This window comes from Chionomys nivalis, chromosome 6, assembly GCF_950005125.1.
Source record: "Chionomys nivalis chromosome 6, mChiNiv1.1, whole genome shotgun sequence".
In the NCBI taxonomy this organism is placed as follows: domain Eukaryota; kingdom Metazoa; phylum Chordata; class Mammalia; order Rodentia; family Cricetidae; genus Chionomys; species Chionomys nivalis.
The window spans coordinates 102,772,431-102,844,519 of NC_080091.1; the positions used below are offsets into that span (position 1 = coordinate 102,772,431).

The 72,089-nt window shown below is 40.5% G+C and overlaps 2 protein-coding genes across 2 annotated transcripts; one reads left to right on the forward strand and one right to left on the reverse strand.

The window, feature by feature from the left end:
• Positions 1–9,438: 9,438 nt before the first annotated feature.
• LOC130876404 (ATP-binding cassette sub-family G member 3-like) lies at positions 9,439–55,441 on the reverse strand. Its single transcript, XM_057772909.1, has 15 exons — positions 55,239–55,441; positions 53,979–54,038; positions 52,657–52,771; positions 51,968–52,120; positions 46,266–46,402; positions 42,098–42,249; positions 40,896–40,988; positions 34,554–34,801; positions 31,553–31,635; positions 24,476–24,565; positions 22,902–23,026; positions 19,106–19,263; positions 12,979–13,068; positions 12,066–12,151; positions 9,439–9,631 (listed from the first exon to the last, which is right to left on the reverse strand). Exons 1-15 carry the CDS (start codon positions 55,439–55,441, stop codon positions 9,439–9,441), a joined length of 1,986 nt encoding a protein of 661 aa, XP_057628892.1.
• Positions 9,735–10,077, forward strand: LOC130875978 (60S ribosomal protein L39-like). The gene has a single exon (XM_057772336.1). The coding sequence runs from the start codon at positions 9,771–9,773 to the stop codon at positions 9,924–9,926; it is 156 nt and encodes a 51-aa protein (XP_057628319.1). The 5' UTR covers positions 9,735–9,770; the 3' UTR covers positions 9,927–10,077.
• Positions 55,442–72,089: the final 16,648 nt, after the last annotated feature.

Genomic DNA, 72,089 nt, shown 5'->3' on the forward strand with positions numbered 1-72,089 from the left:
ATGAGAAACATGAGAAGGGGAGGATGGGAGGAGCTCGGGGGATTGGGATGGTTGGGATATAGGAAGGATGGATACGGGAGCAGCGAAGTATATATCCTATCTAAGGGAGCCATCTTAGGGTTGGCAAGAGACTTGACTCTTGAGGGGTTCGCAGGTGTCCAGGAATATGTCCCCAGCTGGTACCTTGGGCAACTAAGGAGAGGGAACCTGAAATGACCGTATCCTATACTGATGAATATCTTGCATATCACCTTAGAACCTTCATCTGGCGATGGATCGAGGTAGAGACAGAGTCTCAATTTGGAGCAACGGTCTGAGCTCTTAAGGTCCAAATGAGGAGCAGAAGGAGGGAGAACATGAGCAAAACTTCAGGACCACGAGGGATGCACCCACCCACTGTGACAGTGGAACTGATTTATTGGGAGCCCACCAAGGCCAGCTGGTCTGGGACTGAATAAGCATGGGTTGATTCCGGACTCTCTGAGCATGGCGGACAATGAAGGCAAATGAGAAGCCAAGGACAATCGCACTAGGTTTCGATCCTAATACATGAACCGGCTTTGTGGGAGCTTAGCCTGTTTGGACGCTCACCTTCCTGGAAGTAGATAGAAGGCCTTCGTCTTCCCGCAGGGCAGAGAATTTGGACTGCTCTTCAGTATCGAGAGGGAGGGGGAATGGTGTGGGGGGAGGAGAAGAGGAGAGGGGATAGGGGGAAGGAAGTGGGGGGAGGGGGCAATATTTGGGAGGAGGGGAGGGAAATGGGAAACGGGGAGCAGGTGGAAATTTTAATTAAAAAAGAATAAAAATAAAAATAAAAAAAAAGAATTTGGCAATAGTTCTTGTGTTTCTATTGTGTGTAGCAATTTGAGGAGTATTGGTATTAGTTCTTCTTTAAAAACGTTGTAGAATTCTATGCTGAAACAATTTAGTACTGGAAATTTTTTGTTTGAGTGATTGTTGATGACTGTTTCTATTTGTTTAGCAGTTATAGGTCTACTTAATTTGTTTATCTGGTCTTGATTTAATTTTGGTAAATGATGATTATTCAGAAAATTGTCCATTTCTTTTAAGTTTTTCAATTTTGTGGAGTACAGGTTTTCAAAGTAAAACCTACTGATTCTCTGTATTTCCTCTGTCTGTTGTTATGTCCCCTTTTTAAATTCTGACTTTGTTAATTTGGATATTCTTTCTCTGATTTTTGGTTAGTTTGGATAAAGGTTTGTCTATTTTGTTGATTTTCTCAAAGAACCAACTCTTGGTCTCATTGATTCTTTGTATTGTTTTCTTTGTTTCTATTTTGTTGATTTAACCTCTCAATTGATTATTTCTTGCAGTCTAGTCCTTCTGGGTAAATTTACTTCTTTTTGTTATAGATTTTCAGATGCTCTGTCAACTCACTAGTGTGGGATTTTTCCAGCTTCTTTATGTAGGCATTTAGTGCTATTAATACTGTTTTCATTATGTCCCATTAATTTGGGTATGTTGTGCTATCATTTTCACTGAATTAATGAAGTCTTTAATTTATTCCTTTATTTCTTCCTTGACCCATTGGTAATTCAGGTGAGCATTGTTTTGTTTCCATGTGTTCGTGGGCTTTGTGGAATTAGTGTTGCTGTTGAATTCTAACTTTAAGCCATGGTGATCTGATAGAGTACCTGGGGTTATTCCAATTGTTTTTGCATCTGTTGAAGTGATGAGGAGGTCATTCTGTATTTGTGTTGATTTCATTGGTAAAATAAAAAAAACTGCCTTGGCTTTTTGATAGGGCAGAATTTAGATAGGTAGAGTAGACCAAACAGAATGCTGGGAGAAAGAAGCAAAGTCATGCCGACGCCATGAAGTTCCGGCCCAAGATGGACATAGGTTAGAATCTTCACAGTAAGCCACGATCCTATGGTGATACACAGATTACTAGATATGGGTTAAAACAAGATGTGAGAGTTGGCCAAGAAGAGGCTAGAACTAATGGGCCAGGCAGGGTATAAATGAATACAGTGTCCGTGTAATTATTTCAGGTAAAACTGGCCAGGAGCCGGGCGGTGGGAACGCAGCCCGCCCTTCCCTTTTACTACATTGAAGTTTGATTGTTACCTAGTATGTGGTCAATTTTTGAGATGGATCCACGAGGTGCTGAGAAGTTACATTCTTTTATGTTTGGATGGAATGTTCTATAGATGTCTATTGAGTCCATTTGAGTCATATCATCTGTTAGTTCTTTTATTTTCCCTGTTATGTTTCTACCTGGAAGTCCTCTCCAGTGGTGAGAGTGGGTGTTGAAGTCTCCCACTGTTAGTGTGTGGGGTTAACATGTGATTTATCTTTAGTGGTGTTTCTTTTACATATGAGGGTGTCCTTGTATTTAGGGCATAGGTGTACAGAATTGAGATTTCCTCTTCATCAGTTTTTCCTGTGTCAAATATAAAATGTCCTTCTTTGTCTCTTTTGACTGATTTAGTTTGAAGTCTATTTTGTTTGATATTATTCTTCTTTATTAGGTCTATTTGCTTGGAAATTTTTTCCCAACTGTTTACTCTGAGGTGTTGTCTGTTTTTGAGTTTGAGGAGTGTTTCATCTATGTAGCAAAACAATGAATTCTGTTTCTTTACCCAAGCTGTTAGCCTGTGTCCTTTTATAGGTGTGTTGAGTTCACTTACATTAAGAGGTATTATTACCAGTCATTGCTAGTTTCTGTTTTCTTAGCTTTTGTTCTTAATAATGTTATTGTGTATTTTTCCCTTCTTTGAGATTTGCTGCTCTTAGATCATTAATTGTCTATGATTTTGTGACTAACTTCCTTGGGTTGGAGTTATCTTTCAAGTAATTTGTGTAGGGCTGGGTTTGTACTTACATATTGGTTAAATTTAGGTCTCTCATAGACTATCTTTTTTGTTCATCTATGATGATTTTAAGTTTTGCTGGGAATAGTAGTCTAGGATGCCTTCCATGGTCTCTTAACGTCTGCATAATGTTTCACCAGGACTTTCTGTCTTTCATTGTTTCCATTGAGAAGTCTGGTGTCATTCTGATAGGTCTGATTCTATATATTACTTGGTCTTTTTCCTTCGAAGCTCTAATATTTTTTTCTTTATTCTGTGTGTTTACTGTTTTGATTATTATGTGTCAAAGGGATTTTATTTTGGCTGACTCATGCCTGGTCCCATAAAAGCTGCTATCTCAAGCTTGCTCCCATGGAGGTCGCTGGCTCAGGCCTGCGACCAGAGAAATTGTCTGTTGCCTTGGATGTCCCTGGCTGGTGCCTAATCCCATAGAAGTCCCTGGCTTGGGCCAAGACCCAAAGAGGTCTCTTTCTTGGGCCTGCTCCCTCGGTGGTCACTCCCTTGTACCTATTCTTCTAGAGGTGGCTAGCTGGGGCCTCCTGCCATGAAGGTCACTGGCTCAGGCCTGGTCCTACAGAAGGTGCAAACTCAGGCCTGCTCCTTTGAAGGTAACTACCTTATACCTGTTCCTGCATTGGTTGCTGACTCGGGCCTGCTCCTTCTGAGGTTGCTGGCTCAGGCCTGTTTCCACAGAGGTCCCTGGTTCAGGATTGGACCCTCAGAGGTCTCTGGCTCAGGTCTGCTCTGGCAGAGGTCACTGGCTTGGACTTGGTCCTACAGAAGTCCCTGTCTCAGGCCTGCTCTGGTGGAGGACTCACACGCAAGCCCAGTACCACAGAGGTGTCTGGCTCATGCTTGCCCCCTGGGCAATCACTCCCTCATACCCCTCAATTAGGAATTATAATCCCTCTTGCTGTTGTAGGAGGCTGTTTGTTCGTTTCCTGCTGCTCAGCCCTAAATAATGCCAAGAAACCATATTATTTGCAATATTGTTTGGCCAATAGCTTAAGCATATTTCTGGCTAACACATATGTTAAATTACCACATCTCCATTAATTTGTGTATTGCCACAAGGCTGTGGCTTATCAGGTAAAGTTCTGGCGCTTGTCTCTGTTCTGGCATCTGTCTCCAGTGGGACTACATGGCTTCTCCCTGACTCCACCTTCTTCCTCCCAGCATTCACTTAGTTTTCCCTGCCTATCTAAGTTCTGCCTTACTTTAAGTCCAAAAACAGTTTCTTTATTCATTAATGGTAATCACAGCATGCAAAGGGAAATCCCACATCACCTCCTACCAACCTACCTAACTCCATGATAGCTCTCTCTCTCTCTGACTAAAAATAATAAAAAAAAAAACAACCTAAAAATCAAAACTAACTAGAGAAAATCAATAACACAATAAATACCAAAAAGAAACAGAAATTACATAAAAGCCACAAGGATTCTGTTTCGTTTTGGCCAGTTAGCAACATAAAATTCTCAATATACAATTGCCCTTCAGCCCAGGTACTGCCCTGGAGTATGAATGGATCACATATTCAGTATTCATTTATGAGTTTATAGACACCATTTATGGATAAAATTACAGAGCAGCAGAGAATACAGAAAAAAGTGTAATATTTAGAGGCCTCTGGAGCTATACACAAGAGTATTCTAGCTGGGTCTTGTGGTAGATCAGTTTTCATGTTTTGAAAGTGTTGATGATTTCTGGAAGATGTGCATCTTTGTTGGTCATGTTTGCATTTCTGCACATGAATCTAAGAATCTAGTGTTACAATATTTGAAGTGTTTTGTGGTGTAACTATCCAGTCTTGTATATGTTAGGTAGGTGTCCTGTCATTTTGATTGATGCAGCCCACTCTGCTCCTGGCCATGCTGGGCAGCTAGGTGGTCCCTGTATTCCATCCTATTGAGAGAAGTGTAAGGACCCTGGTAGAGAGCTGTTCTGCAAGTCGGCACTACTCACAGAGGAACAGAGCATGTCTAGAAGTGAATACCGACAAGGAGGCAGGAAAGAACTTGGAGTTCTTTGGCTCAGTAACAAAAGAATGGTTCCCTAGGGAGTAAAGACACACTTGGTGAGTGGGGTTTCTCACGTGGACAGGCTGCAGCAGGACAAAAGGTAAGTCTAGAAAGAAGAGAATGGAGGATAAGAAGGAAAATGAAGGTCCCCTACCTAAGTACTGCCTAGTTGTAGAAGCTATGGGTCCCTGCTAGAGAGAGTCTGTGGGTCAGTACAGTGAGAAAGGAAAGCAGATAGCCTAGAAGGAACACTGACGGGGACAACAGGAAGATCTAGGGGCACACTGAGTCTGCACCAAGAGCCAAATTGAACTTTTGTTACATTGTACATCAGTTTATAAGATATTTAAAAACACATATATTGTTGATGAGTACTATGCTGTTATGGGAAAAGACTGAATGAAGTTATGAATATAAATTATAGAAACCCAAGAGAAGTAAAAAACATTGCAGGTACAGATATAGCAGCTACTAAGCCATAGTCTGTAATCTCTAGGGCTGCAAAGGATCTTGGAAACTAGCAGATCTGGGAGTGGGCAAGGATTCCAAGAGGCAATTTCTACAGATACTGCTTTTGTAAGGCAGGGCCCCAACATCTGTGTCTCAGCAATGTTCCTCAGGAGATCCTCTTGCCAAATTCTATACCACTGAGTTAATCCAAAGCTTAAGTGACTTTTCAAATCAAATGTAACAAGAGCCATTTCATATCACAATAACACTGTCATTTTATAGCATCTCTAGCCAAGACCTCCAGTCAACACTCCTGAGTCACTACATCACCACAGAGTAATATCCACGAGTCCTGGCTGGTTTTGTGACAAGTTGACACAAGTCAGAGTCATCAGAGAAGAAGGAGCCTCAGTTGTGAAAATGCCTTCATAAGATCCAGTTGTAAGGCATTTTCTTAGTAAGTGATCAATGGGAGATGGCCCAGAAACTGTTTGTGGGGCTACCCCAGGATTGAGAATCCTGGCTTCTATATGAAAGCAGGCTGAGAAAATTATGCTGAGCAAACCAATAAGCAGCAACCCCCCATGGCCTCTGTGGTAGCTCCTGCCTCCAATTTCCTGCCCTGCTTGACTTTCTGTACTGATTTCCATCAACAATGAACAGTGATGTAGAAGTATAAGCCAAATAAACCTTTTCTTCATAACTTGCTTTATGGTCATGGCATTTCTTCAAAGTAATAAAAACTCTAAGACACCATCCATAAATCTTATTTAATGAGCTCATCAAAGATGTTTCCATAGTCACTCATGCATGGTTTGTTCGTTTTTGTTTTGTTTTGAAGCAGCGTCGTTTGCAGCCCAGTGTAGCCTCAAATATACTGTCTACCTGAGGATGACCTTGAACTCCTGATCTTCTCACTTCTCAAGTAATGACTGTAAATGGAAATATTTGTCCAGCCAGATCCTGCAGATGTTCAGTCCCAAACTAAGACACAGAGGCTTATATTAATTATAAACTGTTTGGCTAATGGTTCAGGTGTTTCCCTAGCTAGTTCTAATATCTTAAATGAACACATTTTTGTTATTCAGTGTATCGCCACAAGGCTATGGATTTCCAGTACTGGTCTGACATCATTCTCCTTCGACAGCTGCATGTCATATCCTTGACTCCACCTACTCTCTTTTATATATCTCTGTTCAGATTTATTGTCTGGATTTACTCTGCTAAGCCATTGGTCAAAATAGCTTTATTCATCAATCAATTAAAATAACACATATACAGAAGAACATGGCTTATTAAATGACACTATAAGCTTGTACCACCACACCAAGTTCGGCAAACTCAGTGACTTTTTTAACTTTAGAAATAGCACAGATTTTATACCATATTTTAGAACCATGCTTTTAAATGAATCTGTAATTTCATATGAACCAGATAATGGCTAATGATGGATTCATTTAGTGGATATATGCACTGATTGTGAAGATGAAGATATAAAAATACAAAGAATGTAAAGTTCTGTAGAACAAATTTTCCCTTTCTAGTTAAAGAAATTAGATTAGTTTCTCTCATGATTGTTATCAGTGAGATGAACTAACATGCAATACTTAAGAACATTACTTTGGTGCTTGGTACCTTTACGTTACAATTTAGTTTGTCACTATCTTGTTAATTTAAAAGAAAAATGAGCATTGCTTATTTAAAATATAACAGAAACTGAATAGAAAAAGTCTTCATTAGATACTTTACACAGATGTACTTTTTTTATATTTGTAATTTTTATTTCAAAAATTTGACAGTCCCATATATGTACACAATGTATTTCAATCATACTCTCTCATTTCCACCTTTCTCATTTCCTTTTCAACCCCTTCATACAACCCTTTGTACAAGTCTCTTTACCACAGTCCTATCTTTGTGTTCTGTATTGTGACCCACAGAGTTTAACCAGGGCTCACTGTGTGACCCTGGGATTTAGACGATCCACTGGAGCCTAGCTGGCTCTCCTGTGAGAATACATGTGAAATCAATGACTGCCGATCCATCAGAATCTACCCGTAGCTTTAGTTCAGCAGAATGGAGTATGGTCCTCTTGAGTTCCTCCCTGACCCTTACTTTGTGGATGAGGGACCCAGTCTTGTGCAGGTAGTTGAAGATGTTGTGGACAGACCATGATTGCAAGAGCTGTGCGTGTCGTGCCCATAATATAGTAGTCCCAGCTGTTCTTCTCATCTTAGGGTTCCTGTAATCTGTATAGTCTTCCATACAGTTCTGAACATTAGAGGAGAGGGATTTTGTGCCCTGTTTAGGGTTAAACACTCAAGAGTTAGTACCTTGAGCAGTCATGAGTCTCTGCACTCACCACAGTTCATTTCAGAGGGAATCTTACCTGGGTAATGCTGGCTGTAGCCTGTGCCCATAAGTATAGGTAAAAATATTTAGAAGACAGTTTGCAATCAAATCTCTTTAAACAACTGTAGAAAAGACATACCAAACAACCTAAAATCCTAGTTGCTGGTTTTTGGTTGGATTTACAGAACAACAACAGCAACAACAACAAAAATAGTAAGTTTTACTCCTACAGAGATCAGCCTTCAGCAGCTCAGGAACTGAAGGGACTCCAGAGAGTCAGAGGACTAATCACCCCATAGACTTTTCTACCTGAGAAGTAAAATTAATTCTCTGAGGCTAGCAAATGGGACAAAGCTTAACTCTTTGTGGACAGCAAGGAAGGGAAACACAGAAACACACACATCTCCAACATGTCAGGATCTCAGCGAGGGTGCTGATGAATGGCAGGACAGAGAAACTAAGAGGAAATGCAGAGCGTGCAAGCTACTGAACAGATGAATGGGTACACAAGGACCAAAATTTACTTCTTCATTTTATTCTTCTTTCTGATGCTTGTTCTACACTATATTTTTCTTTTCTGTTGTTCTACCCTGATGTTTTTCTTATTTCTCTTTCCTGATGTCTTCCTTCTCCTCTACTTCCTCATGACTTCCTTCTCCCCCACTTCCTGTTGTCTTTATTCTCACTATTTTTCCCTTACAACTTATAAATGTCAGCAGAATATTTCAAACAATATAAAATTGACAATGTGGTTACATTTTATTTTTAACTGATGATTACAATGAATACAAGTAAGAAACAGCATGATTCCCATTTTCCTTACATGATTAAACATTCTATATATTACAGGTGAAAAATAAATTATCCCCAAGCATCCACAGACAGTTAAATATTTATCTTTTAGACTTCTCATAGATCATGAGCCTTTCAGCCATAACTACTTACCTAGGCAGTAGTTTTTATAACTGTCTGAAAAACAGGCTACTAGGTTCACTTTTATATTTTAGAGTCTGTTTTATTATGATAATTAACCATAAAATTATTTGTTTTCTAGTTACATGAAGTCAATTGTTTACAGCTTTCTTTAAACTATGATATACACTGAAAACTGAGAACACATTTCCCAATATCAATAAAAATTTGAGCAAACTCCCGGGACTCAATTGTTTTCCTTAATTATTAACCTAAGCAATAGTCTATATGGCTTCTAAGAGAAACTCCTAAGTTCTAGTTTTATGACAATTCCTTGTTCCTATTTTCTATCCTCTCCAGTCCCTGCTGTATCAGGACTTTGGACAACACTATTTCCTATGTTTACCTATATTAATTTTTGCACTAAACTAACCTCTATCATAATCACTTACTACATTTGATAAAAACCCATATTCATCAAAATTCTATTTGAACTACCACTATTATTGTAAAATCATTACTTCAGTTACACAATACAGCTTATGAGGAAATTATCTTCATTATAATCCTCAGGTAAAATTGCTTCGTAGACCATGATATTTCCATGAGATAATCACAAAACATTAAAGACAGGGGAATCCCTTCACACTCATTCACACCATGGTAAATACCAGAGGAAAATGGCAGCATCAAAGATGTAAAGGCACAGCAGTAACAAGAGACATTCTGGAGCCAAAGCCCTTAGGGCCTTGCCTATACATGATCCACCCATCAGTGTTTTGAATTCTGGTGGGCCAAACTCCTGAAATTTAAGAGCTACCTACTGCTCCTCAGACATGGTCACTCATCAGTAAAGTTTTAATTTTTTAAGGCCAAATTAATTCAATGAAAGTGCAAGACCGTTTTAAAAAATGTCTCATTTTCATAAAAGCTAATAATGCCACATAGTTACTTGAGAAGAGGATAATTGTTATACAACCTAAGGCCACGTGATTCTTCCAGAAGCCCCATGATGAGAGGTCAATGTCATGGATCGCCAAGTATTTTTCACCAGTGCATCTGTAATTCAACACACACAAAAAATAATCTCAAAGTTTATTCAGTACATTCACTGTTCCTTCCTTTTAAAAACTCTGTTCCTTTTAAAAACTCTGTTCCTTCGCCATCGTGCGCCACCTGCCCGCCTAGGCTTCTCGCCATGTCTTCTCACAAGACTTTCAGAATCAAGCGATTCCTGGCTAAGAAACAAAAGCAAAATCGCCCTATTCCTCAGTGGATTCAGATGAAAACTGGAAACAAAATCAGGTACAACTCCAAGAGAAGACACTGGAGGAGAACAAAGCTGGGTCTGTAAGGAGTCAACAGTGAATGGCAAGACAATTTATGATGAATCGTGATCCTTGATGAGTGTTACAAGATGAAGTTCAACATTTTCAACCTGGAGACTTGATCCTGTTTAAGTTGGGAGTGGTTTCTCCAGTAATAAAATGTAGAACCTTTTGAACTGCTAAAAAAAAAAAAAAAACAAAAAAAAAAAACAAAAAAAAAAAAAACACTTTGTTCCAGTACTTCATTAAAAACTTCATCTTTGTATTTAGTTGATAGTAGTACAGATGTACTGACAATTTTGTTATATATTATGTCAATCTAAACTACTTGAATGAGGTCCCTTTGTTAATTTCAAAAACCATCTGAAGAAGCACAGCTATCACTATCACATCTATTTAAAAGCAAAGAGGAAGTAGGCTTAGTAAACGTGAATGAGTTCAGAGAGTCATACTAAGATCCAACTTTGTGGTCTTAACGATGTCATTCATTTCTAAATCTACAATGCTGCTCTCTCACAGGACAAAGGCACAGATGAAGGACTTGTTTCTCACAAAGCAGAAAACATTAGCTTATTAATTACACACACAGATACTCTAAGAGAACAAAGCTTTGTGTAATTCTGCTGACTCAGCACACAATCAAACTAACACAACATTGATTTCTAGACCGAGGACCAGAGGAGACTAAGGGTTTCTGAGAGGAGTCAGTTCATTGTTGTCAGCTCATGTACTAAGAGTGCAGTGATGGCCATGAATGCTCAGCTGTGCAGCATCCCCAGGAGCCCATGGCTCCAGACAGCCTGGGGAGCAGTTGCAGTACAACGAGAAACAGGGACCCAGACACAGTTTAGAAAAGCACTTGCTGGTAAGAATTCTGGATAGACTACAATACTCCCTGTGTATCCCTATAACTGTATGTCTCAATCTCTGTGTGTCTCATTCCCTGTGTTTCTCCACATCTGTGTGTCTCCATCCCTACATGTCTACATCCTTGTGTTTCTTCACCTTTGTGTCTTTCCAATCCTGTGTGTCTCAATCTCTGTGTTTCTCCACCCCTGTGTGTTTCCATCCCTGTGTTTCTATCTTTGAGTGTCTCCATCCCTGTTTATCTGTATCTCTGTATGTCTTCATCTCTGTGTCTCCATTCCTGTGTATCTCCATTCCCTTTTATCTCATAGCATTTAATATTTCCCAAATCCACAGAAAGGACAGATTTCTCCTTCCTCTTGTGAAGACAACCTTTTATGGATATAAGGTCTGTGTATGGCTCTCCCTGTTTTCACTTTACCCATCCAAGTCCTCCTGACCAGAAACTGATTAGGAATTTCTATTAGAAAGATACCAGACCACACAGGAGAAAGGAGATGGGGGAAAAAAGATATTCTCAACACTTGTTTTTTTATCAGTAATTCAAATATAAGTTCATTATTATTTTGAACATCTGTGAAAGATTTAACATATCACCATATTCCTCTCTCATTTTATATCAATATCAAATTAATGAGAATAATTATAGAAAGCAAAGGTATTTTCAAGGTATTAGACAAAAATAATATTTCCTTACAACATAGTGAAATGTATAATTTTTCATTGCAAGACAAGCCTTATGATAGGATATTTTGCACATACACAGAAACAGTCACACACAGGCTCACACACACAAACACACACAAATACAGAGAGAGAGAGAGAGAGAGAGAGAGAGAGAGAGAGAGAGAGAGAGAGAGAGAGGTGCACCACCGTTTGATTTCTTAAGGTCTTCCAGAGTGTGGGGCAGAGGAAATACCCTGAAATCCGGCAGACAAACTTCACTCACTTTTATCTTTGTTTTACTGATATTCTTGGGCTCTGCTCACAGGTGCCATAATCTATACTTGTGGAAACTGTATGCCATTGTAAACTATCAGAGCAGCCATGTCAAACTTGAAACAACTCAAATCCACAATCAAGACCCCAAATCCATTTTTAAAAGGTCCTAAAGAACCCTTTTCTGAAAATTATCTACACCATAAACAGTAGGATGGAAACACAGCCACCTGTGCATTGGTTACCATGACTCACTCTGGGAACAGGCAGAGGACAGAGAGTTAATCCTGAAAGCAGGGTTTCCCCTCTAAGTCTAGGAGCATTCTGTGTCCCCATTGTGGCACTGACGTCAAGCTTACATTACAGAGTTCTGACATCTACTGATTTCTGCTGTTTTGTGTTCTGGACAGAAGTTTTGTCCCAGGAGATCATTGTGCAGCAAAGCCTGCAACACAAACAGGAACAGGGAAAGGCAAATAGTTTAATATTTTTATAAATTTCCAAAGAATAAACACAGCTATAAATTCAAGTTCAATACTGACTGTAATCTTTAAATATATTTAAATATATCTTTTTCAGAAATATTTTTAAACAAAAATATTCTCACCAAGTTCAGTCTGCCAGCAAAGCAGTCGCCTCCCCACACTTGAAGGTTTAGAAGTGAAATGATGGGGTTTCCCAGATACTAAGAGGTGGACTCACTAACTAGGCTACTCCAGGCTCCTCCTTCTCTCCAAGTCTATTCCCCTGTAAACACTATATTTAAAACAATACTACTGATTTATAGTAACAATATTATCTTGCTTGTTTTCACCAAAACCAGTTGTGATTATTGGAATAAGAAAGTCTATTAAGACACACTTTCCTCCAGAAAAAGCTTAGCAAAACCAGTATAGCACTGGGGATCAGATGGTTTCTGTTTCTTTTATTTTCCTGATATAAACTATATATTTTAGTCCCTGATCCTTTCCTTATTTCCTTATTGTGCAGGATCACAACTGTTTGCTTTTCATCATATCATCTACCTTCCCCTTTACCCTGGGATTCTTCTCACCCTTTATTTCCTTCAAATAACATGTGATGGGGAAAATCTCAGATGACGCATTGACCTTCTGCTAAAACCAAAAGGAAAGTTCTCATCTTTTGCTCCTGGAAGGAAATTCCTGGGCAGTGGCTAACTAGAGATTACAGCTGAGGAAAGGACTTGGTTTGGAATCATTTCAGTGGCTACAGTTGGAGAACCCAAGTACAGTGACAGACAGGACAACTTACTGTAAATCCATAATGCGGAATGCTCAAGTACTGAATCCATCTGACGCCCTGTATGCCGTTTACGAAAAATACTGTCAGACCTAAGGTAAACTACAAAGAGGAAAAGCATAAATTAGCACGAGTACAGGAACTAAAATTTCTAGACAAGATACTTCCTCTTCAAGACCCCTTCGACCTTCTGACCGTTACTGCTCAGACCAGTTCTTTAAAACATTCTTTCAGTTAATTCTAAACAGAATTTCTCCCTCTTTGCAAAGCTAAGACTCCATGCACGTTTTAAAGGATAACTAGTCACCCCACTCTGCAGGAGCCAAACTTACAGATATTACATAATCTTTAAAATGGCACGCAATCTATGAACATTCTTTAAACTTTAAATACACCCATCATACATATTTAGAAATCCCCTTTAGATTCTTTATAATACCCAGTTTATGCAGATACTATGAATGATGAACTGGGATGAACAAGGGATGGCTATGAAGTTCACATAAGACTTGCCCTATGCAGTCTTGGATACACTAGAATATGCAAACAGTGCTGTGTGTGCATGCATTCAGACTGCACTTGACCAAATGGTTATATAGAAAACACACCAGTTGGCCTCATAACTAGGTTCTAAGGTCACATGTAGCAACTTTATACAACTTTATACCTGTTGCATTAGGCCCTTTCCTAAGGCTGTGATAAAACAGCATGACAAAGATAAAAAAGTCAGGAGCTTTTCCAAGAACAAATTACAAATATAACAGGAATGAAATGAGAGAAACAGTTTCATTCATTCACAAAACCTCAAAAAAGTGGAAGGAGAGGAATCTTGGAATAAATCTAACCAAATAAAATACTTGTACAATAAGAAGGTTAAGACACTGAAAAAAGGAAAGAGGAAAAAATATAAGAGAGACAGACCTCCCATAATTATATTTCCTAAGATAAAAATTATGAAACTATGCAATCAACCAAAATAATTCAATAGATTAAATGTAATACCCATCAAGATTTTAATACAACTCACAGAATTAGAAAAAATATTGAATATCACATGGAAATAAAAAAGACCCAGGTTAGGGGAAAAATCTTTAACATCAACAATAAGACTGTCAGAGGAATCAGCACCCGTAGGAGAGAGAATCCATCCTCCTGTTGTTTGAGAAATAATTCATCCTTTCTGTTTTTAGAGGCTTTCAGTGGGCCTGTCTGCATATCTAAGAACAAGAACAACAGACTCTAGCAAACTTGAACACCCCATGTGTCCTCTTAAAGAGGACAATATGCCATTTGCTTGGGTAGGACCAGGGTCCCACTCAAAGGAAAGGGATCCTTGAGCCTGGGGATGTCTTCCCTCACAGGTGTAGCAATCACTCCTTGGGCACATGTGCTGTACAGTTTACCCAAGTATTCAGTCTCTATGTCAGTTTTATAAGCACATTTAGCAAAGGTAAAAAGAGAGTAAATTCTGCCAACTCCATGCCTTTTAGGTTATGAATGATTGTTAGGTTCCTTTTGAGAATTATTTTTAAAGACTGTCTGGATGATCCAGAGGGGACAACTTGGGACACATGTACTTGTCCAGCAGAGAAAGTTTTCTGTTTTTTTTTTTTGTTGTTGTTTGTTTGGTTGGTTTTATTTTGTTTTCTTAGGTAAGGTTATGACTAGGCACCCAACAAAATAAACTGTTATTAAACCTGTTTTACTTACATTAAAAAGTTTTTATTATCATGTTCAAAATAATAAGCAAGACTTTTAAATGTTAATTTTAAATGTTTTCTTTGTACTAAGACTGTCCATATCCTCTGGACAATGATGTCAGCAGTCTTTCACTTAGATGTACTGTGTCCCACCTCCTTAACCTTCTCAACTGTGCTCTTGGTTAACAACACAGGAAAGGGGCCTCCCAGGTCTGTTTCAACTTCTGTTTTGTTTTTCAGATTTTTATCAGTATTTGGTTCCCAAGCAGGAAACCATGAACTGGAAATTTTAGCAGAGGCTTCTGGGTGAAAACTTTGCACCCTAAGGGAAAGCAAAGTGGAGGAGTGACCTACAACACAGTTGATGTGAAAATAACTTCATTTCCTGGCGGGAAGGCGTGTGGACTCCCTAAGACAGGAGATATGTAAGATTCATATGAAGAGAGGCTCGCGGTCCTTCTGAGAATGACTTTAATCTTAAACAAATGTGTATAGTTCTGAATTACTCTAAGATAGTCTTCATCACACCAGCATCAGCATGGGGAAGGGAGGAGGCTCTACCAATTTGAGGAGCTGGTACACTCCTACCACTGTATGTTAAAGTTCTCTTTTAGTTTGTTTATTATTTCTTTGGTATTTGTGGAATTTCCTCTGGGTTCATAACCCAACAAAGGTCAGTCTACTTCACAGAATTTAGGGAGACTTCCAGGAGACAGTTTAATGTTGTAATATCTGATGTATTCCTTTTGAAATTTCCCCTTAAGTCTCCCGGAAAAACTTACTCTGTTGTGCACCCGTATCCTCCCCCTCAAATATATAATCACACATAAGAAGGGAAAAGGGATGGAGTCACGCAGGATTTTCCATCTTATGTATATGGACACATTCTGTCATCTTTAACCCTCCACCAACACACTGGAGTCACTGTAGAACTGCATTTCATTTTTAAATCTTCTGTAACAATGCTCAGGCAGTTCTGGGCTTCAAGGTGATTCGGGTTCCCTTCTATACTCTGAGGTAGGATGACCAGAATCAACAATGGGCAGAGCTCATGTAAATGGTTCCTGAGTCTTGCTATTTCCGCTTTGTTTTGGGGTCCATGCTCTGGGATGGCAATAGAACCAATCTCTATAGATCGTCTTGTCCACAAGAGCCATGTTTGTCTACTGTCACAAGCCCTGAGAGTCCGGCACCCCAACAATGACACAGATAAAAACACTATCATTGTACCCAAAGAAGAGTGCCCCAAAATGGTAGAGGGTTTTAGGTCTAAAAACCAGAATGCCAAGGCTTCCTTTAAAGAAACTAATCTACAGTCCAGGCAAGCATGCTTGACAGACTACTCTGAGTCTAATCCTTAACATGATGGAGCATGATTTTCCATCAGTTTCTCTTTATCACTTATATGTAGTGACTTCCATCTTGACTGGGTGCTATCACTATGGGCAATGAGCTAGAAATGCTGAAATATAGGGTAGGGATTTCAGGAGGCTCGTGGTGAAGTTGCAAGTTTGCTCAAGGACAGTGATGGTCCCATCTGAGTTTTTTCTGCTTTTCATTTTCCTAGGATAAAGAAACATATGGGGAATACCAGACAGACTACTAACCAACCATTCATTTTCTGACTGTATTTAAGGCCTGCTATATGAGATGGAAATCCCATCTGATGCTGTGTCTAGTGGGGTCATACGTGCCAGGGGAAAATCTACTGTTAATCTTCTAAATGAATATGGTTTTACACTGACTTCTAAAGAGTTGTTCTGACACCCACAGATTAGTACTTCTCAGACCTTCATCAGAGAAACTTCCTTTTTCAGGAGATAGTGATTAAGCCAGACCCACCACAGTCAATATACAGAGAATAGAGATGTCAGAGGATCCAGCCCTGAATGGGACATCTGGATATCACACTCTCCTCCTAAGGATCAAGGATCATGATGATAGAGAGACTAGAGAGACTGTAAGAGCCAGAGGCAGTGGACAACTACAACAAGACAGTGTTTTCCTGTCACAACAGGACAGGGACACATGTGAGTGCAGAGCAGTTGTGACAGCATGGGCATCACCTGTACAAGATCAAGATAGACAAAATCCTGGCATGGAGGAGAGGAGGCCATGAACTCCTTCCCTTATCTGAGGAGCTATTGGCAGTGATGACTTATGGGAGGGGAAGAGCCAGTTTTCTTTAAGGATGTGGCCTTTGAGAGCCTGCCCATGGTCCAGTAGATGGCCATTGACACAGGCACGTATGGGCACAGCTAAGTATATCCAGTGGTTTACCAAATCTAAACTAAGAATGAGAAGGGCAAGGGAGAATGGCTAGGGTGACAGGAAATGTAGCCTTTACTTCCCTGTTGCTGAGACAAAACATCATGGTCAAGGCCACTTGTAAAAGAGAAAGATCCATGGCCTTGGCTTTTCAGAGTGATAAGAGGCCATTTGACAGGGGGGCATGGCAGCAGGCAGCAGGCAGCAGGAAAGGAGTTCAGAGAGGAAGCTGAGTGCTCACATCTTCGCGTGACTGTATAAAGCAGAGAAGAAAGAGGAAGGGGGACAGGACTATAAACACCCAAACATCCTCCCTTGTCCTGCAACAGACTTTCCCCACCAAGTCTCTCCCTCCCAATGGTCCCACAGACTCTCCAATGACACCACCATGTGTAATCCATGTTCATAAAAGACTAAGATTAAGTAGCCAATTACAAATTTTCATTAGTAGTGTGCTAATACTGGAGAGTGATGAGGAGTCTGGAATCTTCCAGTATTCCTAACACTTTTCAGAACACAATGAGCCCTGAGATAGACTCCTACTGCTGAACAATTACATTGATCATTCTTGTAGAATATTATTTTAAGATGTGTTACACATGTTTATGCTCTGGATCATTTGTTAACAATGCAAAGATATGACACATTCTTTTTATATTGCATTTGATTAACTTTGTCAAGTTGAAATACTTTGCTGTCTACACACCTGATTGGTCTAATAAAAAGCTGAAGGGCCAATAATGTGGCAGGATAAGATAGGCAGGGCTGCCAGGCAGAGAGAATAACTGGGAGGAGAAATCTGAGAGGATGGAGGAACAAGAAAAGGAGAAGAGGAGGATGCTAGGGGCCAGAACCAGCTACACAGTCACCGATTCACACTGCCACTCATGGAGTAAGGTGAGAGTAAGATACACAGAAGTGAGAAAAGGTAGGGAAACCCACAGAAACAGCTGGCCTGAGCTAATGGGAGCTCACTGATGCCTAACTGGCAGCTGGAGAACCTGCACAGAACAAAAGTAGGTTCTCAGAATGTGGGTGAGTTGTGTGGCTTGGGCAGTCTGTGGGACCATTGTCAGTGGGACCACGATTTGGACCTAGTGCTTGAACTGACCTTTTGAAGCACATTCTTTTTGGAGGAATACCTTCCTCATCCTATATATAGGGGGACAACCTGGTCCAGCCTCAAAGTGATGCACCAATCTTTGTTGACTCCCGTGGGGAGGCTTATCCTCTTTAAGGAATGGATGAGGGGTGGAGTTGGGGGAAGGTAAGAGGAGCTGAAGGAGGGAAGGGAGTGGAAACAGGAAGTGGTATGTAAAATAACTTTTTAATAAAAATAAATAAAAAGAGAAAAGGAAAAATCCCAGAGGCAAAAAGTAGTTTGGATAATATAAGTAAAAAATAAAAAAATAATAGCCAGAGACAAGCAATGCTAAGGCTAGGCATTTATAAGTAATAATAAGGTTCAATGTGATTTATTTGTAGCTGGGTGATGGGTGCCCAAAAGAGCAAAGAGTAAAGAGTAAATTCAACCACGAACTATGCTTTCCCATTAGAGACTACTGAATAAACCAAATCACCTCTGCTATGGTTAAAAGAGCAGGCAAATCTCTCATATTGGCATTAAGGGAAGGCAGCAATCTGTCTTCTTGTTGGGGAGTCAGCCAATTACACCGTTTTCTTGAAGTTCTATGTTATTACATTTTTGTAATGTGATTCCAAGAAATTTCTGGTAAAATCTCACAAGAAACAGCATGCCAACCATGTTGGGGGAGGCTGCTTGTTTGTCCCTGCTACCCAGAACCAAAATAATCACACAAAAACTGTATTAATTAAATCACTGCTTGGCCTATTAGCTCTAACTTCTTTTCAGCTAGCTTTTACATCTTAATTTAACCCATCTCCTTTAATCTGTGTATTTCTACACAAGGTTACCAGCAAAGTTTCAACCGTTCTGTCTCAGGTGGTTCCATGGCTTCTCCCTTTATAGGACTGACATCAGAGCAGTAGCCATAAAGCCTAGGAAGAAAAGCGGTTCCTTCTCTCCTACAGACCATAATAAGCTTTAGAATTAGGCCTCTTTCTAAAGTCCTGATGAGTCAAGCAGGTTACATGTGCAAGAAAGAACATAAGGAAATTCTTCCTCTCAGAAAAACACAATTCACACTCACCAGCATGATCACAAAGTAGACAGTCACAAGGAATTTTGTTGGTATACCCACTGCAATCTGCCCTGCCCCTGGAGACAGCAGCAGGGAACTGGCTGAACAAGTCAACATCATGATGGTAAATATCATAGCGAAAAAACCCTTCACATCTGTGTCTACTCCTTTGAAAGAAAAAAATATGGTCAGTTCATCTCTCCATGTCAAGAAAATTGTACATATTTCAAGAAATGCTTTAATAATCAGCAATATTAGTAACAGTTTCATGGCCACCCAAATTCTCTACATCTCTAACTGTGACCTGATCATGTGGATGCTGGGAACAAAATTTGGGGACTTTGGAGGAGCAGCACATGCTCTTAACCAATGAACCTCTCTCCAGCCTCATCATATCACTTTATTTTTATTCTTGTCACAAAATATCTTCACATATAACACATGCTCTCCTCTATATAAGATTATTATGAGCAATGTAGAGGATCCTGATATGGAAAACTACAGACTACACAAGTGGCCCAAATTTTATTACATTTTTCACAGGAGAATCAGCAATAGAACATGTTAATGTCCACTTTCCTTTTTGTTTGTTTGTTTATTTATTTATTCAATTATTTATTTATTTTTGGATTTTCGAGAGAGGGTTTCTCTGTAGCTTTTGGTTCCTGTACTGGAACTAGCTCTTGTAGACCAGACTGGCCTCGAACTCACAGAGATCCGCCTGCCTCTGCCTCCCGAGTGCTGGGATTAAAGGCGTGTGCCACCACCGCCCAGCTCCTCTGTTTATTATAATTGCACTAGTAATAAAATTGGGATCAGGACTGTGTCAGATGGTTTTTGTAAATTTAACATAACCTAGAGTTCTTTGGTAAGAGGGAACCTCACTAAGAAAATGCTTCCATTAGATTGTCAGGTAGGCAAGCTTGTGGGGACATTTTCTTGACGGATGTTTTATGTGGAGGTATTAGACAACTACCATCCCTGGGTAGGTGATCCTGGGTTCTATAAGAAGGCAGGCTGGGGAAGCCATTAGGAGCCAGTAAGCAGCATTCCTCCATGAACTCTGCTTCACTCCCTGAACCCCAGGTTCCTGCCTGAGTTCCTGCCCTGACTTCCCTTCTTAAAGGACATTGAACTATAAGATGAAATAAACCCTTTCCTCCACAAGCTGATTCTGGTCATGGTGTTTGTCACAGCACTAAAAACCTAACTAAGGCAAGAATTAAACAACCATGCAGTGGTTTTAATATCTGGAGGATAGGAGGGTGCCATCAACTTTAGTTTTTCCCTAGGAATTCCCCAGGTAACTGCTATGGAGGAAGGAGATGGGTTTCACTACCTGATTTGTAATCTTTATGGAGCTAAGGCTGAGCCACAAACAATCATGTGTTTTATAATAGTCACAAGGACACAAGTTAGAACTTGGAAAGCTGGGTTCCATGCCTAATTGTTTACAAAGTTAATGTTATTACTATCATGGTGTGAAAAATGCATTTGTGGGTATGGTTGCCATGGTGTGCATGTGCCATGGTGTGCATGTGTGTGCTGAATCGAGTATGAGCATATAGCAGGCTGGAGTGGCCAAGTTAGCACAAAATAGTGACATTTAGAAAAAGGTGCAGTTGGCGCCAAAAGAATTAAGAGCTAAGCCAAAAGTGTGACAGCTATGCCAAAAGTGTAACAGTTAGAAAAGGGCACAAAATCAAAAAGCAGCGACGTTGCAAGCCTGTGAAGAATACTCCCAGCCAAGATGGCACTGAAGAGGAGCAAGGGAGAAGGAGATCTGACTTATTTATAAAAAGATGTTTGTTTAGAGATAGGGTAAGGTGACGTAAACTGCCTGATGCCCTCGTGATCCCCATTAGGGAATATGGGATCCTCAGCTCATGCAGACATGACTGCTGTTGTGATTGACTAATTTCCCTTTCACTTCTTCTGGGATTTGTGGGGTTTTGCTTTATAAGACAATGAGTTCCTGCTTGACTCGACTCCTGGCTGCATCTACTTGTCTCCCAGACCCCAGGGGCTGGGTGGCAAGCGGTGCACTTCCCCTCCTCAGCCAGAGCCAGTCCGTGTGGCTGGCTTATTCTTCATCGGGGTCTGTAGAGACACCCTGTATATGTGCCGTGGTGTGCATGTGCTATGGTGTGCATGTGCCGTGGTGTGCATGTGCCGTGGTGTGCATGTGCCGTGGTGTGCATGTGCCATGGTTTGTGTGTGCCATGGTGTGCATGTGCCGTGGTGTGCATGTGCCGTGGTGTGCATGTGCCATGGTGTGTGTGTGCCATGGTGTGTGTGTGCCGTGGTGTGCGTTGCCGTGGTGTGCATATGGAGTTGAAGGACATCTTTCTGGAGTATTTCTCTCTTCCACAGTGAATTTTGAGGATAAAATTCAGGATGTCTAATTTACAAGATAAGCACATTTCCCATGACGATCCCACAACCTGAATAACTGGTTCTGAATAAGAAATCTCTGATAAAAAATGTCTAATCTTTATCAGTGCTTATTTTTGAAAGTTTATATGTGTGAGAGAGTGTATGTGCATATATGTGCATGTGCATGAGTGTGCATGTCTGTGTGTCTTTATGAGTGTGTAGGGGGAGTGAAAAGTATAAATTCTGAACAAATTAATCTAGGGTGAAGCCTATCCATGATGCACAAATGAAACTGTGCACATATTTAAAATAACATTTTATATTACATATTGTCAACAAACCTTAGCATAAGACATTTTATACATTTAAGTGCTTTTTCACATATAAATATGGTGTGTTGGGAGGTCCTTCTCTCTATGTGTTGCTTTTATTAGTTAATGAATAAAGAAACTGTCTTGGGCTGTGTTAGGGCAAAAGAAGAGAGCTAGCTGGGGAAAACTAAAATGAATGCTGGGAGAAAAGAGTTAGAGTCAGAGAGACAACATGGAGCCACCTGCGGAGACAGATGTGGCAAAAATTTGCTGGTATGCCACGACCTTGTGGTGATATACAGATTAATAGTAATTGTTTAAATTAATATGTAAGAGTGGGCCAATAATAAGCTAGAGCTAATGGGCCAAGCAGGGATTTAATTAATACAGTTTCTGTGTGATTATTTTCAGGCTAATTGGCCGGGAATCAACAAGTGGCACCGTCCTCCAACATACGTATGTGTGACATATCCACTTTTCTATATTATATTTACATATACAGACACTTATACAAAAAATAGGAAAAATACATAGCTGTGGTAGAAAGATGGCTCACTGATTAAGAGCATGTGCCATTACTGCAAGGCCCTGGATTCCAATCCCAGCACCTATACAGCAGTTCCCATTCTGTAACTCCAGTTGCAGGGGATCTGATGTCCTTCTCTGGCCTCTCTAGGCACTGGATCAAGTTAGTACACACACACTCATCTCTCTCTCTCTCTCTCTCTCTCTCTCTCTCTCTCTCTCTCTCTCTCACACACACACACACACACACACGGCAAACAAACAAATGAAGGAAAAATAAATCTTTTAAAGTACCTTTTCAGAGATATCTAATAATTGATCTTGCTCCATTTTCACTGTCTCAAATGTGTAGCTATTTCCACACTCATTATAGTGAACAGAATCTCTAGTAAAAGCACAGTTTCATAAACGGCTTTTATACTATTTTGTGAAAAGCCTTGAAGAATTTCTTCATGCTGAACTCTTGCTTTGATGGCACACAGTGGAGATGTGCTGTTCTACTTATGATTTTTTACTTTAGACTCACCACAGTTGTACAAAACAAAACATGCTCCCCCAACAGTAAAGACACATTCTCTTGCTTTGTCACTTACCTACTATGATGAATACTATAACAGTAAATATAATACTTGGCAATAACCTCCTGGGTACCAGCTCACCGAGCAATTTCCCAAGGAAATACGATGACACTCTGTAATAACCACTGGTATACTCATGTCTACAGAGACAAAGATCACATTATATATCCTTAGATTAGTCCAAAAGGCACAGGGGCGATGCTGGTTATACTGACTTTTGCTACCACAGGCAGCCTAACAGGACAGTGTCCACTATACTCCATGCTGACTCCCACACATGTCCCCATCTTAGGAACCAGCCACTGTAGGTCAACAGCTTTATGATATTCTCACTATGATTCTCCCCACCAGAGAACCCTCCCCTGTTTTGTCCACTCTGGGCACAAAACAGCCCCTCCAGGGAAACAGCTCAATGTGCCCACTCTCTCCAGAGTTTCTGCTCCTCTGAATCTGTCTCCCTGAGGAGCAGATCATTCATACCTCACCTCAGACACTGGTCATGGAGACTTCTCTCCTTCCAGTTCTTATGAAGAAGGCGACACTGTCACTCTGAGGTCACAGTGCATCTTAAGGACACTACATCCTTCTCTTCTGCTACCCTCACTTTAGGAGACATGTATTCCTCCAATAATCTATCTTTACAACCATGAATCTTTACCAGATGCCAAACCTAACCCTCCCTCTCCCTGCCTTGCCTTCCAAATCCCAAGTGCTTCCTCTCCTAGTGTCTTCAGTGCATCTCTGGTTTTTGTTTTGTTTGTTTTGTTTTGTTTTGTTTGTGATACAGAATCACCAGTCCAGGCTGGCTTAAATTCCATACATACCCAAGACTGGGTAACTTCCTGCCTCTAACCTTCTCGCCAAATTCTGGGATTACAGAAATACAGCTCTGATCAGGGTTTGTGGTACTGTGAATCTAACACAGGGTTTCACTCACACAGAGCCAGCGCTCTACCAACTAACCGAGGCCCTCAGCTCCACTCTGAAGATTTCCTTCCTTGGCATGTACGTGGCCATCTTTGAGAGCAGGGAATCCTAAGCATAGACCACCAGGAAAAGGTTCTTCCATGTTTGAAAAACACGGATATAAACAGTTCTATGTTAGGCTGCTCTCTGGCTCTTTCCAGCCCTCCATCAAGAGGACCCTGATTCTTGTGCAGTTGTCCCTTTCCAGCTCCAATGTGCTGCTGAACCCACTACACTCAAACTCTATGAAACCCCTGACATCTTTCTTTGGGAGGGGGTGGGTGAATTTCCTGTCATGTTCAGCCCCCTATACTGTGTTATCTGCAGCACTGGGATCTAGTGGTCTCACCCCAATTCTGAGACTTTCTCTGAGCAGCAGAAACCTCTGCTCTTGATTTTCCACCCATTTTTCAATTAATATTATAAAACTCTTTACACTCTTCAAAATTCATGATACCACATTATAAAAACAATATTTCATCATTTGTTTATGTTCAACTAAGTAATTAAGAAAAAAGGGAATTGCTGGTAATTCATAACATAACATTTTTAGGCCCAACTATGAATGTAATTAGTTTAACCAACCACCCCTGATGACTGCTTCTGGAGCAGAGGTTACTCACGGAAAATAATCCCTGTCAATCATGAGAATCTCTCCTGTAGTCACACTTAAAATACACTGTAAGACTGTGAGCAAGAAGAGCAGGTAGGCTCTGCCAGAAGAGAATGGAGGCAAAAGCAACAGTAAATTCAACATTAGGATGGGTTCTTTACAATACACCTTGTTCTGTAGGATAAATAACATTACACAGAACTGTTCTGTGAAAAAGAAAACCGTACTGGAGAGATGGCTCAGCAGGAGAGTGCTTGTTGCTTTTGCAAAGGACCTGGGTTTGGTTGGCAGCACTTACTTGGTGGATCACAGTCATCTGTGACTCGAGTTCAAGGGGATTCCGTGCCAGCGAGTTTTATGTCAATGTGACCTAAGCCAGGATTATCTAAAAGGAGGGAACCTCAATTGAGAAAACGCCTCCAGAAGATCCAGTCAAGTCATTTTCTTAATTAATGATGGATCAGGGAGGGCCCAATCCTTTGTGGAGGCTACATCCTTGAGCTGGTGGTCTTAGGTTGTAAAAGAAAGCAGGTTAAGCAAGCTATGGGGAGCAAGTCAGGAAGCAGGACTCATCGTGGCCTCTGCAGATTCCTGCCTACTTTGAGTTGCTCCTGTCCTGGCTTCCTTCAATGATGGATTGCAATTTGGAAATTCAAGCTGAACAAACCCTTTCATCCCTAACTTGCCTTTTGGTCATTTGTTTCTTGAGAACAATAATAACCAAAACTACGACAGGAATCAGTGCATATTTCTGATAGCCACAGGGCTCAGGGCACACTAATTTTACATAGACATACATGTAGGCAAACACTCATACACTTAAAAATACAATAAGTATTTAGAACTGTTCTGGTTTAAAAGGTTAAGGTGTATGAATCCCATGAATTATTTTCGTCTCTGTCTCCACAGCAGTGTCTGTTCATCAAAGTAGGTCCTCTAAAATAGAAGAATTTAATAATGACCTTTAATGTAATCATCCTAGAGTATATAATTTAGGAATTAATTGGTTATAGATAAAATCCTGAGAGTGGAACCCCATAATGCCATCTGTGTCCTCATCATGGGAAAAGACAGCATAGCAGGGTCTGCCACAAGATGTCTGAGAAAAGGTGACCAGACAGGAAGATCCTGAGAGAGAATCCTCACCTCAGGCTCTCACACTGCAGTGCGGAGACACATTTGATTTTAAATCCACTGATTCTGTGATAGTTACTTGGCAGCCCAATCTATCATTAATTTAACTAACAAAATTCATTAGCATCATTCCCAATGTATAAAGAGAGAAACAACAAGATGAATAATACTCCAAAGAATTTTCATTTTCATTTGGCCTCTTTGATTTTATAGAACAGTAGGAATGAAAACATGAAACAGTGGGGGAATCCCCACTCAACAGCTAACTACAAACATGCAGACATCCACTGTAGAACCATCTTAGAGCCCCGACAATTACCCCTAAAACAGGCCAACCAACTTCCTGCATGGTTTCCAAGAGCTCAAAAAAGGAAATAAATCATGCTTATTTGTGAAGAAATAATCTGTGATCATGTGATAGGAGACGGTAAGCAGGAGGAGGGGGAGCTAAAGGCCCTCTGCAGTTACCTGTTTCCTGGACACACACACGTCAGGTTCCTCTAAGACAGATGGCATGACTGGGCCTAACAGACTGCTACACCTTTTCAACTAAAGTCAGAGGTCAGTGACTCTTTATCTAGGTACACGATGGTGGTTAGATATCATATCAGATGAGGGTGAACATTATTAGAGACAAGTTTCTTCCTACATCAAAGAATAATTCCACTTAACAATCTAGGAAAGGCCGCATTTCAAAAGAAAAGAAAAGGAAAGAAACAACAAGCTAAGAATGAGTAAGACTCTGAGAGGAGCAGGAAGCAAGATCTCCAAATTCCTGGAATTTGGGAGACAGGGGCATGAGGACTGCTGCAGACTGAGGCCAGCCTGGGCTACAAGACAAGCTCTGGGCCTGTGAGGTCACAACTGTGTCCCTGCCTTTAATGATCAAACAAGAGCGAAGGACCTGAGCACCATATGACCAACCACAGCCCAGAGGATCTGAGCACCATATGACCAACCACAGCCCAGAGGACCTGAGCACCATATGACCAACCACAGCCCAGAAGACCTGTGCACCGTATGAACAACCACAGCCCAGATTCTCCTCCTCTCCTAATGAGCCAGTCTGTCTTCCAAGGCCCCACTCTACTAAATGCGCAACTCTCTCTCTCCACTCTTCCATTCTTACACACACATTCCCTGTGCTCAGCGCATTCTCCATCTCCACTAAATTGTCCTCAATTCCCATCTTGCTTGCTTTCATATATTTTTATCAACAATACCAAGAGTTTAGGAAGGGAACTTTATGGCCCTGGCTATACTTAACCGTATATGCCACATCTACTTTCTACCTCACATTTTAAATATTATGATTGTAGATTGATAATCTATAGCAATACAATTAAGGTATAAAACTAATATGATTCATGAAAAATTTTGTGAAATAATTATATCAAGCTAAAAGAGTGATGTCCATCACTACAATTATACATCATATTACAGTAACACATTAGAAATGTATTCTAAGAAACTTTGAAATGTATACTAATATCTGCTAGATTAAATTTGCTGTGCAATTTATCTCAAAGGAATAAATTCTACTTATGCTGTTTAACAGATTTTTATACTCTCAGCACATCTGTTTCTCCTCATTCCTCACTGCCCTGACAACGTGTACTTTGCTGCCAGGAGGTCAATTTCTTTACAATCTGCATGTCAGGGAAACATATTTGCCTTTCTGGGATTGGACTATTTTTACTTTGCATGATATTCCTCAAATTTTCAATTATTTCTATATTGCTACAAATTCCCATTTTGAACAGAAGCAGCATTCTGCGTCACATATTCTTTACCATTTATGTATTAGTAGACACTTAGACCCCTTAATTTTGTTATTGTGTATAGTGCTCCAATGAACATCAGTCTTCACATGAATTTTGAGTAAATGATTTTAAACATGCATGTAAGTGTGCGCAGAATAATTGTCTTTATCCAATTATTTCTATTAATGCCTTCTCCTTAATGACCGCCACCTCAGCCCCATAATGCTGTGGAGCCAAAGGAGTTTATATGACACAAAATTCGAACCCAGTTCCTAGTTATACAGTTGGAAAAAGTATGAAGGCTATGGTGGTTCCAAACATGAGAAGTTTCTCTGCCTCCTGAACACTGGTGATAAAAATAGTGATATTGAATCTGAAAATAATCTAATAGCTTTATTAAATGATATTGAGGAAGTGTTTTCGAGCTATTCTACTTGGGTTTGTGCTGCTGCAATGAATACCCTCATCAACAAAGACTTGTGGAGAATGGTATTGATCTGGCATGCACATTGCAAGTTGCAGTACATTCCCCTAGGAAAGTCAGACAGGAATTCAAGGCAGGATCTTGGAGAACGGGATGGAAATTGGGACCATATAGGGTTTCTCTTTACTGGTTTGCTCCTCATGACTTGCTCAGACTGCTTGCTTATACAACTGAGAAACACCTGCCCAGAAGTGGCACTGTTCCCAGTGGACTGACCCTTCCCACATCCGGTATTAATCAAGAAATTGTCTCACAGACTTGCTTACAAGTCAACCTGATAGATGTATTTCTTAATCAAGATTACTTCTTCCCACATGACTTGGGCTGGACCAAGTTGGCAATAAACTAACTGGCACACAAACCAAAAGAATCGATCACTAATCAGAATGACTAAGATAAACCACACACAAAGGCCGTTGTCACACACTCCAGCAATCACTAATCAGAATGACTAAGATAAACCACACACAAAGGCCGTTGTCACACACTCCAGCTTCTTATACAATACTGGAAGAGGGGAATAGAAAAATAAAAATTAAGAACATTTCACAATTTCTAGAGAATATGAAGGAACAGTTAATAAAGTTCTACTTTATGCCTGCATTTTCCAAGAATATTTCCACATCAAGTTTAACAGAGTTCATGTCTGAATGTTTCCTGTGACAGTATCTACACTGCCTATCTTGTTGTCTTGCTGTTCTGGGTTAAGATGTGCCATCTACATGGGCACAAAACAGATCTTGTTCTTCAGGGAAAGTGAAGAGGACAGACTGGAAACAGCTGTAGCAATCATCTCACTGCAGACTAACCTCTAGTTCACACAGAAGACAATTCATAGAACTGATTTTTATGTTTATTCTTTTCTTCAAAATCAGTCGGTGTTTTCCACACATCAAAACATTTTGTGGAGCTATGTAGTTGGCACACATTCAGCAAAGTGTCTGCCATGCAACCATGAGGACCTGAGTTCAAGTGCCTAGGACACATGGAAAAGTCCACAGGACAGCACTGCTCATCTGTAACCCCAGGCATGAAGGATACAGAGGGGGACACTTGGAGCTCATCAGCCAGCACAGCCAAGTCAAGTCAATGAGCACCAGGTTCAGTGAGGGACCTGCCTTGAAAAGGAAGAAGAGGGACATCAAGGAAAACCAGGCATCATGCATACTCACCAACATGCACATGTGTATACACCCATATGAACACGAGTACTCCTGACACAAACCTGTACATAACATTGCACACAGGCACACACAAACACCAAGTCAGCAGAGCTTCCATGGTAAGCCTCTCTGGCCATTGGGATGTATCCTGAGGTTGTGGGTGTCAAGAAGGGAGCCCAGTTGAGCAAACTGGTATGTCACACATTAATTACCGTGAAAATTTTGAAAATTGTCATCCTAATAAGAAACTACGTTTGGAACATGCTGTAGTCATTAAAAAGTTTTAAATGCTATCTTTTCCTCTGTATAATTTAGCTTCTTTATCAAAAATCAGGTGTTCATAGGTGTGTGGATTAACATCTGGGTCTTCAATTCGATTCCATTAGTCAATCTGTTTGTTTTTTATGCCAATACCAAGCTGTTTTCATTAATGTAGCTCTATAATAGAGCTTGAAGTCAGGGATGGTGATGCCTCCAGAAGTTCCTTTATTGTACAGAATTGTTTGGCTATCCTAGGTTGTTGTTTTTCCTTATGAACTTGAGTGTTGTTCTTTCAAGGTCTGTGAAGAATTGTGTTGGGATTTTGATGGGGATTGCATTCAATTTGTAGATAGCTTTTGATAGAATTGCCATTTTTATTATGTTGATCCTACCTATCCAAGAGCATGGTAGATCGTTCCATTTTCTGATATCTTCTTCAAAGACTCAAAGTTTTTGTCAAACAGGTTTTCACTTGTTTGATTTTTGTTACCCCAAGATGTTTTATGTTATTTGTGGCTATTGTGATTGGTGATGTTTCTCTGATTTCTTTCTGAGCTTCTTTATCATGTGTGTATAAGAGGGCTACTGATTTTTTAGTTGATCTTGTATCCTATCACATTGCTGAAGGTTTTTATCAGCTGTAGGAGTTCCCTGGTAGAATTTTTGGGGTCACTTATGTATACTATCGCATCATCTGTAAATAGCGAAAGCTTGACTTTGTCCTTTCCAATTTGTATCTCCTTGATCTCCTTTTATTGTCTTATTACTCTAGCTAGAGCTTCAAAATTATGTTGAATAGATATGGAGATAGTGGACAGCCTTGTCTTGGTCCTGATTTTGGTGAAATCGCTTTGAGTTTCTCTGCATTTAATTTGATATTGAGTGTCAACTTGCTACATATTTTTTTTATTATGTTTAAATAAGCTCTTTGTATCCCTGCTCTCTCCAAGACCTTTATCATGAAGAGATGTGGGATTTTGTCATATCCTTTTTCAGCATCTAATGAGAAGATCATATGGATTTTTTCTTTCAGTTTATTTATATAGTGGATTACATTGATAGATTTTTGTACGTTGAAACATTCTTTCATCTCTGGAATGAAGCCAAGTTGACCACAATGAATGATTTTTTTCATGTTCTTGGGGATTTGATTTGTCTTTATTTTATTGAGTATTTTTTGCCTGCAAAGGATGCTCAACCATATTACAAGAACACTTGTTCAACTATGCTTTAGGCAGCATTATTTGTAATAGCCAGAACCTGGAATAAATCTAGATGCCCCTCAACCAAAGAATGGATAAAGAAAATGTGGTACATTTACACAATGGAGTACTACTCAGCAGTAAAAAGCAATGACATCTTGAAATTTGCATGCAAATACATGGAACTAGAAGAAACCATCCTGAGTGAGGTAACGCAGACCCAGAAAAAAGAGCATTGTATGTACCCACTCATAGGTAAATATTAACTGTAAAGCAAAGAATAAGGAGCCTATAGTCCATGACCCCAGAGAAGCTAAATAACAAGGAGATCCCTAATGGAAACATAGATAGATCCTCCTGGGAAGGGAAAATTGGGAGACATGATCTCCTGAGAAAATTGGGAGCGTGGGTGTAGGGGGAGAAGGGAAGTCAGAAGGGGAGGAAGAGGGAACGAGGAGTGGGAGGGCGAGAACTAGACAGTACAAGATGAGGGAGATGGGGGAATAACAGCGATGGAGACACTTCATAAGACATCCAAGGAATGGTAATTTATTTTTTATTGAATAGCTTATTCTAAACAAGAAAGAACACACTTGTGGGTGAGCATGTGCATATATTGGAGCCCTTGTGTTGTGATGGTGAGGATATAAAATAGTACAGTGGAGTTGGAGACAGGACAGCAGCTCCTCAAACAGTTAACACAATGGGCTATGATTTGACAGTTTTAGCTTTCTACCTAAGAGCAAACCTCCAGGACTCAAAGAGATGTTCTCACACACTCACAGCTTGGCTCCATACACTAAAACATATAAAATGTGATGTGTTGTGTGTGGGGTTTCATACTGTCTACACAACTAACATGAAAACACTCCATACACTAAAACAGGCAAAATGGGATGTGTGGTGTGTGGAGTTTCATACTATCTACACACAAACGTGTGGAAAAGTGAGTTCTTCACTCAGTCTTCAAACACATTCTATCACATGGTAAAATGTTTACTCTGTTCTTGTCATGAATTTAAATTTTTCATGGATTTATATAGGTTTGAACAAAGGGACAGCATTTTCTCATTTGCTTACCTGGTCTGGACTTCATAACAGTCATTTCTTAGGACATGTAAAGTGATACGCGTATACACAGTCAGTATACATATGATAAATGCCTTTCAAAAAGAAAACAGGAGAAAATTACAAATAAAAGTAGACAGTATTCTTCACATTCTTCATTAGTTGGGAATATATAGTTTACTAATCAAATATCTCCAGTGATATAAACACTATATTATGGCCAGAGTCCCTGGAAGAACATACAACACACATGTCAAAAGACTGCTCATATGTCAGACTGACAATGAATGTTTCTGCAATCTGAGGCTCGAACAGTGCAGACCCTGGAAAAGCTAAGACTTTTCCGAGTGCTCAACCAGGAACAGCCAGTGAAGGACTCAGTTCAGGAACTAAAACCTAGATGACACAGGGTGGAAGAGATTGCAGGCACCTGGGGAGCTTTGGGAACAAACCCAAGTGACAGAGAGTGTCCACCTAAACTGGGGTCTCAGCTCTGCTGCCAGTGAACACGTGCAGCTTTCTACTTCAAGTGGCTCAAGGGAATTCAGACTTTCTTTACTCTTACATCTAGAAACAAAGGCACCCAGGCCAGGGGAACAGCTCAGTAACAGAGCCCTCACAATGTACTGTAATGCTAATATCCTCAAGTGTAAACCAAATAATGAAATTAAAAATGACTTACAACACAGTTCCTAGCAATGAGGTTTTGTGTGCTAAGAAGGGGTGAGCTGGTCCTCACTTGTGTCACCTCAGGGAAGTCTGTGCTGTGTGGAACCAGCACTATTGCTGTCACCCAGTGATCATACAGAGTCCTCTGGGTCACCCCAGTCTCCCATTGCCCATCACCTTTGTCACTGCTGCTCCATGAACCTCAGTCAGAGCAGCTGGGGTTCAAGTCTCACCGACACTGCCAGCTCCTCCAGACTCCCATCTACCTTCATTTACCCAATCTGTGCTAACCATCACAAGAAGCCTGCACTGCTTTGATTTTGGATTAAAATGAGTTTAAAAGGCGCTTCCATTAGCAAAGTAAGGCTACATGATACTGTAACTTATTTGAAATATTCTTACTAATATTCCTTGGATAATGTTTTAAAAGTAAAATACTATGATCCAAGGGAAAGCATCCTACCATGGAACTTGATAAATCAGAAATGAAAATTTCAGAACTTGGAGATGAGGCTCAGTAGTTAGAGCACTTGCTGTCTTGTAGAGGACCTGGGATTCAGTTCCCAGCACCCAAATGGCCCCTAAGCATTTTATGTAACTCCAGTTCCAGAGGATCTGATGCTGTCTTTTGGCATCCAAGGACATGCACATCATGAGAATTTATACATGCAGGCAAAACACCCAAACATACAAAATAAATAACAAATATTAAAATTAGTTTCAGTTCCTAGTACACACACACACACACACACACACAATTCTTATCCCATTACATTGCCTCACTGTTGAACAAGGAGTAACCAATTTGATGAATGTAACTCACTGTTTTCCATTCATATAGAATCTTTTTTTTTTCAAAAAGAATGGACCAATGACCTTCTTCCATCACATAAAAATGTCTTTTTTATGACATAAGTCCTTAGTAAAACCGAAAGACCAGTATAAATCAAATGGTCAGAATATTCACATAGACAGGGAAGGAAGAAACATTGAAATATGAAATGTTTAGAAGTAAGTGGTGTTTTATTACATATTAAGAAGTAAGTGGTGGTCGGGCGGTGGTGGCACACGCCTTTAATCCCAGCACTTGGGAGGCAGAGGCAGGTGAATCTCTGTGAGTTCGAGACCAGCCTGGTCTACAAGAGCTAGTTCCAGGACAGGCTCCAAAGCCACAGAGAAACCCTGTCTCGAAAAACAAAAAAAAAAAACAAAAAAAAAAAAAAAAAAAAAAAAAAAAGAAGAAGAAGTAAGTGGTGTTTTATTACAGCCAACAGCACACAACCTTTCAATATTAGATAGAAACTAAATGCCTGAGAATAAAATGACAACGCACTAGGAGCAGAAATGACTGTAAGTTCTGGTTGGATGCTGACAAGGATGTAGGTTCACGGTAGAATGATTGCTCACTAATGGCTAAGGCCCAGGATCAAACACTAACACAGCAGAATCACCATCATCAGGAAAGAAATATAACTGAACAAGTGATGGCCCAATGATCTGGAAGAACCACACTTCTGTGTGACATTTATGTTAAATAACAGAAAACCTTAAAGCATGATGATCTGATGATCGTTGTTACAGAGTCAATTTAAAGAAAAGTAGAACTTCACCTCCTCCCAGTTCCATTGGCTGACAGGGAAGAGCATTGTTTAGTTCAGTTACTGTGTGTATGAGCTGCACTCTTTGAGTAGCTACTGCTTTCACACACTGGACTCCTGATGAGGGAAAAGCACTCTGCAGCAGGCTCATCTCAGGCAGTGGATGCTCAGGCTCCCTCAGAGCTGTTCTATGGCTCTGTCTCCTCACCACATGATTTCAACCACAGATCAACCGTCCTTTCCCTCTGCAGTCATCTCCACCCTTCTCTACTTAAACTTTCTCCAAGTCCATTCTCTCATCTGACAGGCTACAGTTTTATATATTTATTCAGTTACCATCCATCCCCTCATATCTGTTACCATCCATCCCCTCACAACGAAAATTACATCAGGAAAAAGGCCTTTTACTCCTTGACTCATTCCTAGATTTTGAACTTGTTGGATGCACTGATGAAATAAAACAGACAGGTGTGAGGAGCTCCCAGATGTGCTGAACTCCTTGCATTCCCTGAATTAAATTTTCTACCTGGGTTAGTCATTACAGCTTCTACTAATAAAAAACAACCATAAACTTTTTCTGTAAGTAAAACTCAATCATAGTCTACTTGCTCTATTGAATATTTCTCTATGCCAGACAGAGTGGAGGTGACAAACACAAGCAAGGGAACAGAAGATAAGTGTGACCCTGCAGTAGACTGACTCATGTGAGTTTTTCACAATACAATTAAAATAACTCATCAGATTACCTTAATTATTGTCATCCTTTGAAAATCCTTGAAGTTTTTTAATGAACTACGAATAATCCACAAGAGTTGATGCCAGAAAGGGGTGGCACACGTGATCTCCAAGGCTGAGCTCCTCTCTGCATTCTGTTCCCTCAAGAGTGGATCCAGTTCAGTTCTCATTTCACTGTATATGGAGGACTGGGCATACATATTGGCTAATTCTTCTGTGACTTGGTGCTGTCTCTCAGAAAGATCTTTCTGTTCACCAGCTTTGGGATAAAAATGGATAAAGGTAAGAAACAGTTAGACAATAATTTAACTGAATTTTCTGAGACAGTACTCATGAATAAGACATAAATTATGTATCAGTTTTTCTTTGAGACCCTCTCGTGTAGCCTATTCTGACCTCAAAGCAGCTATGAAGCCAAAAGTGACCTTTAACTTCTCCAGGTCCTCCTGTTTCTGTCTCAAGTGCTGATTGCAGACATGCACCTTCACACCCAGATATGTGCTGGAACTAAAGTCATGGCTTTGTGCATGCTAGGCAAGCATTCTAGCTGAGCTACATCTTCAGCCCACCAAACTTTGAGCATAATAAAATTACTCAAGTGTAATTTCAGATTAGAAAAATGTCCCTAACTGTCCTGACTACTCCCATTACCCTATGGACACAGCAAGCCAAATGACCTTTTCCCATCCCTAAGTATTAACAAATTCCTCCTTCCCTTATGAATATATACTACTTAATATAACCATCTGGTCCCTGTTTCTGCCTTATGTGAATGTGGTGTGGGAAGTCAGCCTGCCTATGTGTTGCTTTCATTGGTTAATGAATAAAGAAACTGCCATGGCCTGTTGATAGGGCAGAACTTTGGTAGGTAGAGAAGATGGAACTGAATTCTGGGAGGAAGAAGGCAGAGTCAGAGAGATGCCGTGGATCAATGGCCAGAGTAGATGTGTTGAAACTTTGCTGGAGGGCACGGCCTCCTGGTGATATACATATTAAAAGAAATGGGTTAAATTAAGATGTAGTAATTAGCCAATAAGAAACTAGAGCTAAAGGGCCAAACAGTGATTTAATGAATACAGATTCTGTGTAGTTATTTTGTTTCTAAGCTAGCCTGATGGCCCAGAAGAACAAGGGGCCCCTCCTTGCAACATGAATGTATATGCAAATGTATAAACTGCCAGGTATCTTGTTTTTAAAATAAACAAAATCAGGCATGGTGACAGAGTCCTGTAATATCTACACTTGGGAGGTGAGGTAGAAAGAGCACACATTTAAGGCCAGGCTCGCTACATAAGCAAACCATATCTAAACCAATAACAAGAATAACATGGCAAACAATGGTTACATTTACTTCTAAGCAGAAATTTCCCTTGTGACAATATCATATAAATGTTCTTTTGTAAATTAAATTGAAAAACCCAGAAATAACAGACAGCAAAGCCTGTTAGTTAATTTTAGACACTGAATTTACATAAGACCTATTTCTAATGAGACATGTGGTTGGGTGCCAGAGGCCATGTCAGAGGAGTAGCAGGTGTTGATTGAGGTTCCAGGAGTTGGCCCATGTAGGCCGCCTCGACGGGTTACTCTGTCTAGGGTTTGTAACCCGCCTGGCTGGCCAGTTATTCCAGGGTCACGGAGAGGCACCACCTGAAAGGCAAGGGCTGATGAGAGGCAGGAGGCTAAGCTTATTTGTCAAAGCCTCCTATTGGTATGGATTTTAAGGTCAATTCTGTTATGTGTATATGTATTTCTGATCTTGATTAAGATATTGTGATTGTGTAGTTCATTTAAAAATATAATGTATAATTAAGAAATATAGGTTAATGGATAATCATCAATAGTCAAGCTTGTAGTCATGTTAGATTTTCTAGATATATAGAGATATATATTTCAGTTAGATAGACATTCTTCATATCTTTCAAAGACTGCAGAATATGACATTTAAAAAATTTTAATAACTTAGGGCTCTTCATGATAATGAGACACGTCTGCTCCTGGCAGCACCAATCTACTTCAAGAGGATGATGGGCATCGAAGAGGCTCCTTATGGAGTTTAATAGCCATTTGGGCAAGAAACTACTCTTGCCTGGACTAATGCATAAACTGGACACAAAGAACCCACAAAAAGAGGACTGCTAAACTTGCCTAAAGGTGAGATGGTCTTTCGGGGTTCCTGATTTATAAAAGAGTCTACGAGACATTCTGCAGGACACAGCAGATAGTGACTAAACTGTCTTTAAAATTTCCTGCTTCATGAAAATGTCTGCTAAATACTAGGGCCTGTAGGCTAAAGATGGGTGCCCCAACAGTACAAAAGAACTTTGGGTGACTGTCCAGGCAGTGAAATGTCTCTGTCATTTCTAGAGTTTTGGATTTCTTGTTTACTTAGGTAATATTATATCCTTCTGGAGTCTTTGATGGAGTTAAAAAATGGATAGATAGTTATAGTTTTCATTAGTTATGATAAAAGATAAAATAGATATAAATATTGTAACTGTAATTCTTGCTTAATAACTGTTCTGTTATATGTAATTTTACTATGTTAAAGTTAAAGCCTTTCTTTTTTGTTTAAACAAAAAAGGGGAAATGATGGAGAAGTTACTTTCATTTAATAAAGAAACTGCCTTGGCCCATTTATAGGCCAGCCCTTAGGTGGGTGGAGTAAACAGACAGAATGCTGGGAGAAAGAAGCCGAGTAAGGAGTCGCCATGATTCTCCTACTCCAGACAGACGCAGGTTAAGATCTTTCCTGGTAAGCCAGCTTGTGGTACTACACAGAATATTAGAAATGGGTTAGATCAATATGTAAGAGCTAGCCAATAAGAGACTGGAACTAATGGGCCAGGCAGTGATTAAAAGAATACAGTTTCCGTGTAATTATTTCGGGGCATAAGCTAGCCATGCGGGCGGCCGGGTGCCGGGGACGCAGCCCCGCCGCTCATTATTACTACAGGCCCACCAGGAGGAAATCCCTTGATCATCTCAGTTAGGCAAGGACTTCTGAGATCATAGATCCCAGGATGTCTTTTGCTTCTGCTTTCCCTTTGCCTGCTTGCTGTCTTGCTGCCGCTGTCTTTCCTGGATATCTGGCATGGTTGAATTGGGTATGGAGAAATCCCCCACTGCCTGTAAGGCAATGATTTTCTCTTTGGAAACATCATGTTCTTCTGGGAAATTTTATCTTTGAATTATTATGAAGATGATTTACTCCCTAAGCTGTACCTTCTAACTGGTAATAATATATAGAACTTTGATAAAATAAAAGTATATATAAAATATGCTTTTCAGCCAAGATCTTTGAGTTCCACCTTAGAAACAGCTTTAAATAACAGCTCCGCTTAAACATTAAAGAACAATTGAATTCTTTAGGAGCCAGGCTGGCCCTAATTCTCTTCATGTTTAACAGATATTGTGAAGTTGGGAGCATAGCCCCCCAGCACCCTGACATCCATCCCAGCCAACCTGGCCTGAGAGTTGCTTTGGTCTGGACTTCAAATCCCAGCATGCCAGGTCCTGACCATCCCCAGGGAGGTCAGGACCACTCCTGAAGAGTATTTAAGTGTGCTCCCAGAGTAGGAACACATGGTTTTCAGGTCTGCATGGGCTACCTGTGAAGTCCCAATTAAGACGCAGTGTGCCCAGTTCCTGGAGTGCACTTGCCCATCAGCTTCTGACCCAGCACCCGCTGGGCGCTCCATTTTACATGGCTTTTTCCCTGGTCTGTGCTGTCTGTGTTCTAACCAATGCTGCCCTGCCTTTCCCTACAGACAATAAATCCAGTTTTCTCCCTGTCCTTCCACTCTAAATCTCTAAAACTCTCCTTATGTTTCTGTTCTCTCTTACAAGGCCTAGGCAACTGACACAAGTCTCCAAGTCTGTACTGTTCTCTGTTGAAATAATGTGACCACAATGTGTGTAACTGTGGTTTTGTGTTGTGAATTTGAGTTTTGTTGTTTATGTGTGCTTCCAGATTATAACAGCTTTAAAATTTAGCTTATATGCCCAGTTTAAAACACCAGACAAAGACTTTTGGTTCTCAAGTGCTTTTATAGATCTGAGAACAATGGCATTTAAACAAAAAGAGCTTCTAACACAGAGACAAGTCAGCTTTACTGACATCCTGTGTCTCCTTCAAGAAGACAACCTATGTTTCCAGGCTTCCTTTGGGTTTGCAAAGCACATACACAAAAGCAAAAAGTCCTTTTTCTCAGGAAATTGATCACCTTATCTGCCAAGCCAGGTAAGACATTCTTCCCCTCACAGAAAAAAAAATCTGTGGGCCCCTCACACTCAACAGCTACTGGCAAATACGGCTTCTAAGCCTGATGTTCTCCAAGGACAAGGAAAGGACTTGGGGTTGCCTTCTGGCCAAAACATGTCTTGGTTTTGCTCATTTATTCCTCCCAGATCTGTCTAAGGCATTTGACAACTCAAGGTACTGTTTAACAGGCCTCACAGTCCAGGATTACTAGGTTTCAACCTTCAGAGGTTCAAAAGTTCTCAATTTACTCTAATAGCCTTCTACCAATTCTCTTACAGGTCCCTGGAAAAGTCTATGGTTTCACTAAAATCAGGTCTGGTAAAAATCCAAGGTTTATAATTTTCTAGTTTTAAGCATATTTTTCAGGTTATTCCTGCTGCCTAAGCAAAGACCTAACCTACAAAGCACTCCCAGAAAGGACAATGCCAAAAGCACCCAGCCAGCTCCTGGGACTTTACTGATACCTGTCCCTCTGGACACAGACACCTGCCAACTAAATTCTGGTTTCATCTGTTATTGTGTCTCTTCCCACAGCTAGCCCCACTTCATAGAGCCAATAATAACAATATTTTTTTTTCTCCTAGACACTTGCCTTCTTACCTCCCTCAAGAAACAAATGCCTGGCATCTCCAGGATGACAGTGAGGAAAGTGCCTTTCTAGCCATACCACCTGCTAAACATGGACCCAACAGTAGCCAGCTCTCCCCTCCCACATTGCCCTATGCCCACAAGAAGTAGCCAGACTTGAGTCTATGCCCTTTTTCCAAAGAGAGCCTTCAATTTCCTGTCATCCCTATATGCAAAGAGTCTGAAATGTTAAGTTGGGAGCATAGCCCCCCAGCACCCTGACATCCATCCCAGCCAACCTGGCCTGGGAGTTGCTTTGGTCTGGACTCCAAATCCCAGCATGCCAGGTCCTGAACCCTCCCTGAAGATGGTCAGGACAACTCCCACAGGGTATTTAAGTGTGCTCCCAGAGGGGAAACACATGGTTTTCAGATCTACATGGGTTCTCTGCTATCCTGTCTCCCCGCCATATGCTTGGCCACCCAACAGCATCATTCTTAAAAAAAAATGGGCATTTTGATTTGGTTTGATTTGACCTAATTGGATTTCTTGCATTGGTGGAGCTGCCTCTTTTTTATTATTTTTACTTATCAGACACAGGTCTTGGTGTCCATGTAGCCATCCCTGCCCTCAATTTTCCTGATATAAGAAACTAATAATAGATGGGTATACACCCTGAGGATCTAATTACAGCTGACTGATTGTCTTTTATGTATAAAGCTTCGGTTTGGGATTCCTTTAGCATTCCTTGTGAGACTGACTTTACAGATAACCAGTAGAATTACTGATTCTCTCTGTGTAAGCACAGTGTACACCATGCCAGCTGGCAAGGAGTTGTCTGTGAAGAGATGATTGCTCTCTTCTTAGGCTCTGTTGATCTGCAATACTTTACTTAGACATAAATATAAATGGGATATTGGGATGACTTTACTTTTAATCCTGTAAGGGAGATGAAAAACATGTCACCTGTATGCATAGAAAATTAGGAAAATCAATTTATGTGACCGAGATTAGGATAAACAGATGTTTCTTGGAAGTACTTTGACTCTGAAGAATCCATGTGGAGGACATTGATTGTTTGACTGAGGGGGCCTTGTGGGCATCCCATGACCTTGATCACAGGACACCTCATGCACAGCTGTGTTACACACAATGCTTAATGAAAGTCTAGATTCTGAAGGCACTTGATGCTCCCTTCAAAGAGACATGTAGATTAGTTTAGAGACCTTGGAATGAGAAAATACTTTATGTAACAATTGATAAACACTTTTGTACATCTGTGACCACACAGATTCATCCCAGTCAGTCCATCAGAAGAGGCTGATGAATAAAGAAGGATATGATCAACAGAATGTGTGAGTGTCTTTGTTCCTAACCCCTTAGATAGAAAAGGTCTTATCATCACCAGCCCTGTGGCTTCTTTCTGAACCCCGAGCTACCTAGAAGCTGATCCCTGAGGCAATAGTTGTGTTTTAATGAAATCAATTAGTTAAAAATCTGTGACTCTAGAAGACTCACGTACATTCCTCTGTAAGGAATAGAGCAGAAAAATGATGTCCATTAATGATTTCCAGGAAGAAGTCTGCGGGGTCGTTGTGGGAATCGTAGTTGTAACCTACAAAGAAGGTAGACCATGAATACAAGTGTGAGGACCATCTTTCAGAGAGGGGGAAAGTGGGGGGGGAATCTAAGAACTTCTGCCTTTTTTTACCCCTCCCATCCACTAGCTTATCCTTTCCTATTATATATACACTCATAGTATTTCAGCAATCTCTGTTTCACAGACCATTGTATACATGTGTATGCTTATATTGGTGCTATACATACATATACACTTACACATATATAATACACAGACAGAGTAGACATAGCCTAGACATAGACCAAGACAACTAGACAAACACGTAGACTAGACATATAAATAGACTAGACAAAGATCTGGTCATAAAGGTAGATTAGACATGGGGATAGAATAGACAGAGACTAGACACAGATATATGAACTCTTCCAGTGAAAGGATCACTTGAATTTGGCCTAAATTTTTATTGAACTCCATAGACTCATAAATACTCATACATTTTTAAAGGGCAGCACATATTTAAACCTATATTTGTAGTCAAAGACAATAATCCATAACAATATCCACATTTCTCTAAGATTAATTTGATGGCATGTCCCACTAAAAGTATGTAATCATCCAACCTGACTGAAAAAAAGAACAGGCGGACATAAACATGAGTCCACAGAACCCAGACTTGAGCCACTACAGCCCTCGATCATTGCCTAAACCTGAAATGCAAAGTTACTGCAGAGTTAAGAAACCTCTTCACAGCAGTGAAGGGAAACCTGAAAATCATCATCTGCTGCATGAGCAAGAACACAATGATGCTGGGCCTTCACAAATCTGTTCAAGTGATGGATAACTGGGCCTGATGCCAACATGTTAATTAAGAGGGTCACCGTGACTAGGAAGCAGAACAAGAGGCTCAGTAACAATCCTGAAACACAGGCATGATACAGGACAGGAGAAATGAAGGAGACCTGCATAGCAAGCCTGTGCTGCACAAGTAGCAGAATCCTGTCACCAAATTAACCAAAGGTATTTAAAATGGACAAACCTCACATACAATGAGTCTGAATGAGAGCAGAGCAGCATTCCTGAGAACCCCATTTTCTCCCCAGATCCCGTGACTGAAGGAGCTCTCACAGCAAAGCCCACCATACCTGCGGATTTGAAGTACTCCAAAGCCTCCTGTGCAGGCCCATGAAACATGACTTTTCCTGAGGCCACTAAGGTGAGGCTGTCAAACAGTCTGAAGATGGAGTATGGGGGCCGAAAAATGGAGAAGATGATTGTCCGTCCCCTCATAGACATCCTAAGTTCAAAGAGAGGAAAAGTCATAAGTCACTGAACAGGAACCTTGAGATTCTTTTTTTTTTTTCTTTTTTTTTTCTTTTTTTTTTTCCGAGACAGGGTTTCTCTGTGGTTTTGGAGCCTGTCCTGGAACTAGCTCTTGTAGACCAGGCTAGTCTCGAGCTCACAGAGATCTGCCTGCCTCTGCCTCCCGAGTGCTGGGATTAAAGGCGTGCGTCACCACCGCCCAGCGAAACTTGAGATTCTTGACAAAATATTTGTACTCTCTGTTCCCATTTCAGCTTGAATTCTCCTTAAAAACAACTCGTCTCACTTGTGTTATGCACCTGATAGAGAAATCAAGCTCCAAGCTTTTATTTAAATGATTAGGACTCCTTGAAGTGTGGAACATCAGGAGTTCAAGGTCCACTCGAGTGTTACTGGAAATGTTGATCCCTGCACAGTCTTCTAGACACCAAATCGGAATATCTGGGAGTCAGTGCAGGGAATCCATACCATGAACAGGCAGTCTAGGTGATGGACAGGTTCACTCAAGCTTGAGAAGCAATGACAGAGCAAACATTACAGCTATGACTGTAAGCACAATTCCCCTCAATCGTTCACACTTTCTGCCTCTTCAGGAATTGGTTTTCACTGCTCTGATGATGTAACTCACATTCCTAACCACTTGCTCCCCCACTGAACACTGCAGCAATAACCTTGTTTCAACTTTCACAATATCAGCACGAGGCAATTCTAGTACAGTTTCCTCTTTTGTGTTGATAAGGTCTTGTATGATTTAAATTCATTTAGCCAATGACTTTTGGGGAAGCAAGGCCTTGGGTATGGTTCTCTCTGCATAAGTGACCTCTTAAGAACTGAGAGAAAGAGAGGTCACACTCTCTCTCTTGCTGTCTCTCTCTCCCTCTCCCTTCCCTTCCCTCTATCAGAGCAAGCAGCGATGGTTCACATTCCCCTTGGCAGAAAGGTAGGCCACAACTGGATCTAATTTGTTTTGTATCAGTGAATGTTTTACCTTAATAAATTCTTGAGATTATTCAACATAAGTTTTAAAAGGTCAAGCAACAATCCAAGAGGTCAGTTAGTGAGGGGCAAAGCTGGGATTAGATTGTTAGTTTGATTCCATGATAGGAAAAAATGAACTGAATGACCATTTCAGAAAGTCATATCTTATGTTAGGAGAAGAAATAACCCAAAACAGTACTTAAAACTTCTTTGAAAGTATGTTTATAAAATCTGGGAATGGTAGCATATCTGTCCTGGACTGATCAGCTCAGCTACCACCCAAGCACACATCCAGGGCTTTGAGTTTGTCCAACCCAACATGTACCCCATCTGTGACCTGCTGTAAGGCATGTAGGGGGTGCTGAGAGTGAAGTGTGGATATGCAGGGACTGACTGGGAGTTGCACGGTATTGGGATGCATGATGTGAAATCCCAAAGAATCAATAAAGAATTATGTTTTGTTTTGAAGCTGGGTAAAACTGTAATATCCCAGAACTTTGGAGGATCAAGAATTCAAGGCCCACCTAGGTTACATAAGACTATATTTCATTAACACATACAGAAAGAACAAAAAAAGAGAGTGAGGAAGAGAAGGAAGAACAGATTAAGGAAGGAAGGAAAGAAGAAAGAAAGCAAGGAAGGGAGGGGGATAGGGAGAGAAGAGAGGAGGGAAAGAAAAAGGGAGAGTGAGCCAACAAGGCATGGTAGTATAACACCTTGAATTCCAGCAGGACAACCTTGGTAAACAGGAGATAAGAGCACAATTGTTTTCCTGACAGACTATTCATAAATCACAAAAGAAAAAGCTAAAATTTCATATTATATAACCAGGAACCACAAGCATGTTTAGATGTTCAAGATTCAAGCAAGGCAAGCAATATGGCTCAGTGGGTAAAGACACTGGATTCCAAGCCTCAAGACTTGATTTCCATCCCCAGAACCCAGTGGGTTAAAGGATAAAACCAAGTCCCTTGAGTTTTCCTATGACCTCTAAAAACATGCTACAAACACACACACACACACACACAAACACACACTAGATAGATGATAGAGATAGATAGATTGATTGATTGATTGATTGATTGATTGATTGATAGAATGAAAAAAATTAAGATGATTCTACCACAAGGTACTCTTCGTGGGATGTTGAGATCAAGGAGAGCACAAAATATCAGGGTCTGAGTCTGCTCCCAGAACTCTGGGATAAACCATAATTGGGATGACTCCATAAAATATACTAAGATGAGTAATGGAGCCATGGCATAAGACACAGGGACAGAGAGAAGCACTCCACAGGGGAATGTGAGCAAGAAGCTGATCTTAGAGTATCCAGGAGAGAACAGACAGGGAAGAGGCTGAGGCTTGAGGTGTCTGCAGACAAAAGGTGGCAAGGTGCCAGTTGTTAACTTCATCACTGGGAAGGCAAAATGGTAAAGTGATCTTGGCTCTTAGAGGGATAGGGCGGGGTATTAAGGACTATGATGTCAGAACAAAGCAAAGAACAAGGGGAAGGAAGGAAAAACAGAGAGCACAGTAAAGTTCAATGGACTGGAATGGTTATGGGAATGGAATAGTCCTTAAATGATTTTTGGGGTTATTCAATCAGTTTGAAATTCTACTAATTTCTAAAATGTACAAAACCCAAAACTTACAGATTTTCTTTAAATATTTCAACCACAGACTTATTCCGTGAGAGAAGAAAATGCCATTTCTTTTACTCATACTTCCCCAGGTTTAGGACCCAGACCTTAGCAATCATTCCTCACATCACATCCAGGCAAGTATCAGAGATAATGCTGTTTATCTATATTCGAAGATACACAGAGTCCACTATTTCCTAGCAAGGGAACCAGATGATCTCACTCTCCTGCTGATATTTACATCCCCATAGTGTAGCTTCAGAACCTTCTCCATGATGCATTGCTCTGCTCTAAACTCAGAAACTTTCCCACATGCCCTGCCATTAAAACCTTACAGTGGCCCAGAGTGTCTAGGCAATCTACATCCAACCCAAACAACTTCTTCCATTCAGTTGTAAAAGTGGAGAGCTGAATTGTGTGCTTCCAAGAACTCATTTGGGGGAATACTTCACATCTAAGAACTTAGAATGTGACTATAATTGGAGATAAAATCTTTAAAAAGGTAATTAAATTTAACTGAGAATACTCGTGTCCCCTAGTGTAAAGGTGTCCCTTTAAGATCAGGGCACAGACAAATAGGGAGGAGACATCATGCACAACCCAGTGACCCGGGCCTCAGCAGACACAGCCTATAGATACCCTAATCTCTGGCATCCGGGATCCAGAACTGTAAGAAATGTAACTTCTATCAAGTCACCCAGCCTGTGGTGTCTTTAGCTGTGCACTGGTAATCTTCCTTCTCCTTGAGCCACCAGGTTCTGATCCACCCTGTCTCTCTAATGTTCCAGACACATCAAACATTCTTTGCTTCAGAATAAGTAAGCTTTTCCTCCAATCTGCATTCTGTCGAAATCTCACCCACCCATCCCCAGCTCACTTTACCAACGCTTGAGGGCTATGGGATCATGCTATTGCTATTTAAAGCAGTGCTCCCCTTCACCATAACCAGCTTTCCTTATGCTCTTGTCTCATTGTTCTTGATGTGTATTCCTTGTTAATTCAAGCTCCCCTCCAATAAACAAGGAAGACATTTTGTAGCTTACCTCTGAATCTCCTGCACCAAAAATACACACATGAGATCAGGTATTAAGATGCTGTAAGAAATCTTACAGCTTATGATTACCTGCCTACTGGGGCGTGGCCTCTTATACTATCAATACTAATGCAGAGCCTGCATCTTCCCTGGCTGCTCTTTCGGATTGCTGGATTTCTGGATTTGATCTCTGTTCTCCATTCAAGCAGAGAATTCTGATTTGTGAAATTTCCCCTAAATAAATAATCATCATTTCTCAATTCTGAGCTAGTGGGGGATTTCTTTTAAGCATCTGTTCCACATTAATTTAATAAAATTTAATGTTCCTTCAGCACTTACCTTCTCAGGACCGAGATGACATCAGTAGTAGTGCTCAAGTCTAAGTCAGTGGTGGGATCATCCAAGAACAAAATGGGATGCTCGGTGACCAGCTCCATTGCTATACTGGTCCTTTTCCTGAGCTCTTTAGATCTAGGCTAAAGCAACAATGACCGCCATTATCAACAAGAACACGAACAGTCATTGTTGTTTGGTGAATGAGCCTGTTCAAGCAATAAAAAGTTTTGTTATATCAATATGATGAGGAACAAAAATATGTGCACCTGGGAGAAGAAGAAGGTTTCTCTTTTCCAAGTGAATAGAAAGAGGCTCAGGACAGACTTGACATAAAGCCTGTGCTAATGACAGTTACTGTTTCTTCTTTATCAAGTCACATATTCTAGGTAATGAGTTATCACACTCAAACCTGGCACAGTGAATTCTCTTTCTGAGCAATGAGGAAGACGGGACAGGAGAAAATGAAGTATGTCTAGAAATTTAGTATTCATTTAACAATCTTCGAACACACATTCACACACACACATACCCATGCATAGACACACACACACACAGATACACACACACATGGATATTTATAGACAGATGCACAGAGATACAGATAAACTCACTGCTTTTTTCAAAATGTTCACATTTCTGTATTAGCATGTAGTGATGAGGCAAGCAGACCTACTTTTCATCCTGCTTGGCTCCCGCATGGCTAGCTTAGCCCCAGAAATAATAACATAGAAACCATATTCATTTAAACACTGCCGGGCCCATTAGCTCTAGCTTCTTACTGGCTAACTCTCACATCTTGATTAACCCATTTCTTTTAATGTGTGTAGCACCACAAGGTGGTGGCTTACTGGGAAGATTCTAACCTATATCTATCTTGGGCCAGAGCTTCATCACGTCTGCCTCACTGCCTTCTCTACCCAGCATCCTGTTCTGTTTTCTCCACCTACCTAATTTTCTGTCCTATCAAAGGGCCAAGGCAGTCTCTTTATTAACCAATGAAAATAACACATAGACAGAAGGCCCACCTACATCATTAGGGTCTTTTCAACTCTCTTAAAACTTCATGAATTGACATTATTCAACTGTACAGCATCACAGAATTAAGAACTCATCCTTCTAAACAAATTAAAGATGTCATAGAATCTACAGGTAAAACTGGCACAGTCTTTGTACCAGCCACTGTCATGTGTAAGGTGAGAGGGAATAGCAAGGATTATGGGGACACAGAACTAGGGAAGAATTCTTTCCAAACATGATATCCAAAACCATGATCAAGCCCTACTGACAACATACAACAAAGGATGGTTGAGGAATGTGGATAAGTGTGGTCAGGGCAAGACTCAGGATATAAAGAAATCATTAATTTTCATAGTTAAGAATAGAGTTTATAGGTTAGAGTAATGTTTCCTTTGTGTTTTAATAAATAAAGATTTATTTTGCCTGAAAATCAGAGAGTAAATCAGTCTCACTGTCCAGCCTTACAGAACAGGCAGTGGTCACACACACCTTTAATCCCAGCAGCCACACGAGTTTGCCACAGAAACTGGACAGTAGTAGTGCACAACTTTAATCCCAGCCCTAGAGAGAACTATATGAGATGGGAGGAGACAGCCCTCACACACAGTCTCATTCTGAGATTCCTGGAGGCAGGCTCGTCATTTCAGACTGAGGTAGAGGGAAGAGCCAGCTCCTGGCTGTTTTGCTTGTCTGACCTTCAGGTTGAATCCTAATTTCTGTCTCTTGGTTTTTACCAATTGTGCTACAATAGGTAAGCCGGTGTCCTTATATTTATGGATGAAAAGTAATTAAGTACTCAGTAGTAAGAAGCTACCTAATGTTCTACTAAAATGCTGCACTGAGAAACGGCTTTAGAGAGTACGCTGTGGTGAGCCCACAAGTATTATGCAGCAAAAGTACAGCTGACAGACCACTAGACAAATTCACAAAAAAATATAATATTGTGAAGAACCCAATTTGCAGAGCTGCTGGAACTCTTGTCTTTTGTATAAGTTACTTTAATTCTGTAGAAACCTAGTGGGATCATCACACTTCTTCCAGCAGTGTAAACCTGACTCTTCCTGTAGGGCTACCACCCCCCACACCATGAAGCCTGGTGTGAAAGCATTCACTGACTCAAACCTTTGTTCTCATAGCCAAAATCTACATAGAGCTAAGGCCCCACAAGTTTCTTTATTGACAGCACTCACTGATGAGAGTAGAGCCCCAAACAGGAGGCAGTATGTCTGCTCTAACAGCAGACTCAGGAAGCTGTAAACTACTGGCCCTTTCCTCTAACCTAACAAGCTATTAAAATTCTGTATTTACCCTTCACCTTGGTTTCAATTAACATAAGATCATAGCCAAAGAAACTAACTGTTTTTACTTTTTCCCCTAGAGATACAGGAAAAAGGCTTGAGTCTGTAAATCAGCCTCAGAGAAATCAAACCTCACTTGGAAACTGGCAAGCACCCTGCTAGAGTGAAAGCAAAACCTTCAAAGAAACCCCTTTTAGTTCAGCCAGCTGGACACTAATGCTAATCAAGTCCACGAGTTCAAATGCTGTGCTCCCAGCCACCAGGGAAGAAAGCAGAAATACCCAGAGAACACAACCACTGTTGCATTTTTCTGCAATTAATCATTAACTTCTAGTTATTATTAAGAAATGTAGGGGGTTGGAGAGATGGCTCAGAGGTTAAGAGCACTGGCTGTACTTCCAGATGCCCTGAGTTCAATTCCCAGAAACCACATGGTGGCTCACAATCATCTACAATGAGATCTGGTGCCCTCTTCTGGCATGCAGGCAGAACACTGAATTCATGATAAATAAATAAATGTTAAGAAAAAATGTAGTTGGTGCACAAAAACTTCTTAGAATTCTGTAGTGATTTCAAAGTCCCATTCTTAATTGATAGCCTCCCAATATCTGGCCGGGAGCTTCAGAGCCGTGTCCCCTCTAAGACATACGGTGCCTCTTTGTCAGATTCACCATTTTTTTGTGACTCTGTGAAAATTCATGCTTGATACTGTTGTTACCACCTATGAAATCGCTAACTTGTTTGTATGCCTATAAAAATTGAAAGCTTTGTATCAAATGGCTCTTCTTCTTTTTCTTCTTCTTCTTCTTCTTCTTCTTCTTCTTCTTCTTCTTCTTCTTCTTCTTCTTCTTCTTCTTTTCTTCCTCTTCCTCTTCCTCTTCCTCTTTTTCTTCCCTACCTTCCCCAAGGAATAAAGAAACTTGCAGGAGGAACATGTTCGAGTCCATCGTTTGTACTACCCATCAGATCATTTCCCCAGCCAGTTTTCACCTGCCATAGGGAATCTTTCCTGGACCCTGTGGGGTTGTGGAGGATGGTACTCAAGACTCTCTGATAGTATGCTATTCTAAACACTGGTATTACAGGAGGCTGACATTAGCAAGTATATTATTGTGCTGCCCATATAACAGTTAATCTTTTACAGTAACCACATATTGCCTCTAAATTTCTTAGAATAAAAACTTATGAAAGGCTGAAGAGAAGTCTTGCAATGGAAATGCACTTGCCACACACCTGAAGCCTGGGTTCAGTCCCTGGAATTCACATATAAAGCTACATGCAGTGGCCGGCATCTGTAATGGAAAGTGCACCAGGAGCATCAGAAATGCCTGTAGGGCATCAGCATACAAGACATATCTTGACTTACAAACAAGGTGGAGGAGAGAACAGACCTGTGACAAAGGTGTCCTATGACCTCCCTGTGTGTGCTATGGCATTCAGGTAGACACAAACACAGACACACACATGCACACATGTACATGTGTTCACACTACATATACCTTTTCCTGAAAGCTATCATTAAGAAATAATATTACAAATCTTGAAATCTATTACACTGCATGACTTTTGAGAAGTTAATAAATATCTTTTTTGTTGTCCTCTTTAAAACAAGTAAGCAACTGAGAGCAATGACTAATTATTGGTAAAAATTAAGCAAAAAACTACCTTATTATAAATACAAAACCATGTAAATAAACAGAGGAAAGCACACAAAACTCCATCACTAAGGGAAAAAGAAAGAGTGGTAAACAGCAGTTCTTCTATTATTATTCTCAACTAGACAAACATCTCATAAATGTGTGTAGAGAAGGATTGTGGAAATCAGCAGCCAGCACCTCCCTATACCTCACTGCCTCTAAGGAGGAGACACCACAGGACTTAATCCATGAGAATCCTATTCTGGGGAGTTTATTTTCATCCATATATACAATTGTCTGCTCAACAAACATCTCTATACAATTTTCTCAATGAGTTGATGTCATTGTGAGAGGCAGGATGATTTGGAAGAGATAAGAAGAGGGAAGGAACCATGATATTATAATCTCTAAGCATATAATAAATACAGTACCAAATCAGGTTCTATAAACAATGTAATAACAAAGAACACTTGGGGAATGTGAATGGTTATAACCTGACAGGGCTGGGGATAACAGGATTTATTTCATTTTGATAGTCAAAAATGCAATTGTTAAGATAAGCAAACATCCATATATTTCATGGATTAAAAAATTAAGTATTCAGGGATGAAATACTATAAAATATTCTTTTTAAATATGTCAGTAGGAAGCTAGTTAGGTATTACAACCTTCAGCTGTGAAGTTCACAACTTGCCTGTACTTTCCCTGATCCTGTACAAATCTCAACAGGAAGAGTCACTTGGCCCCTTTATTGCTACACTTGCCCAAGGTTGTATCTATAAAACTTTATGCAGGGTCTTAGAATATGTATGACATAGTATAAAAAAGCAGGGAATGAGGGCAGAAGCACATCCTAGTTGTATGGGCAGTTGCTCAGATTAAAAGTAAAAAGGGAGCATAGGGTTTTATTTCAGTACAAAGTTGAAAAGTACAGTTGACCATTGTAGGGAAGGCAAGACATGAAGCTGCTGCAGCTGGTTACACCCAGTCAAGAGCAAAGAGAGGACGATGCCTACATGCCTGTCAGTGCTCAACTCACTTTTTCTATTCTCACAACACTCAGGACCCAAACCCCCAAAATGGAGCTGGCTAAGTGAACTGGGTCTTTCTACATCGCTTAACTTAATCAAGACAATTACCCACAGATGCTCACAAGTCAACTTGACTATAATTTCTCATTGAGGCTCTCTTCTAGATGATCCATGTGATACTAAACTGTGTCAAGCTGACACTTAAAACTAGCAACCATGAGTAAGGATGAGAAAAAAACACACACACACAAAAAAAAGGGCTACAGAAAATAGCATGCGCTACACAAGTAAGAAGTAAGTGCGAAAGAGACCAAGGACAACCCTGGAAGGAAATAAATGCAGAGTGAGCACAGAGCCAGAGTTCTCCATCTCACGTCCTGTGTCAGTGCAGAAACACATTCTGAAACAAGGGACAAGTCCTCCAGGGAAAGTGACAATAAATTGAAGAAAGCATTTGTCCAATTCTCTAAAGAGTCAAGAGTTTAAGGCTGAGAGAAGAGGAGGCTTATGTGAGGAGCACTCTTCTGTGCTGAATCACACTCCATTCCCAGGTTTAGTCATTGTTATGAAGACTTCCCAAATTAATTTTCTTTTAAATCTTGTAACCAGTCACTTGATTAATGCAGAGAGCAGCCAGTGTGACTACATACATCATATGAAACTGCTGACAGAGGTTCATGTAATCCACACACGTATCTCCCCCTCCTCTTTCTTCACATTACCTTGACATTTGACTCTTTATCCAGATGCAGAAGTTCAAGGACCTCATTAATTTTCCTTCTTTTTTCATCTCTTGTCATAGTCATTGGCAGTCGAAGAGCTGCTGAGAACTCTATGTTGTCTCTCACAGTCACCGTGCGCATCACCACATCATTCTTAAGGTTAAATAGAATTTCAATTAAATATAGTGATCAGTGAAAGAATCATTCTAACAAATGCAACCTAATCCTCATATAAAATATATACAATGTAATACTTTCCTAAAAAATAAGCTTTAAATTTTACTAATTGTAAGTACAGAACCTGATGCAATCATTTTCACTCTTCCCATTTATCATCCAAATAGAGCACAGGGATTTTGGCGATGGCTACCTGCAATTATTTGCAGAAAACTAAGTAGTGAAGAAGGATGAAGGAAGGACAAACTTGGACAACTGTAGTACTCTGTAGAATTAAATCACACCTTCAATTACTAATACTGTGCTGCAGATGTCATATTTCAATCTCTTCATATCTTCCCATTTTATAATGTCACCCTCAGGCTAATGAGTCATTGTGAAAAGCCAGTGTAGAGAAAGTACGGCCTTTAAATGTGTCATATAATGAACTGGAAAAACACAGGTCTATTAGCTGAGCATCTAACCACACAGAATGAGGGGAAACCTAAAATTACAAACCCAACAGCACTTACTTGTGGCACATAACCAGAAGTACATGTGAAATTAGCAGGTCGAGGGTTTCCATTTATCAAAATATCTCCTGATAATCCCCGTGGATCTTTCCTTGCAGCTAAGACATTTAATAACCTAAAAGGATTACATACGTTGTGAGGTTTACTTCCTTCCTTCAGTAACAGCTATCAGCTTTCAGATACTCAGAATAAAAATTTTGCATATCAAAAGGCTGAGATATCACACACACACACATGCACACACACACTCACTTCTTTCTGTTCAGAATGTGCTCTAATACAGCCCAAAATTATGAATGTAAGAAATGATCTGTATGACGGCCTCTCCCTGTTATCTGACCTTGAGGACTCAAACAGGTAATGTGCTGCTGTATTTTGAGAATTAGGCCTGTGGTGAATTCTTGTCTTCACGAAACTTCTCTTTCATCATTCTAATCTTAATACTATCTCTCCCACAAGAAATAGTCATATGACCCAACACCATATGCCAATCACAGTCATTTCCTAGCAGTAAAGTGACCCAGTAAGACTTCCTGCTCCTGGTGTAAAATTAGAATGCACCCTCCTGCACACTACCCACAGCACACGGGACCAGACTCACGCATACACACTCATAGTTACACTCACTCAGTACTGAAATAACTCATCTTTACAGCACAGAAACTGGATACAAAGTGGATCACAATTAATAAAAACTCAGAAACAGATATTGGCATTCAACCTGAAGAACAGAAAAGCAAATCAACCAGTCACTGACTCTTACATGGCCTGTTGTGCGAACTCCTTCAGCCAATAGCCTTTAAGATACCAGCCCACATTTGGTGTGGTCTCCTGCACTATAAGTGCTGACAAAAAGTAAGTATGGCCCCATTTTTCTGCTGGATTTGGTTCCAGTCCCCAGCGCAGGAAAAGGACTGCAGATTGCTACCCTAACTGGGAGTTTATCCCCCACAAAAATAAACCTTTGTTATACTCCATTCTGGGCTATTGTAGAACTCTTAGATATTACTACACAACCTCAGTCCAAAAATGGTGATCCTGCCTCCAGGAATCTCAGAATATGACTTTATGTGAGAGTTGTCTCCTCCTGTTTTATAATCCTTTCTAGGGCTGGGATTAAATGTATGATCCACTACTGCTCAGTTTCTATGGCAGACTAGTGTGGCTACTGGGATTAAAGGTGTATGTCATTGCTGCCTAGTCTGTAAGGCTGGCCAGTATGACTGCTTTACTTTCTGATCTTCAGGCAAGCTTTATTTATTAAAATACAAGTGAAATATCACTACCACAAAGGGCTTTTGTATGCTTTCCATTATACTCACAAAGATCTGCTTCCATCTTGTGGTCCCATAATTGCATTGAGGCCAGGTTTCATGATCCCACTGTAAACACAAAATTATACTGGCTGATTTTTTTTGTAAAAAAAAGTATATTAGTTTAGGGTCTATGCTGAACATGATATTGTAGTTGGATAAAACTGTTCACAGAAAATAAGTGCAAACTCATAAAATTAAAACATTATTAGGAGCCTATTACTTATCAAAGATGTCAGTTGCTAGCGAAAACGCGTCAAAAATGTCTCAGATATCACAAAACCTTTCTGTTTATTATTTAAGGACTTGTCTTCTGTGATATGTGGTTCATTTAAGATAAGTGCTCTTCGAAGAAAGTAGCAGTTTCTCATGAAGACTCCATTACACACACGGCCTTTATGTGTCGAGTATATAACAGTTTCTCACTACTGTTTTATGATTAATATCTTCATATGACCCTGCTCGCTGCCTCATAGATCTTGTCACAAGAAACCAATGATTCATGGGACATCAGTAGCAATATAATTACTACTAAAATGGAATCAAACCAAAATCAGTGTATCTTAAGTAGAAATCTAAATACTAGAAAGACACTCAGAAGACAGGAGAGCATTGCGAAGTTTAACACTGAAAACAACAAAAAACAAAACACCATCTTAATCAAAATAGAAAAACTGAATATATACCTACAGAATGATGATTTTCTTCTCTTATAAAGAGATTAGAATATGCTCAGTTAAAATTGGGAGACATCCCTCAAGTAGAGGACATTATTTATTGATGTATAGGTACAGCACAAATATAAATTATGTCCAAATAATCTGATTGATTAATTCAGAGTAGTGAATATTCAAATTGAAAGGGGCATAGCTTTTTATTCTTATAGAAAACTTAGCTACAACAGGCAGGAGAATCTCAGGACACTTGCAGTCTGCTAACCAGGCATAACCAGCAGTGAACAATGAGCGACTCTGTGTGTAACACAGTAGAAGGTGAAGACCAATGCTCAAGGTTTTCCTCTGACAGCCTTGTGCTATGGGTGTGCCATAGCATCCACACATCTGCACATATGAACATACACATATATACACTTATACACAAACATAAACACACACACATATATATGCATACACACATACACTTATATGGTCACATAAACAGATACATACACATATACAAACACAAACACACATAGTTTATAGATGATAGAGAAAGTTTGCGTTTGTTGAAAAGTTGTTCAATGTTGTGGGCTCTACTTCATGCACATACCTGATATTTGATAGTTTTTCTCTCACACTTGTTTTTTTAGAAAACAGAAAGCAACTTTGCACTGTTTCCTGATAGCTGATGTTATGAAAACTTAACACAGCCTCTTCAGCCAATGAGTTCAGGTCACTGGTGTCCATTCTAGGAAGGTCACTAGGATTAATTTCTAATATTGGGACTGTAACAGGGTCATTATTGGACGACATCTCCAGAGGTTCTTCCATCCTATAGAAGGAACAGCAATATTAAGCTGATTGTCCACACAAACAACATTATTACACAGAACAGCACACTTAAGGACTGTTTAGACTGTGTAATCAAAGGCAGATTCCTTCCTGATGAATAGTTCATATGGCTATGATTTCCTAAGGACCCAATGAGAACTCTGCATAACTAAGAACATAGACTACCCATAGATACCAAATTCCTAAGAAACAAATGAGCCCTAACAAGTAGAGCATAAATTTTATTCATAATTCATGAGGGAAGAGGCAATATATGAGGGGACAGATTTCTCTTACTTCAAAAGCATATTGAGATTAATATAAGTTCATATGTAGAATACATAGCCACCATCACCTCATGTCCTGTGTGTACATGTGCTTGTGTGTGCATATGTGTGTGTGTTGTGTATGGGTATAAGTTTTATTATGGGATATGACACAATAACAATTTGGACTTCCATGGCTATCAGGAGAAATTTCTGACTATTTCCAGCTCCAGACTGTCATTAAGAATCTTCACACAGCCAACAAGACGAACTGCTGACAATGACATCATCATTGATGTAATGGATATGCTTACATTCTAGGAAGACTCAGATATTAAAATGACAGCGACAGAGAGAGACACCAAATCAGTAGCTAAGCAGTATGATAATTGTAAGGAAAAACAATACAAATGAAATGTAAATGTCATTTTTCACAAGTTACTAATGTTTGCTTTAAAGTATGACCTTTAGTGAACTGAGCACTTGAACAGTTTAAAATACCATCTTCAATGCAGCCAGATTTCCTTACTAATAACTGACATCTTGGATGATAAGCTCCTGCCTGTCAGGGTCCAGCTGCTCAGGCAAGCCTCCTCCAGGAACATCCTTAAAGCAGACAGGTTGAGAGCAGCTGTGTGAAGAGCTCTGATGACATCCAAAGCAGCCAGGGTTGAGGGACAGCAGCACTGAAGCAAAACTAGTTGCTTCCTGTCCTCCCAAGTACATGTCCAAAACCAGAAAAGACAGGAAAACAAAACCTGCTAAACACATCTGTCAGAAGCTCTGTTATTCTTGAGGAAAACTATTAGCAGTCTGTCACTAAACAAACTTGGAGTTTCAGAACAATAGCTACCTCAAAACACTGTGCCTTGAGATCTAGAAGGCTTAGGCTTTGGGATTTCAGACAAACCAGACTATGGGACTAAGGCTTTGTCACATCAGTGTGCTCTACTCAGACACTGGTGGAAAAATGAAGGTTAAACCCCTCCTGTTCAAAAAAATATTATCCAAAATTTCAGTTATAGATTTCTAGTCATTTCAGTAAACATGGTTAAATATTACTAAAGTGAGAACATAGGAGGATGTTCACAAGTAATCCTTGAACATTACTAATATGACAACTGATTGCTACATTCAAAGACAGAAGGAATAGAATTACAGATTTCTTATCACAAGACACAAAATCTATGTTTACAGCACTCATAATTAAGATATAAGAAATGTATTTAGCAACCACTTAAACATTGATTGATTAAGAAGGAGACTAGTAAGTTCTGGGGATGGAAAGATGGCTCGATGGTTGAAATTACTTGTTTCAGGATGACCCCAGCTAAGACCCTAAACTATAGTGGAAAGAGCACCTGAACTGACCTTGCCCTATAGTCAGATTGATGACTATCTTAAATATCACCATAGAACCTTCAATCAGCAACTCATGGGAAGAGAAGTAGAGACCCACATAGGATCACTAGGCTGAGCTCCCAATGTCCAGAGGAAGAGTGGGAGGAGTGAGAATATAAACAAAGAGGTCAAAACCATGATGGGGGCACCCACTGAAACAGTTTACCTCAGCTAATGGGAACTCACCAACTACAGCTGGACAGGGAAGAAACCAGAAGAAAACCAAACTGGACCCTCTGAATGTGAGTGACAGTTGTGTGTCTGGGGCACACTGGGAGGCCACTAGCATTGGTACTAGGATTAATCCCTATTGCTTGTACGGGATTTTTGGAACCCATTCTCTGAATGGATACCTTACTCAGCCTAAATACAATAGGGTGAGCCTTAGTCCTTCCTCAAAGTAATGTGCCTTACCTCTCTGAGGAGTGGATGAAGGATGTGATGGTGGCAAATGTGAAGGGAATGGGAGGAAGGGAGAAAGTGGGACCTGGGGTTGGAATGTATAATGAAAATGATAGTTTATTTTCTTTTAAAAAAAAAATAAGATAAAAAGGAGAACCAAATATGCACATGATTGATAATGATTTTGAAATGAACTCCATTCTGAATGAGAATTATCATATGAAAATAGAAGCTCTAAATTGTAGGGATATAGCCCCACCCATTGGGGGCGTGTTCGACTCGGGCTAATGTTTACTGATAAATCTTCCGGGCGTGATCCCAGCAGCCCCTTTTGCTCTGCTTTTCCTGTTCTCCGCGGGAACCTGTGGTCCTGTAAGTCTATTTCCTTATTAAAGCTGTATATATTTTTATAATCTTTCTGCATTCATTTATGCTGCCACACTAAATTGGAAATAAAAAGAACAACATGGGAGCATAAGACATCTGCAGGACTTTACGAAAGAGTAGGAAGTTCCTATACAAGAACACCTGTGATGGGAGAAAATGCAGATGACAACAGCACATAGAGAAACACAGGTCTGGGTCTGAGAGCACAGGTCAGTGCATGTTCAACACATGTGAGGCCAGGACAGCAACTCCAAGGTGAAATAGGTTGCCCTGGAGACAACAGGCTGGCAGGAGGAAACTATCACTCTTCCTAACCTTAAATCCAGCATGGGTATTTGTACATGGACGTTTCCTGTCCTAAGGGCCTGTTCCCAAATAACCAAATTCAGAGGTGAATAGTGTGGGAGGTCCTTCTGTCTATGTGTTGCTCTTATTGGTTAATGAATAAAAAACTGTCTTGGGCCTGCACAGAACAAAACTAAGTGGGGGAAAGCTAGACTGGATGCTGGGAGAAAGAAGGGCAGAGTGAGAGAGCAGCCATGGAACCACCAGAGACAGATGTGCTGAAACTTTGCTGGTAGGCCACGTCCTTGTGATGATGCACAGATGAATGGAAATGGGTTAAATAAAGATGTAAGAGTTAGCTAATAAGAAGCTAGAGCTAATGGGGCCAAGCAGTGATTTAATTAATACAGTATCTGTGTGGTCATTTCAGTTATGGGCAACTCGGACAAACAAGTGGTCTCCTCACAACAGCTGAATGTGAATTATAAATGATCAGTTGATCACTCAGACTTGTTACTAGCTACCTCTTTCACTTAAATTAACCCATATTTCTATTTATGCTTTGCCATGTGGCTCATAACTTGTTACATCTTTATTTACACATCCTTCTGGTTTATCAGCTGGCTGGCTTCTCTTTGACTCTTCCCTCCTTCTTCCCATCATTCTCAGTATGACTTTCTTGTAAACTTCCTGCCCAACTACTGGCCTGTCAGGTTTTTATTAACCAATGAGAGTAACACACATTCACAGAGTAGAAATGAACTCTTCCACTGAATATATTTGACCTGACACTTATCCTGCATGGCAGAGTGGTACTGGGGATAAACTCACTGAATCAATCACTGTCATGGAGATGCCATATAAAAAAATGCATGGATGGATACACTTATGTCATCCACATGTCAGGTTATTGAGGAACAAGACATAAACTGTATCAACATTCTTGCCTTTCATTTCCCAGGCACTTTTGTTCCTTTTGAGGTTGTAGCTTTTGGCAAGTGTAAACTGATTCCTTCTTATCCTAAAGATCAATATTGTATATCAGATAAAAACTGCATTGAACACAATGACACACAGAGTCACCCATAAAGCCTTACAGTGGTGCAAGGGTTAAAGCAGAGCTGTGGAAGGGAAAACAGAGCTGATACACATGCAGCAGAGAGAGCTACTCTGGAACATGGTGGCCAGTAAATACTCAGTTTGTTCAAGGCACAGTGTCAGTTCAAGATAGAGAGGGGGTTCATGTGGCAGATTGTTTCAAAGCAGAGAGCTGACTCCAGGCATTAGGGGTCTGAACAAATGGGAGCTCAACTGGGACACTTCAGTTTGGGCTGATCATGTGAGCAGACATCCTGGGACAGAGTTGAGTGCTTGTTGCCTTGTATCTGGTGATGCACACATCAAATGGCCTGATGATGACTCAGTGGCTATGATCCAAGTGAGGGCATTGCAGCACTCATGACTCTGGTGTTTTGGACAACACACAAGCTTCATTTCTCAGACAAGGTCTTCAAACATCCATGAGTTTGGGTGTTCCTGGCCTGTTAGGTTTATAGGTAGTGCAAAGAGAAGTTTCTGTCTCACCTAGTCCTGCAGTCATTCAGTCCCAAAGAAACATATATAGGCTTATATTAATTATAAAATATTTGGCCTATTAGCTCAGGATTATTATTAACTAGCTCTTACAACCTAAATTAACCATATATAGCTTATCTATATTTAAACACAGAGATTGGTACCTTTTCTCAGTGTGGCATTCACATCTTGCTTCCTCTTTCTTTGGCTGGTGACTACTCTCTCTCTTTCCTCTTCCCAGAATTCTATTCTGGTCACCCTGCCTTTGCTTCCTCTCCAGCTACTGGACAATACAAGTGACAAATCTTTACAGTGTACAAGAGCAGTGTCACACAACCAGGTAGGAATAATTTTGTTTGTATTATTTGTATTAATGAGTTATTTATCAACCTATGACTTATGTCTATGCTGGATACTTGCACACATAAGGTACAGAGTCATTTTTCCTCAGCATTTGCTTTCAAAATGAAGCAAACCACTGCTGTATAAATGGAGTCACTCAGGGCAAGGCACACTCTGAAAACCCCTGTTTTGTATAACACAAAGGAACACAGATGGGCACAGCCTGAGCTCTACAAACTCCATCTCTCACAGTGCTAGTACCCAGATCTTTTATTCTCTGAGTTTGAGCTTCGGTGGGGTCCAAAATCATCTAGCACATGTCATGGAGCCTGGGATGCCCTGGTGGGTAGGCAGTCATGAGGGATAGTAGTGCAGGAGGGAGTGACTGAGACACACTTCTAGCTCAGGCTTTGGAGGAATGAGGACAGGCAGCCCTGCCTCCTGTAATCAGAATGACATGGCTCCTCTGGATGAGTGCTGAGCCTGAGAGTTCTGAGCAGGTGCCTGGCAGATACTTTGGTTTCTGAAACTGACTCATGGTGCAATTTGTGCGCAGCAGACAGGGGCTGAGAACTTTGAACCTGAGTAAAAGGATTACTGAATTTCCACAGCTTCTTCCCTATTCCACGGTGGTTTGGTGCTGGAAAGGATTTGAAAATGCTTAGGCAAAGAGTTCAGCTCCAAGAACTTCTCTCCATTGCAAAACTCCATGCTCTGTTTGCCATTCCCACTTCTCCAAAGCATTCAGGAGACACTGCTTCATTTAGACAAACCCACACACAGAAGTGCCTACCTGGACCACAGCCAAAAATGACCCCTGGTGCTAGCCGTGGAGAAGACTATACAAAGACAGAAATTCTTTAGTGTGAATGGTGTTTTGTTTCTACACTGATTTTAATGTCTTGCTCTTTTCTCTTATTCCCCTTTTCTCTTTCCTAACCTTACTTCCTACACATTTTAGTTGTTGTTGTTATTGTTTATTTGAGACAGGATTTCCCTCTGTAGCACTGAATGTCCTTGAACTCACTCCATAGACCATGATGGACTGAAACTCAGAGATACACCTGCGTCTGCCTCCCAAATGCTGGAACTAAAGGATTACGCCACCACCTCCTGTCCATTATTTCATTATTCCCATTAAGATTATTGTGGGAGGTTGACTCTGGTATAGTTACTGTGGTTTATTCTGCACTCTGATCAGTGATTAGTGATCTTTTTCTGTAGAAAGAAGCTTAGTGTACAAATCCTCACGTCAGTGTGCAAACCATATTCACTCCCACAGGTGCACAAACCACAACAACAAAACACAAGAATGTAGGAAACAAAACTTTCTCATAAGATCACAACTTTTCAGCAACTGAACCCAAAAGTATTTAATTGGATAGAGTGCTGAAGAAATTATTCAGGAAGTTTACTTACAAAGGATTGCAACTTCAAAAAGATAGACGGTTGAGGATATAAGCAAAACAATATAGGATATGTGCAGTAAACAGAGTATCTTTTGATCATGATGTTTTATCACAACAATCGAAAGCAAAGTGTCAGTGAGCTGGCAAATATCTAAGATGAGAGAAAGAAAATATCACATAGCTATTGAAACCAAATCTGAAAATCAGGTCAAGAGAAGCCCACCAAATTATAGGATTTCATTCAGTACAAAAGTTTTTTTTCTCTGTTGCTAGGGAACATGTCCTGGAACTCACTCCATAGACCAGGCTGGCCTCAAACTCACAGTGATTCACCTGTCTCTGCCTCCCAAGTGCTGAGATTAAAGGCGTGCACCACCAAAGCCCAGCCAGTACAAACATGTTAACATTAACCTACAAATAAAGAGTCTCAATTCTAGAGTAAAAGATGCAACTGGCAGGGTGAATTGAAAAACAGAAAACAATAACCACTTGTTTATTGCAGTGGGAAACTCAGCAAGCTGGATACGCATATGAAGACTGACAGGGAAAGGATGGAAAAGGCATTTTAAGCAAACAGTCTCCACAAACTGTATTTCTACCTGATAAACAATATCCAACAAAATTAGGAAGAATAAAGATCACTACATAATAACAATTGGAACATTCCATCACAAACTTTTAACAAATCCAAAAGGTAATTTCTTATATCCTATCAGATCATAACGGAATTGTAGAAAAAGTCAACAGCAAGAGAAAGCACAGAAACACATGGTGAAAGAACACTGTTTTTGCAAGCATGGTCTAGCATATGCAAATTAATAAAAGAAATTCAACACATAACTTGATCAAGGATAAGTATGATATCATAATCTTAATAGATGAGGAAGTCTTTGTAAAACTAAACTTATTCTTGATCACAGACCTGAACAACCAGGAAGAGAAAGCTCATTCCTGCACACAATAAAGAACACTGTGATAATCCTAGCAAACAAATATACTGAATAGGGAATAACTTAAATCAGTTCCTCTAAATATAGGATAGAGCCAGGAGCAACCATCCCTCAACTATTGTTTAGTGCAGAGCTTGGATCCTCAGAAAAATAAGATGAGACAAGAGAAAGAGAGATACAATCAGGAAAGGAAGAATTCAAATAGCCTCATTTGTGTATGAAATGCTTTTATATTTAAAATCCCACCAGGCTGGCAGAGCACTTGTCTAGCATGTGCAAGGTTCTGGATTTGATCCTCTGAACCACATACCAAGAAAAGGGCTCTGAGAACTACCCAGGGTCCAGCAAGTGGTCTCTGCAGGTAAATGTACTGGCTGCACAGGATTGGCCATCTGAGTTCAATCCAAGAACGCCATGGAAAGGGGACTACAGTGGCATGCCTTTGTGATCCCAAAACATAGATCTCTTGGAAGCTGAAGGGCCGGCTACCCTGGAGTTCCCAGCATGGAACAAAGTACAGGAGAGATCTCCTCAACAAGTTGGAAGAAAAGAACTGACTCTCAAAAGTTATCCTGTGATCTCCACACACATTGAACAGTGCCCTAGCCCCACCCCGCAGCCCCTACACACACACACACACACACACACACACACACACACACACACACACTGAAAATACCTAGAGAACTTGTGGGAAAACATCTCCGGATTAAATAAGCAGAGTACATTATGGAGATATGTTTGCACACCTCTGAATATTCCCATAGCCACATATCTGTGCTCTGTAAGTTCGTGAGGTGTGTGATGCTAATTATACTGTAAGAAAGCCATTCCTGTCGCCCATACTCACTGTTGTCCGATGCAGGAGAAGAAGAGAGACCCAGGCTGATGCTCAGTTTGTACTCAGGCTCTGCCTGAATCAGGAACTTCAGGGAAGGAAGGTGAGCCTGGGCGGAGCCAGAAGAGAAGAGTGGCGCTGGCGCCACCTTGTGGTCCATGCGTATTCTCTTGTACTCGGTTGTCCTGGAACCTCAGGTCAGGCACCAAAAAGAGATCTGGTCAGTCTGCCCTGAGCCCTAGCTCAGACAAACATCAGCTGAATTTTGGAGAGCCAGTCCTCAAAAAGAGAAAAGAGGAAAGCAAAGCAATGGACGTCTGTCTGTCTGTCTGTTTTCTTTCTGTTTTAATAGATTGGCATTGTAGGTCATAAACAGAAGGAGAATATGCTTAACACAGAAAGGGACACACAAGGGGGTCAGGACAGCCAAGGGCATGGCTTGTAAAATACCCAGGTTGTCAATATAAATTGATTTATAGCTTCACTTTATATCTAAAAAAACCAATTGAGAAATAATTCACCGTTCATGATTGTATTCCCTGTGACCGAGAGACTGAGGCAGGATGATTTGGGGTTTGTGCACCTGGGCTAAATATTGAACTCTGTCATTAAAGAACAAGAAGGGGCAGGGAGGGGGACTAAGGGCAGACTGTTAGCCTGCAGTCAGATGGTGCAGTGTGCAGTGGAGGACACTGCACAGACCAGAAAGTTAATGTTGAAAAGTATTAATTTCATACTCTAATAGTCTTTGTTTAACATTCTAGACTGAATGGAAGTGTCACACAAGCCCTCTCCCTTTCAGCTGAGGAGCTGCAGACAGGTGATGACTGGCAGGAGAGGGAGAGTCAGTTTTCTTCAGGAGTGTGTCCTTGGTATGTCGACTATCCAGAGAAATGTTCTAATCATATCTGTCCATGGGCAGCACTGACTGTACTCAGTGGGTTATTTAAGAAGGGGAAGGAGGGAGGGAAGAAGGGAGGGGAAGGGAGGATGGGGAAAGAAGTTGTTGGTAGGAGGCTTCGGGGAGAATTCTGTTGTAAAGTAGCAGCGGAAGGTGAATGAGGCTCAGTATGATTAAAATACATCATATGTATCTCAAAATTCTCAAATAATAATAATTGCACAAGTTTTTGATGACATTAACTTTTATCAGAGTATGATACAAATACAGAGAAAGTGCACACTGGGCAATGACCTGTTCTGTAAGCATAAGGACTTGAGTTCAGATCCAGCACCACATAAAGAGCCTGATAGTGGGAGGGGAGGTAGGGGATTCCTTGGGCTTGTGGACCAAGATAATCGAGATATCTTCTAGTTAATCAAATAATTATTATACAAGTTTTTGATGACATTAACTTTTATCAGGGTATGAGATACATACAGATTAAGTACAGGCTGGACAATGGTCTGTTCTGTAAGCATGAGGACCTGAGTTCAGATCCCAGCACCAGGTAAAGAGCCTGATAGTGGGAGGGGGAGGCAGGAGAATCCTTGGGGCTTGAGGACCAGACATTCTAGGTCATCAGAAAACCCTGGTTCATTCCTCAGGCTCAGTGTGAGAGTGAGGATAACACTAGTGTTGACCTCCACAGGTATACACACCCATGCACAGCCACGCATGTACATACATGCAAAATTATAGGAAATATGGCCAGACAGCTTGATGGACATTTACAATGTGACACATTTGTATTTGTGAAACTCTTATTTTTTATTTCAGAACACTTGGAGTACCTCAAGGGAATAGGAACACACACGATAATCTCAGGATTCAGTCTGAGGCCCAAGGTTGCTGGACAGCCTGGGCTACAAAGTGAAACTGTCTCTGTAATCTACTTTGAAAGAAAAAAAATGAGCAGAAAGTAAAGAGAAGAGAGGGGAATAATGGAAAAAGGACAGAGGTGGGGAGAGAAGGGGAAGGGGAGAGCTGCAGTGAGACAGAGGAAAGACAGAACCACAGGGCTTCCCTCAAGCTCCACCATAGCCATCCTCTCCAGAGGTCACCACGTTCTTACTTCTGTCATTTGCTGTCTACTTCTATTTAGTTTTTACATCTATCATGTAGTAGAGCTGGTGACCTGACCCAGGGCTTCAGACCTGGCCCACGTATGACACTGACTACATCCCCAAGTCTGAGGATTTGATAACTATGTCATCAGCTCTCTAGTTGATTCTCTTCACCCTCTAATCCTATCCTGGTCTTCCTCTAAACTCGAGTGAATCTGTAACAACTGCCTTACACTTCTGTGGCATCTGGAGTTTCCTGGACCAACAACTCACAAGGAGGTGTCCCACATCTGTGTCAGAATCTTATTGAAGAACCCAGACTCTGGGAGCAGCGTTATCCAAGCACACAGAGAACTGCTCTTCAAACTCATTTTTTACATTATTTTGGTGAATTTGTTTACAAAATTGAAGGTTTCCACATGGCTTTTTCACACTTATCTATTGTCATATGAACTTCCCTCCACCTCTCACCTCCTTCTCCTCCCTTATCCCGTCATCTTTCTTAGACCAGAGTTCACTCTCTATTTGCATATAACACACATTTTATTACCTTCCCTAGCAATGGCCCTTTTCACACTTCCTGGCCTCTGCAGGAATCCCAGTTAAGCACAGAAATCTAAAAATTTCAAGGTAAGACTAACATTTATGAGTGAAATCTGTTTTCTCAGGTCTGGGTTACCTCACTCAACTAATGGCTTCCAGTTCCATTCATTTTCCAACAAATTTCATTTTCTTTACAACTGAATAAAAATTCTATCATATACATGTTCTAAAGTAACAAAGGCAATGGCATCTTTTGGTCAGCTCAGACACTTCTCGGCCCTCTATACCACACTCAACAGTGATTTCTGCTCTGAAAACACAGTTCAAATTCTCATATCCTCAGTGGTTCAGATGTATTAACCAAAATAATTATCGATATATGAACTTAAACTAAAATAACTGAATAAGGTGTAAGTCAAGATTAGTTGCCATGTTGTTTCTGAAATAAATATGTTCTGTCAAAACAAATGATACATGGATAAACTGTTCCTCATTCAGCATCAATGAAATTGTAGGTTTTGCCTTTAAAATTCTGTTCTTCTGACCTTCTGCACCAGGAGACTGAAGCATGAGCTCACTCTTGGTCAACAGCCAAAACTAAAGAACTTTTATAGGCTTATTTGTCTATATAAGTGTGGTGGTCTCTATCTTTCTGACATGGATTTATTATAGTGCTTTATTTTCATTATATTCATCACTAACACCATCTAACATTGACATCCGGGCTATTTCCATTTCCTCTACTATGGCTAGGACAGCAATGAACACAGTACAGGCAAGCATGTGCTATTATTGCAGACACCCCAGATTCTGTTCCCAGCACCTACACAGTGGCTCACATTCTGTAACTACAGTTCCAGGGGATCTGATGTCCTCTTCTGGCCACCCAGGCACTTCATTACATCCACTTAATGCACATACAGGACAGATACACAGACAGACAGACAGACCATACACACACACACACACAATCAGGCAAATACACCAATAAAGAAAAATAAACATTTTATAATATGCATGGATAGATATCTAATAATTGATCTTGCTCCATTAACACTGTCTCAAATGTGTATGCTATTTCCACTATATTTCATTATAGTGCACAGAATCTCTAGTAAAAGCACAGTTTCACGAACATCTTTTGTAGTGTTTTGTGATCAAGTCTTAGAGACTTTTCTCCCACTGAACTCCTGTTTTGATGGCACACAGTGGAGATGTGCTTTTCTACTTACACTTTTCTACTTTAGGCTTTCTACAGTTGTACAAACCAAAACATGCTTCCCCAAGAGTAAAGACGCATTCTCTCACTTTTTCACTTACCTGCTATGCTGAATACTATAACAGTAAATATAATACTTGGGAATAACCTCCTGGGTACCAGCTCACTGAGCAATTTCCCAAGGAAATATGATGACACTTTGTAGTATCCACTGGTGTGCTCATGCCTACAGAGACAAACATCACGTTATACATTTTTAGATTAGTCCAGGTGAGATGCTGGCTACATTGACTTCTGCTACCACAGGGAGCCTAACAGGACAGTGTCCTCTATGCTCAAGGCTCACTCCCATAATGCCCCATCTTAGGGACCAGCCACTCTAGGTCAGCAGCCTCATGACATTCTCACTACTATTCTCCCCACCAGAGAACTCTCCCCTTTTTTGTCCACTCTGGACACACAACAGCCCCTCCAGGGAAACAGCTTGATGTACCCACTCTCCCCAGAGTCTCTGCCCTCTGAAGCTGGCTCCCTGAGGAGGAGCTCATTCGTACCTCACCTCAGACAGTGGTCATGGAGATTCCTTTCCTTCCAGTTCTTATGAAGAAGGTGACACTGTCACTCTGAGGTCACAGTGCACCTTCAGGACACCACATCTTTCTCTTCTGCTACCCTCACTTTAGGACAATTGTATTCCTTTGATAATCTCTCTTTACAACCACAAATTGCTACCAGATGCCAAATGTAACCCTTCTCCTTCCTGGTTCTTCCAAATCCCAAGCTTTTACCCTTCAGGTGACTTCAGCATATCTCTGATTTTTTTTTTGAGACATTCTCAGAAATTTTTTTTACAGACCTGCATTAAATTCTATATGTACCCAACAATGACCAGCTTCCTATCTCTTCCCCAGCCCAAAATGCTGGGATTACAGACATACAGCCATGCTTGGGGTTTTGTGATACTGTGACTCTAACACAGAATTTCATCCAACTGAGCAAGACCCTCATCTCCACTCTGATGTCTCCTTTCCATGGAATGCACTTGGGACCATACCTATCTTGGTCATCTTTGAGAGCAGGGAATCCTAAGCATAGACCACCAGGAAAAGGTTCTTCCACGCTTGACAACACGGGACATAAACAGCTCTTTCATATGCAGCTGCTATCTGGCTCTTTCCAGCACTGCATCGTGGGGAGGACCCTGATTCTTGTGAAGCTGTGTCTCTCCATCTCCAATGTGCTGCTGAACCCACTACACCCAAGCTCTATGAAACCCCTGACATCCTTCTTCGGGGGCATCATGAATATCCTGTGATTTTCATCAGTTCCTTACTACTGTGTTGTCTGAAGCAATGAGATCTAGTGGTCTCACCTCAATTTTGGAATTTTTCTCTGAGCAGCAGAACCCTCTGCCCTTGATTCCCCCCCATTTTTTAGTTAATATTAATAATCTCTTTACATACTTCAAAAATCATGATACCACATGATAAACACAAAATTTCATAATTTGTTTATTTTCAACTAAATAAGAAAAGGGGAAATTACTGGTAATTCATGAGATAACATTCTAGGCCCAACAATGAATGTAATTAATTTAATTGTCATCCCCTGATTCCTGCTTCTGGAGCAGGGGCTACTTACAGAAAGCGATTCCTGTCAATCATGAAGAGATCTCCGGTAGACACACTTGTGAAGCACTGGAAGATTGTGAGCAAGAAGAGGAGGTTTGCTCTGCCAGGAGAGAATGGAGGCAAAAGCAACAGTAAGTTCAGCATTAGGATGGGTTCTTTCCAATACACCCTGTTCTGTAGAATAAATAACATTACACACATCTATTCTGTGAAAAAGAAAACAGTACTAGAGAGATGGCTCCACAGGAAAGAGTATGTTTTGCTCTTGCAGAGGACCTGAGTTTGGTTGGCAGCACCACATAGCAGATCACAGTCATCTAACACTCGAGTTCAAGAGGATTCTGTGCCAGCTAGTTTTATGTAAACTTGACACAAGCTAGAGTAATCTGAAAGAGAGAACCTCAATTGAGGAAATGCCTCCATAAGATCCAGCTGTAAGCCATTTTCTTAATTACTAATGGTTGGGAGAGGGCCCACCTCATTGTGGGTGGTACATCCCAGAGGTTCTACGAAAGCCGATCAAGACAGTAAGCAGGACCCATCGTGACCTCCGCAGATCCCTGCCTAATTGGGTTCCCCCTGTCCTGGCTTCCTTCAGTGGTGGATGACAATGTGGGAATGTTAGCTGAATAAAACCTTTCCTCCCCAACTTGCCTTTGGTCATGTGTTTAACCACAGCAAACCAAACTAAGGCAGGATCCCATGCCTCCTTCTGATAGCCACAGGTCTCAGGGCACACACATGGTATGGACATAAATTTAAAAAAACATTCAGGCACATAAAAATAAAATAATTATTAAAAAAGAAAGAAGGATAATGTAGAACTGTTCTGGTTTAAAAGGTCAGGAAGAATGAGTCCTGTGAGTTAGTCTCCTCTGTCTCCATAACAGTATCTATTACTGGAAGTTTGTCCTCTAAAATCCAACAATTTGATAATGGCCCTTAATGTAACAATACTACAGTATGTAATTTAGGGTTTAACCTGTTTAAATGAAATCATGAGAGTGGAGCCCCAGGATGTCATCTGTGTCATCATCACTTTATCATGGGAAAAAACAGCATTGCAGTATCTGCCACGAGAGAGAAGGTGGCCAGACAGGAAGAGCCTGTGAGAGAATCCTTACCTCAGACTCTCACACTGCACCTGTGGAGACACATTGCTTTTAAATCCACTGAATCTGCTGCATTTACTCATGGCAGCCCAACCCAACTTCAATTTAACTAAAAAAAATCGTAAGCATCGTGCTAATAAAGAGAGAAACATAAAGATAAATAACGCTCCAAGAAGTTTTCATACTCAGTTGGCTGCACTGATTTACAGAAGAGTAAGAAGGAAAACATGAAACAGTGGGGGAATCCCCACTCAGCGGCTTACTACAGACACAAACTGTAGAAACATCTTTAAAGCCCTAATGATCATCCCTAAAATAGGCCAACCAACTTCTTGCATAGTTTCCAAAGAGTTCAAAAAAAGGGATCCAGTCATGCTTATTTATGAAGAAATAATTTTTTATCATGTGATAGGAGATGGTAAGCAGAAGAAAGGGGAAGTAAAAGGCCCTCTGCAGTTACCTGTTTTCTGGACACACACGTCAGGTTCCTCTAAGACAAATGGTATCTGGGTCCTACCAGCCTGCTACACCTTTTGAACTAAAGTCAGAGGTCAGTAACTTTTTATCTAGTTACACAGTGGTGGTTAGATATCAGAGCAGATGATTGCGACCTTATTGGAGACGAGTTTCCTTCTCCATCAAAGAAAAATTCCATTTTACAATCTATAAAAGGCCAGATTAAAGAAAGAGGATGGGAAAAAAGACAAGCTAAGAATGGGGAAGATTCTGAGAAGAGGAGGAAGCAAGATCTCCAAACTCCTGGAATTTGAGGTACAGAGGCATGAGGATCGCTGCAGCTTGAGGCCAGCCTGGGCTACATGATAAGTTCTGGATCTGTCAGGTCATAACTATGGCCCTGCTTAAAAGGTCCAAGCATAGAGCAGAGGGCCTGAGCACCACGTGACCAACAATACAGTGGGGAACTTGGGCATCCAGTCACCAAACAGAGAAGAGGACCTGGAACTAAAGCCAGCCTGGGCTACTTGACAAATTCTTGACCTGTCAAGTCACAACTGTGGACCACACTCAAAGGACCAAACAACAGCAGAGGACCAACCATAGAGTGGAGGACCTGGGTTCTGCTCTTCTCCTAATGAGTCTGTCTTGCTTCCAAAGCTTCACTCTACTAAATGTACAACTTTCTCTCTCCACTCTTCCATTCCCACACACTCATTCCCTGTGCTCATAGCATTCTCCCTCTCTGTCTCCAACAAATTGTCCTCAAGTTCCATCCTGTTTACTTTCCTATGTTTTTATCAACAAAACCAAGAATTTAGGAAGGGAACTTTATGGTCCTGGCTATACTTAACCATATATACCGTATCTACTTTCTAATCTGGCTTTTTAGAGGTTATAATTGTAGACTGACAATCTATAACTACACATTTAGGTGTAAAACTAATATGATTCATGACCTATTTTGTGAAATAATTATATCAAACTAAATAGGGTGATGTCCATCACTACAAATATGACTTGTTTTCGTAGTAACATATTAGAAATGTATTCTCAGAAACCTTGAAGTGTGTATTAATATTTGATGGATGAAGGTCATTGGTTAAAAAATAAAGACACTGCTTGACCCTCATAGGTTAGAACATAGATGGGTGGAGTAAACAGAACAGAATGCTGGGAGGAAGAGGAAGTGAGCTCAGATGCCATTTCCTCTCCTCTCTGGAGCAGATGCGATGAAGCTCCGACTCAGGATGGACATAGGCTAGAATCTTCCCGGTAAGTGCACCTTGGGGTGCTACAGAGATTATTAGAAATGGGATAAATTAATACGTGAGAATTAGCCAAGAAAAGGCTAGATGTAATGGGCCAGGCAGTGTTTAAAAGAATACAGTTTGTGTGTTGTTATTTCGGGGCATAAGCTAGCCAGGCAACCAGGAGCTGGGGTGGCAGGAACCCAGCCCTCAGCTCCCACTACAAATATTTGCTGCACTGAATGTGCTGTGCAATTTATCTCAAAGTAAAAGCATCTGATTTCTCCCATTTAACAGATTTTATACTCTTAGTGAATCTGTGTCTCCTCACTCCTCACTGCCCTGACAACGAGCAGTATGCTGACAGGAGGTCAATTCCTTTACAATCCGCGTGTCAGTGAAACACATTCGCCTTTCTAAGCTTGGACTATTTTACTTTGCATGATGTTCCTCAGATCTTCACTTCTATCCATATTGTTACAAATTCCCATGTTGAAGATAAGCAGCATTCAGAGTAAGACTTGTAAGAAGTTGATGAATAATATCTGCATAGCAAA

Excerpts from the sequence above, each read along its gene's own strand:
- LOC130875978 (XM_057772336.1), top strand. The coding sequence starts at position 9,771 with ATGTCTTCTCACAAGACTTTCAGAATCAAGCGATTCCTGGCTAAGAAA.
- LOC130876404 (XM_057772909.1), bottom strand. The coding sequence starts at position 55,441 with ATGTCGTCCAATAATGACCCTGTTACAGTCCCAATATTAGAAATTAAT. Across the intron at positions 54,039-55,238 it reads GAAAAACTATCAAATATCAG|TGGGATCATGAAACCTGGCC; the intron begins GTATGTGCATGA and ends TTGTGTTTACAG. Across the intron at positions 52,772-53,978 it reads CAAGATGGAAGCAGATCTTT|GTTATTAAATGTCTTAGCTG; the intron begins GTGAGTATAATG and ends TAATCCTTTTAG.